At 38.7% G+C, this 72,089-nt stretch overlaps 1 protein-coding gene across 1 annotated transcript; it reads right to left on the reverse strand.

The window, feature by feature from the left end:
• Positions 1 to 848: 848 nt before the first annotated feature.
• On the reverse strand, positions 849 to 22,044 carry LOC149837899 (5'-3' exoribonuclease 3-like). Its single transcript, XM_090008148.1, has 20 exons — positions 21,844 to 22,044; positions 21,085 to 21,190; positions 20,021 to 20,097; positions 19,736 to 19,927; positions 18,685 to 18,804; positions 18,533 to 18,595; positions 18,002 to 18,118; positions 17,695 to 17,859; positions 17,291 to 17,368; positions 17,074 to 17,184; positions 15,986 to 16,042; positions 15,766 to 15,909; positions 15,491 to 15,586; positions 15,282 to 15,377; positions 2,737 to 2,807; positions 1,671 to 1,799; positions 1,257 to 1,333; positions 1,108 to 1,148; positions 927 to 991; positions 849 to 879 (listed from the first exon to the last, which is right to left on the reverse strand). The coding sequence occupies exons 1-20, from the start codon at positions 22,042 to 22,044 to the stop codon at positions 849 to 851; spliced, it is 2,037 nt and encodes a 678-aa protein (XP_089864274.1).
• Positions 22,045 to 72,089: the final 50,045 nt, after the last annotated feature.

Below are 72,089 nucleotides of genomic sequence, written 5' to 3' on the forward strand. Positions count from 1 at the left end.
GGATTCACCACTTTACCTCTGCATGCCCATTGGTGGACATCTACCCATGCATTCATGCCACAACGGTGTAGTCTTGATATCGTCATTGGTGATCGTCTGCAAGCAAAATGCAATGATGTCATGACACTTGTCACGATATCTTCTTTTGTGGTCACAAAAAGTTTTGCTCTTTTAGTCTGATGATTGTAACCTCAAGAAGCATGCCAATTCAAATGGGATTTATTTGTGGGCAGTGAGAGCTATATAGATCACAAACTAAATATATCAGCGGTTTTGTGAGAGCACAGCTTGTGAAATGTGACGCAATGCAGTCTCAGAATTAATAAATAACAAGCATGAATACCTTTTCAGGGTATTCTACACCTACTGGTGGCCATGGCAAGTGCACATGCTCAATCGGGTTCTTATAGATAGAAATCCTGTAAAAAAACTGAGCTCGATTAGAAAATAAACTGAAAAGCTTGTAGTGACCAACAAATTAAGATGAGACAACTTACAATGCATCTTTGAACAACTCCTGGAAAGTTGAGGATGAATTAAGTGTCCACAAGGACAAATCAACAGGGCCTAAGAAACCATTCATGCCATTGCTGTAAAGCCAAAGCAATGACGGCCTTATTAGCAGAATTACTGTATGTACGAATCTTCCTTAGATGATGAACAATTCACGCAGCTTTGTAACTGTTACCTGGTTTCAGGATTGATCATTGCATATTTATTTCTGCCTTTACCCGAGTTATCTTGGTACAATGATGTAATTACTGGGCCTAAAGTGTTACAATTTCTAACAAAAATTCTGTCATAATTTGATGTATTCCTCAGATTTCCTTCATCCTGAAACTTTCCAACTAAGTACTTAGTTCTTGTGGCCAAAGGTTCCTGCCAATAGTTAACAAAAAAGAAAAGTAGGTTGATATACCGATAACTTATGCCCAAACTTCTTGACTTCTTGTAGTAGATTTTCATCAATAAACGGCAATTTGGCAATTCCCTTCAAAATAGAACAAGACACAAGAGACGCCCTCTTAACAGCTTCTTTGCAATTCAATAACTAACCAAGCAGAACCAATAGGAAAGACTGGCAGAAAAATGTATACACCAATCTACCTGCCACAAGTACCGCTTTCCATCGAGATCCACTTCGAAATCTAATATGACATGCAAAAAAGAGTGATGTTAGAAGATGATCAAACCATTTTTCTATAGAGGTCATGTGAGTAACATATAGCACAGAACAGAAGAATTGTTCAACATACCGGAAGGGTAGAAACTAGAAAGAGGAGACTCTGGGGAGGTCATAATTAACCTGTATGCTGTAGGAAGTGCGTGACAACTGCCATGGAGAGAACACCAATTTTTCAGAAAAGAAAAGTCAAAAATATACACTCCAAATGTAGTTTTCCAGCTTATCTTGCCCAGATAAGTTGCGCATCAAAATCTGCCACAAGAATCTCAACCAAAAACTCCACCAAAATGGTTCTTTTGGATCTAAATTCCAAGGATCCAAGGTCCCTAGAGACCTTGAAACCTTCCATCAATGAGTAGTGAGTGACCACCCATATTGATGGAAAATGTTGGATCAAGACCACCCATTTTGATGGAAGATTGTCGATTATAGCATGTGATTTATCCCTCTATCTTAACAAAAACTCTGACAGTAGACATTCCACCTTTGGGCAGGAAGAACTGCCATTAGTTGCTCAAAAGGTCTGAAAGGCGCACCCACTCGAAAGTTGCTCTGGGTTCTACCCATACCCATGAAATCAGATGCAAATGGACTGTAATGGTAAGGATAATACCTACAGAAGTGCATCAAATTTAGAACATATAGTTCTCATCCGGTAAAAACATTGAGGAACATGATCTAATCATCCAAAAGAAAATGAACCATTTAGTTAGAATGATTGTGTTTGAGAAGGATCATATCCATTGGACCATTAACAACTCAAACTATGGCTTTCCTTTCCAGAGTCCATACAGGATCAGGAGAAAATAAAATGAAGAATTGTTTCATTAGAAGATAGTTAGAAGACTGGAGAAGATACGACGTGTCTAGCAGCCCAATAATCACTATGTTCTAAGTTTGACGAGCTTTGATGGTAACCGAAACCTAAGCTGCAGAAGCATAGGCCTACTCAATAAAATTCAATCCTGATTACATCAACTATCATACTGATCTTGTCCTATTTGCAGCAATATGTAAGTCCAGACTGATAACAATTGTACCATTATTTTTCATATAAAACAGATTTGCCTCACACTATTCCTCCTTAGAGAGAGAAACACTCCATTAAACTCATTCACATAGGTCCCTGATCAGTGCTGATGACTTTACTGAGATTTATGTATTTCATTCTGAAGTTGGAGCTGCTGAAAAAAGTGTTCCTTAATTTTTATACAGTGAAAAAGACCAGAAAAAGCATTTGGAAGCTTTTGTTTTTTTATTTATCATCAATTTGAAAAACAAAATGATAATAAAAAGAGCCTGTGCCCATTAAGATTTTAGGTACTGACATGGTTCATAACAATCCACAAAAACAGGGTTACTACATTAATTATAATGTATAGCATATCAGAAACACTAAAAAGCGTGATAGCAAAAACATTAAACAAAAGAAAGGTAAGAGTGGAGATGATATTAAATATTATAAGTTTCTGGCCATCATATGCAATTATCAGAAAAACACATTAATGAAGCAGTAAAAACTTAAAATGTTAACAGCTAAGAAGTCTCACCAGCTCCACGAGCAGACGCCTGCATAGTAGTAATGCATGACAAAAAATAATCCTTTTGTATAGCTTCTAACCTATATAATGAAATTAACATCCAAAGACAATGAATAATCATCAGACACACGAAGGAAATTCAATAACTAAATTGGAAATAAGAGAGCTCTGTCTCGAGTGTATCCAACAAGCAGTTTCTAATTGTTTCAATGAACCAATTCTTTTGGAAGTATACTTTCAAACAAGTATTATACGGATGAAATAAACTAACATCTCCCACCTATTATTGGACATCCAAACCATTTAGCAGATATAGAGGTATTGATCTAGGTGCACATATTTATGATTTATCATGGATTCTGTTCTCCAATCAATATGCAAGTAGGGTTCCCCATTTATTATTATTATTTTTTTCCTGTGGTGGATTCCTGCAAAATCAAAAGAATCAGAGATACTTACTCTGACTTCCCGAGAATCAATTCATGTACTAACCAAACTTGACTGTTGAATTATCATCTCAAAAAATGTCCAACATGCTAAAATGGCATTGCATTTGCATCTCAAATGCTGTCTTGTCAAATAGCAAATCAATCCACCAACCAAACTATGATGACATTGGATATTTCATTCAAACAAAAACAGGATACATCAAATTTTATTCATGATGAGGGACATCATCAACTTTATAAAAAGAAAAGACAATATTTATGTTTTTCCTGTTGATGACTAATCCATGCTCATTGTTCCTTTTTCTCAGAGAAGACTTCAAACATGATCATAATGCCAACTTCTTACTCCAAAGGTGTGGGTAACTTGGGCAGAGGAAAAAACCAAGTTCATCAAAGACTCAAACCAAGTCCGCGCAAAAGGACAGTCAAGGGTTTTGGATATAATGTGCCAAGGTTAAATATATGGCAACACTCAAGGCAGTACTTTAATAACTATACTCTTTAATTGTAAAACCCCCGCCGGCAAAGTCGCCGGAGGGGATAAGCTTAAAAAAAAAATATATATATATATATATATATATATATATATATATATATATATATATATATATATATATATATATATATATATATATATATATATATATATATATATATATATAAAAAAAAGAAACGGTTTCCCCAAAGGGGAAACCGCGTAACGGGAAGGGGGTGAGGATAAACCTCACCCCCTCAAATTCCGCGGGAGGGGGGCGAGGTTATCCTCACCCCCTCACCCTGCGTGAGGGTTATAAAAACCCCCACACAGGGTCTCCTTCCGCACCCTACACAGAGAGTCAGAGAGAGAGGGAGAGAGAGAGAGAAGACTTACCGGCGACGGCGGCGGCGGCAATCGGCGGCGAGGTAAGCCCCTCCCCCATCTTCTTCTTCGTGCTTCTTTTCCGTCAAAGCAAAGGGGGCCAGCAGCCATTGCTGCCGGCGAGTTGCAGAAAAAAAAAAATGGTTCGGCCTGGGTGCGACCCAGACCGAACTGGGTCGGTTCGGGTCGCACCCAGACCGAACCGGGATAAGTGATTTGGGTGAACCGGTTCGGGTCGAACCAGTTCAAGCCAAACCGATTCGGATCGAACCGGTTCCAGCTGAATCGGTTCGGGTCGAACCGATTCCAACTGAACCGGTTCAGGATGAACCGGTTCAAGCCAAACTGATTCGGGTTGAACCGGTTCAGGCCAAACCGGGTTCAGTTATTTTGGATTCAGATCGAACCGGTTCAGACCGAATCGGGTCTGAACCGACCTGGTTGAACCAAGGTCCAAACCGAACCATTTGGGTCTGGATCTGGATCTGGCTTTCAGTTCGGACCCAGTTCAATCTGAACCGGTCTCAGATCCAGAGTAACCAGGTTCAGATCTGACTGGATCAGGCTCGGATCTGGACCCAGTTAGACAGGTCTGGACTCAGCTAGATGATCCTGGATCCAATCAGGCAGATCTGGATCCAATCAGACTATCCAGGATCCAGTCTGGCAGGTCCAGATCCAGTCAATCTGTTCTGGATCCAGTCAGAATAGAATGGATCTGGTTCAGATCCAATCAGACTTTCCGGATCCAGTCAAGCAGTTTTGGACCCAGTTATGATATGGATCTGAACCCAAACAAACAAAGTTTGGATCCAGATCAGAGTTGGATCATAAAATCGTCTCGGATTGGCCCGAAATCCGAAATGTGCCAAGAGATCCATTTGGATCCGTGAGATCCATTTCAGTAAAACGGGCATATCTTCGCACTCCGAACTCGGAATCGAGTGAGGTTTGGTGCGTTGGATTCGTATTGAAGAGGGGAATTCAATAGTCTATGAGATTCAGTCAAACTTGAAATACAGAAACTGTGGGTTCTTTAATAAGATTCGGGAGGAGTATTTTGATAATTTTAGTAAGAAGTTTATGAACTGATTAAAGTATATTACCTTAATGACCAGATCCTAGTGTTAGAGCTTCGTGAGGCTCGATTTCGGAGAGAGCACAGAGTCAACACTTGATGTAAGGGATATTATAAGTAATCTCAGATGTAAATAAACATTTTTACGTTGGATGTGATTGAATTGTTGTTATTGATTAGCATGATAGTTTTGAGAGACCATGACATGCATAAAATCCATGCTTGACATTTAGAGTTGAGTTATATACATGTTAATGTGATATGCAAGTTAGTTTTGATGTGTCATACATGATGGAAAGAAATTCGAATTGTGATTGCATGTTTATATGATTGCTAAATATCATGCATTGTGATGAGACCATGTCTAGTTTAGAGTCCCTTTTGATCTATTCACGTGTGAATAGATACTTTGAGATCAGCATGCATGACCCCTTAAATCCCGGAAGTGGCGACCTGTGGCAAGGGCTACCTGGTTCGCGGCCAGAGTGCAGCCACCATGGAGAGTGGGCCGCCGGTGATTTAACGATGTAGAGACACTACATCATTGCATGCTAAGTGAGAGAGGTGTGAGTCCTAATGTCACCATGAGATTGAGAATGAGATTGTTGTGATTACTCATGACACCACTCGTGAGAGAACGAGTGAACTTTGAATGTGAGTATATTTTCAATGTGTGAACTTAGTTATGACTTAGGATTTCACTCACACTGGTTTGGGACTCTAGAGGATCATGGATGGTTGATAACCATCATGTGTAGGATGTAGCATGAACCATGCCGAGATTGAGAGCTTGACCTCCCGGCTAGCTACCGGTGGGGTCCTCGTGGTGGTTCACTGCAGTGCCTGGTGGTCTGGGGACCACTGGGAGTGTATGGTTCATTGTCTGACCAACATGTAGAATTGGGGTGTTCTACAGGGTTGCTACGCTCATAGATGGCTATTACCGGTATAGCCAGCCTAGTGATAGTTGTGTGAAAGAGAGTATTTGAGAATGATAATGGGAGAAATTAAAATATACAAACATGTGTGGTGTATCAAGAATTAAAATAAGACTAGGGGCTTAGAGCCCACTACAGTTGTAAATTGTTGTTTAATTACTTATGATTATCTCTTACTGGGTTGTAGACTCACCCCCATTTGTGTTTAATTACAACTGTAGGTTCAAGGTATTAAATCAGTCGCTTGTGAGCAGTTCTTTTTCAGTCTTCAGCAGAGCAGTGCTATATTTCTACTTTCCTTGTCATTGAATAAGATGTATTTGCTTTATTATGAATGATGAACAATTGTAAGGAAAAATTAATTTATGAGAATGAAATAAAAAGTTTTTTTTAGCCACATTTTCACTGTGTAAGCTTTGCACTCTTCCCTCTGGGAAGTAATACCAACCGAACTCGGACTCCTGAGGTTCCAGATCGGGGTGTTACAAAGTGGTATCAGAGCGAGGTTTACACAGAAAAATTCTTCATCATTCATAATAAGACTCAATGACAAGATGTAAGTCTCTGCTTGAATAATACATGTTAGTGATTAAACTATTGCATAATTAGGAATGGCTAACAATCAAGGAAACAACGAAGTCCCACGGGCTCAAGACCCAGTTGAGCCTCTCTTTGTGGGAAGAGATGAATTCTTTGCCGCAATGACAATGGTTACAGGAGTCATCACAAGCATGACTCAGGTGGTTAGAGAGTTGACGCCTCAACCACCTCCGATCTACATAATTGTCGGAGACCGGGATGGTTATCGTCAGAACTACCCCTACACTACCTAGGGGCCACATCCTCAACCTTACGGGAGGAGGAATCGCCAATGCAACTGTCAGAGGACGAGGGCTGCACGTGGGCGTTTGGGAGGAAACCGGATGGCGGCACGAGGAGGCATAAGGAGAAGAGCATCTCCGAACACCAACTTTGTGCCTCGGGGAGGTTTTCGTATGGCAAGAGGACGGGGACGACATATGTCCCGGGCTAGTTATATGGCAGCCATGAGTGGGGGAAACCAGAGGGTTCCACCTCCATTCAATGAGCTTCTGGCTGAAGAAGCTCGAAGAGCGGCTTTCCAGGCAGCTGAAGCAGCTCGGCAAGCAGCGGAAGCCAACCAAGGTGACCCAGGGTTGGGACAGGAGCGAGGAAATTCAGAAGAGAGAGGCGAGGATGAAGACCCGAGTGATTATCCTGCCTCCCCTACTTACTCTCCTGCCACACCTACCCACGCATCTTCGTCACCATCATACACTTCTTCTACGCCTCAGTACGACTTGAATGCTCCTCCCGAGACTCAGACTCAAGGGAGTAGAAGGAACATGCCCTGCTTCGGATGGATCGAAGAATGATTAGGACTAGTTAGTTTGCTTAGTAGAATAATATTATTTTAATTGCATTGTTCGTCCTTTTTCTTGATTAGAATGTTTTTCAAGTATGAAACTTTTTTAATGCAATAAAGTGAATTATTTTGCGTAAGATGTGATAAAAATCTTGTGAGATTCCAATGAAACATGTGATGTTAAGTAAGAATGTTACTGCAGTACAAATGGCTACTCACAGAGAAACTTTGTATCTTTCCAAGGACACGGTAGTAGCCAGGCGGGAAAGGGAAACCATTGGTGGACCGTCGCGTAAAGCACCCTCATCTTTCCCTACTACAGAAGGGGCACGAGTTCAAGGGAGCCACGCGGCAACACACACGCCGGAGAGATATACTCATCATGAAGGTAGAGAAGAAAGTATGAAAATTCTACATGGATCCCCAATGAGTCAGAGTACGAGAGTACCGCCTGAGTATACTACAAACCGCATATTGTATGAGCTGCTGCAAACGACTAGGGCACAACAAAGTCAGCCACAGACGGTGATTTCTGGTATCACCTCATGGGCGGAGAGGTTCAAGAATATGTAGCCTCTGCTCTTCGATGGCACTCCTGACGGTGTTGTGGCCGAGAATTGGCTGATGCAAGTTAAGAAGACATTGGATGCCATCCAATGTCCAGATGATCAGAGAGTTTGGATAGCTGTATCCAATCTGGCCAGCGATGCAGAGCACTGGTAGAGGTCCATCAGGGACACCTTGGAGCCGGACACTTACTTGCCTTGGTCCACTTTCGTGAGGAGGTTTTACAGGCAGTTCTTTCCAAAGTGTCAACGGGTGGAAAAAGAAGAAGAGTTCAGGAAATTGAAGCAGGGTGACATGACAGTCGCCCAATATACTGCACGTTTTAACTCTCTCTCCCGTTTTGCCAAGTCCTTGGTGGCAAACGAGAAAGAGAAGTGCAGAAGGTTCGAGAGGGGTTTGAGGCCCGATATTTTGAGGTTGGTCGGGCCACAACAAATAAAGAAATACAGCCGACTGGTGGACTATGCCTCCAGGTACGAGTTTTGGGAGATGCCGACAGCTGAGAAACCGCAAACGAAGGAAAAAATCAAGACAGAAGAAAAAGACTCAGCATAGTGGTGGCAATATGGCAGAATCTTCTTGAAGGAAGTTTTATGCTAAAGAAAGATTCCAGAGGGGCAATAAGAGGCATTTTGGGGGACAAAACTCTGGTCAGAACCAGGGTAAGCAAGTCAAGAATACTGGTAATCAGCAAGCCAAGCGGCAAAGGTTCCAGAAGCCGGTCCAGTCGGACAATGCTTGCAAGACTTGTGGTCTCCAGAGACACGAGGGTAAATGCGACTTGAGAAATGTCAAATGCTTCAACTGCCAGCAGATGGGGCATTATGCTAATGATTGCCCACAGCCTGATCGAAGAAACAACGCTCCACCAAAGCCGAAGCCAACAGTACTAGGTCGCACCTATGCGACTGCTCTTCAAGAAGCTCTTACCAACCCTGATGTGGTTGAAGGTACACTTCTTATTTCTTGTGTTCTTGCGCGTGTGTTATTTGACTCAGGAGCCACACATAGTTTTTCTTCTTCAGCTTTTGGGAAGAGGTTGCCAGTGGCACCATCTCGATTGAGTGTTTCTTACTTAATAGAGACCCCTATAGGAGAAACCACTATTGTGGATACTGTGTATCCTAATTGCGTTGCAATAATTAAAGATCGAGAGTTGCCTGTGAACTTGTTGCAACTCGACTTCAAAGATCTAGATGTGGTTCTGGGCATGGACTGGTTGTCGGACCATCATGCCACTATTGATTGTCGAAGAAAGTGTGTTAGCTTTCAAATACCCAATACTCCAACTTTCACATACCAGGGTGTTAGAAAGTTACATAAGCCGGCTATCATATCGTGTTTAAAGGCCAATACTTGTATTGAGAAGGGATGCATGGGATTCTTGGCGTACATGAAAACCGAAGAGAAAGAAGATCTCACAATATCAGATGTTGACATAGTCCGTGAATTTGATGATGTCTTTCCAGAAGATCTTCCAGGTCTCCCTCCTGATCGGGAGACTGAGTTCCAAATCGATCTAGTTCCGGGAACAACACCCATTTCGAAGGCTCCCTATCGGATGGGCTCTGCGGAACTCAAGGAACTCAAGGAGCAAATACAGGAGTTATTGGAGAAAGGATTTATTCGACCTTCAGTATCTCCTTGGGGTGCTCCAATTTTGTTCGTGAAGAAGAAGGACGGATCACTGCGCATGTGTATAGATTATCGACAATTGAATGCAGTAACCATAAAGAATAAATACCCTTTGCTGAGAATTGACGATTTGTTCGATCAACTGCAAGGAGCGGCATGCTTCTCAAAGTTGGATTTGAGATCAGGTTATCATCAATTGAGAATTAAGAAGGAAGATGTAGCTAAGACAGCATTCAGATCAAGATATGGCCATTATGAATTTATGGTCATGCCGTTTGGTCTGACCAACGCGCCAGCTGCCTTCATGGACATGATGAATAGAGTGTTCAGACCATATTTGGACAAGTTCGTCGCGGTATTTGTTGATGACATCCTCATATACTCTACCTCGAAGGAGCAACATGAAGAGCATCTGAAGATAGTTTTGCAGACACTTAGAGAACATAAGCTCTATGCCAAATTCTCTAAGTGTGCTTTTTGGTTAGAACAAGTGTCATTCCTTGGACACATTGTTTCTAAAGATGGGATTATGGTAGACCCTGCAAAGATTGAAGCAGTCACCAATTGGTCAAGACCCAAGAATCCTACTGAGATTCGCAGCTTTTTGGGATTAGCTGGGTACTATCGGAGATTCGTTGAAGGATTTTCGTTGTTGGCGGCTCCTATGACGAAGCTCACAAAGAAAGATGTAAAGTTTGAGTGGAATGAGAAATGCGAGCAAAGTTTTCAGAAGATAAAGAAGCGTTTGACCACTGCTCCAGTGTTGGTCTTACCTTCTGGATCTGGAGGTTTCACTATTTATAGCGATGCCTCTCACAAAGGATTGGGTTGTGTTCTGATGCAACACGGAAAAGTGATAGCTTATGCATCTCATCAGCTCAAAACTCATGAAGTCAACTATCCGACGCATGATCTGGAGTTAGCAGTGGTAGTTTTTGCCCTTAAGATATGGAGACACTACCTCTATGGCGAACAATTTGAGGTCTTTACCGACCATCAAAGCCTTAAGTATCTGTTTTCTCAGAAAGATTTGAATTTGAGGCAAAGGAAATGGTTAGAATTCCTGAAAGATTATGACTTCGAGCTAAAATATCATCCGGGTAAGGCAAATGTAGTCGCTGATGCTCTTAGCAGAAAGGCAGGAGCTCTAGCTAGACTTGCAGACTGAGAGTTATTTTTCTCGGTGGCTCATCAGAAGGCAGAAGCTTAATGCTTACCAAGTCAATTATTATTCGTTCAAACCACATTGAAGTCAGAATTGTGGGATCAAATTAAGGAAAAGCAACCCATAGACCCAGAATTAATGCAAGTAAGAAAGAAGATTTCAGAAAGTAAGGAATCAGAATTCAAAATTGATGATCAAGGACTTATTAGATTTCGTCAGAGAGTGTGCATTCCCAAGGATGATCAACTTAGGAAGCTGTTGATGGAAGAGGCACATTATTCTAGATATGCCATTCATCACGGTAGCACCAAAATGTACCAAAATATGAAAGATACGTTTTGGTGGAATGGTATGAAGAGAGACATTGCTGAGTTTGTTAGCAAATGTCAAGTATGTCAGCAGGTGAAGATTGAGCACCAAAGACCAGGTGGTCTTTTGCAACCACTCCCCATACCCGAGTGGAAGTGGGCGGATATATCAATGGACTTCGTCTCAGGGCTTCCTAAGACGAAGAATGGGATGGATTCGGTATGGGTGATTGTCGATAGGCTAACTAAGTCAGCGCACTTTTTAGTTTGTAAGACAACTCACTCGTGTGACCAACTGGCTCAATTATTTATTAGAGAGATTGTGAGACTTCATGGAGTACCAGATTCAATTGTTTCAGATAGAGACTCGAAGTTCACATCACGGTTTTGGCAAAGTGTTCAAGAAGCTATGGGGACACAATTGAAAATGAGCACAGCTTTTCACTCTCAGTCAGATGGTCAGTCAGAGCGAACCATTCAGACCCTTGAGGACATGCTCCGGGCATGTAGTTTGGAGTACAGCGACTCGTGGAATGATATCTTGTCATTAATGGAGTTTGCCTACAACAACAACTATCAAGCAAGTATAGGCATGGCTCCATTTGAGGCATGGCATGGTCGACGATGTCAAACTCCATTGTGTTGGAATGAAGTCGGAGAAAGGAGTTTATTAGGACCAGAGATGGTTCAGCGAATGGCAGATCAAGTGAGATTCATTCGAGAGCGTCTTCTCACAGCACAAAGTCGTCAGAAGAGTTATGCGGATAAAAGACGTCGTGAGTTGGAATTTGAGCAAGGTGATCACGTGTTTTTAAAGATATCTCCATTTAAGGGAGTAATGCGTTTTGGTCGAAGAGGAAAGTTGAATCCCAGATATATTGGACCATTTGAGATACTGACGAAGGTTGGTCAGGCAGCATATCGGTTAGCTTTACCACCTTCTTTATCTCGAATTCATAACGTGTTCCATGTTTCCAAGTTGCGGAAGTACGTGCCAGATCCCTCTCATACATTGGATACAGTTGAGACTGTATTAGATTTACAAGATGATTTGAGTATGAGGGAAAAGCCCATCGAGATCCTGGACACGAAAGTGCAAAAGCTCAAAAACAAGGAGTTATCTTTGTTTTTAGTCAGATGGAGCCATCACAGCAGTAAGGAGGCTACTTGGGAGCGTGAATCCGATATCCGCGATCATTTTCCACAATTGTTTCCAGGTAAGATTCGGGACGAATCTTCTTTTAAGGGGGGTAGAATTGTAAAAACCCCTCCGGCAAAGTCGCCGGAGGGGATAAGCTTAAAATATATATATATATATATATAAAAGAAACGGTTTCCTCAAAGGGGAAACCGCGTAACGGGAAGGGGGTGAGGATAAACCTCACCCCCCCAAATTCCGCGGGAGGGGGGCGAGGTTATCCTCACCCCCTCACCCTGCGTGAGGGTTATAAAAACCCCCACGCAGGGTCTCCTTCCGCACCGCACACAGAGAGTCAGAGAGAGAGAGAAGACTTACCGGCGACGGCGGCGACGGCAATCGACGGCGAGGTAAGCCCCTCCCCCATCTTCTTCTTTGTGCTTCTTTTCCGTTAAAGCAAAGGGGGCCGGCAGCCATTGCTGCCGGCGAGTTGCAGAAAAAAAAAATGGTTCGGCCTGGGTGCAACCCAGACCGAACCGGGTCGCACCCAGACCGAACCGGGATAAGTGATTTGGGTGAACCGGTTCGGGTCGAACCGGTTCAAGCCAAACCGGTTCGGGTCGAACCGGTTCAAGCCAAACCGGTTCGGATCGAACCGGTTCCAACTGAATCGGTTCGGGTCGAACCGGTTCCAACTGAACCGGTTCAAGCCAAACCGGTTCGGGTTGAACCGGTTCAGGCCAAACCGGGTTCAGTTATTTTGGATTCAGATCGAACCGGTTCAGACCGAATCGGGTCTGAACCGACCCGGTTGAACCAAGGTCCAAACCGAACCATTTGGGTCTGGATCTGGGTTTCAGTTCGGACCCAGTTCAATCTGAACCGGTCTCAGATCCAGAGTAACCAGGTTCAGATCTGACTGGATCAGGCTCGGATCTGGACCCAGTCAAACAGGTCTGGACTCAGCTAGATGATCCTGGATCCAATCAGGCAGATCTGGATCCAATCAGACTATCCAGGATCCAGTCTGGCAGGTCCAGATCCAGTCAATTTGTCCTGGATCCAGTCAAAATAGAATGGATCCGGTTCAGATCCAATCAGACTTTCCGGATCCAGTCAAGTAGTTTTGGACCCAGTTATGATATGGATCTGAATCCAAACAAACAGAGTTTGGATCCAGATCAGAGTTGGATCATAAAATAGTCTCGGATTGGCCCGAAATCCGAAATGTGCCAAGAGATCCATTTGGATCTGTGAGATCCATTTCAGTAAAACGGGCATATCTTCGCACTCCAAACTCGGAATCGAGTGAGGTTTGGTGCGTTGGATTCGTATTGAAGAGAGGAATTCAATAGTCTATGAGATTAAGTCAAACTTGAAATACAGAAACTGTGGGTTCTTTAATAAGATTCGGGAGGGGTATTTTGGTAATTTTAGTAAGAAGTTTGTGAACTGATTAAAGTATATTACCTTAATGACCAGATCCTAGTGTTGGAGCTTCGTGAGGCTCGATTTTGGATAGAGCACAGAGTCAGCACTTGATGTAAGGGATATTATAAGTAATCTTAGATGTAAATAAACATTTTTACGTTGGATGTGATTGAATTGTTTTTATTGATCAGCATGATAGTTTTGAGAGACCATGACATGCATAAAATCCATGCTTCACATTTAGAGTTGAGTTATATACATGTTAATGTGATATGCAAGTTAGTTTTGATGTGTCATACATGATGAAAAGAATTTTGAATTGTGATTGCATGTTTATATGATTGCTAAATATCATGCATTGTGATGAGACCATGTCTAGTTTAGAGTCCCTTTTGATCTATTCACGTGTGAATAGATACTTTGAGATCAGCATGCATGACCCCTTAAATCCTGGAAGTGGCGACCTATGTCAAGGGCTACCTGGTTCGCGGCCAGAGTGCAGCCACCATGGAGAGTGGGCCGCCGGTGATTTAACGATGTAGAGACACTACATCATTGCATGCTAAGTGAGAGAGGTGTGAGTCCTAATGTCACCATGAGATTGAGAATGAGATTGTTGTGATTACTCATGACACCACTCGTGAGAGAACAAGTGAACTTTGAATGTGAGTATATTTTCAATGTGTGAACTTAGTTATGACTTAGGATTTCACTCACACTGGTTTGGGACTCTAGAGGATCATGGATGGTTGATAACCATCATGTGTAGGATGTAGCATGAACCATGCCGAGATTGAGAGCTTGACCTCCCGGCTAGCTACCGGTGGGGTCCTCGTGGTGGTTCACTGCAGTGCCTGGTGGTCTGGGGACCACTGGGAATGTATGGTTCATTGTCTGACCAACATGTAGAATTGGGGTGTTCTACAGGGTTGCTACGCTCATAGATGGCTATTACCGGTATAGCCAGCCTAGTGATAGTTGTGTGAAAGAGAGTATTTGAGAATGATAATGGGGGAAATTAAAATATACAAACATGTGTGGTGTATCGAAAATTAAAATAAGACTAGGGGCTTAGAGCCCACTACAGTTGTAAATTGTTGTTTAATTACTTATGATTATCTCTTACTGGGTTGTAGACTCACCCCCATTTGTGTTTAATTACAACTGTAGGTTCCAGGTATTAAATCAGTCGCTTGTGAGCAGTTCTTTTTCAGTCTTCAGCAGAGCAGTGGTATATTTCTACTTTCCTTGTCATTGAATAAGATGTATTTGCTTTATTATGAATGATGAACAATTATAAGGAAAAAATTGATTTATGAGAATGAAATAAAAAGTTTTTTTTAGCCACGTTTTCACTGTGTAAGCTTTGCACTCTTCCCTTTGGGAAGTAATACCAACCAAACTCGGACTCCTGAGGTCCCAGATCGGGGTGTTACATTAATGCTTAATCCTAATATTAAACTATTATGTAAGCCAAAAATTTATATCAATAGTGTCATCAGGAAACCAGGACAAGAACAAATTACAGCAATAGAAAACAGTTTGACTGAAACAGAAATGTAAACTGATAAAAGATTCAGATACAGTTCTCTTAATACTCACAAGCTTTTTTCGTATCTTTGCCACTTTATCAGACCCCTTTGCATTGAATTTGTGCTCATAATATCTTTGCTTCCAACCATGCATGCCCAAGCGTATCTAAGGTGTAAAAGTGAGCCACAACCACAACACATGGATAAAAGAATAAGGGAAACAGGATTCAACATTATAAAGTACATGGAGAAACATAAAATGCAACACGATATACAAACCTTATCATTGTTTAAATAGTCATCACTGTATAGATCAGATCTTTTGCGAATTAACTCTTTGAGCATCGCAGCCAGCTCCTTCATGTTCTCATAGGCCTGGCGAACAGAGAACCACTATGCAAGTTATGACAAAGCACAATCTTGGGATTGCAAAATATTTACAGAAACTGTGAAGTGCAAGCACGAAGAAACAAAATACTGCTGAATCAGAGAAGCAAAAAAGTGAATAAATACTGGATTGCATTAAATGGTTAAGGTTTTATAGTGAAACGTACATCAGATTCATGCATGTCAAAAGTTTCATCAACAGGCATCTTTGTTGACTCTGCAATGACTTCCCACTTATGGGTTATATTACTCTTTCCGCTTATACATACTTTTGAAATACCATCAACAATTTCCGTCTTTGATTCTTCCAGCTGAAAGCAAAGCAATTCCACAAGTTAGCAAATGCAAACTACTAAGTTCGTGGAAACAGGATCCTTTGGTTATAACCTCATAATAAAGATCATCTTCTTTTGACTTTCGGCGCATGATTTTTGCAATCAGATTCTGCACATAACAAGCAAGTGGTTTAGTTCCATTTCCAGTTACTTGTAAAACAGACCATTGAGAATATATTGCTGAACTCATTTCTAGTCAGGTAAGTACAATTATCAAGAATATAATATCATGGCGAGATCCATATGTTATTCAACCATATAAACTATGAAATTGTTTTGCTTCTGAATTTCTTCTATTTTGGTATGAATGAACTCATGGCCTCTTTAAATATCTTGACAGCAACTAGGTCCACTTCAGGCGGTAAATCTAATGAGCCGACTGAACTAAACAGTTCTCTGGGGACTCCATCTAGGCCTAGAAGGATGGAGGAGCCAGATTTCTTCAAGCTTAGTAGACAGGATGGGTTTAGGCATAGCTTTTGTACTTGACATTCAAAATCATGCCTTGGTTAGGAGATATGCAATATTGCCAAAATCTGGTGATACTATATATGGACCAAACCCAAGCAACATATGGCTTATATTCTTAACCAAATTTTGGTGATATTGCATATCATATGGTTCAAACATTACTTTTAAGGCTAGTTTGTTAATAGGTTGAGTGATGGTAGACCTAAGTTTCTAAGTTTAAAACACACCTAGTTGGTTGGCATCACAAGGTGCTAGTAATAAGAAAAAAAAATGGGTCAATGAGTTCTTTGCAAGAAGAAATCGGACTATTATTTCCATACAGAACTGCCCAATCCCCCCAGAGGAATGATCCGCTTGAATGGAAGAACTAAGGCAGGGGCTTTGATGAATCACCATGCATGTTCAAATATCTCAAAAAAAATAAATCAACCGCCCACAGATAAAAAGCACAATTTCATTTTTACTCTTATATTTTTGTTTCACTCAATCCCATTCTTTATATCCTAACACAATGTATTGAGGGATAAATTGTCGGGGCATACAACACAAACTTAACCCAGAAAAGATTTTAGTTTCTGATGCATGATCTTGGACCAAAAATAGTTGCATCTCAAGAAATCCATACAATGTATATACCTAATTTAACAAGTGGAATTGTGGAGTTCAAACCTTTTTAACTTCTAATCTTTTTTCAAAGATTAGATTTTCATAAGAACCAATAGCCAGTATGAAGTGCTCGACTCGTTTTAACTTCAAAAATGGAGTTTTCTTCTCTTTGATCTGAAGAAGGAAATTTGTCAAAAGATCATTTGCTTTGTGGCATTCAAGATGCATAAACATACAAGAACGTGACCTAATTTCACATTGTAAGAAGCTGAGTGATTACCTTGGCTGCATCAGTGATATAGCCACCCATACTTTTCAGCTCTTTCTTATATACATGAATAAGCAGATCAATGGCTTTCTACAATGTAAATTAATCAACTGATAGTTATGAAATAAATATAAAAGATTTCAGACATGGAAACGAGATGGAAAATGAAATTTTATGAAATCCTAAACTTCTTACACATATCTAAGTGTTTTTAAGGATGTGCCATGTTCACATAAGGTTAATACATGCAGGTTAGAACTAATAGACATATCTTCTATGTATTTTGACAAATATTGGCACGTGGATGTCAATAAATGCATTCAAGTACTGAAGCAGGGATGTAAGCTCATATGCATGCACATAGGAAGAAGAAAAAGAAGAAGAAGAAGAAAAAGAAGACTTAATTCAAGACCAACCTCATCAATTGCGAGGCTTGGTAGATGCGGCAAAAAATCATTTCCAGTAAAGAAACAGATGAAGACAAAATCATCCACAATTCTTTCAAAACTATACTCGAAAGGAAGATCAGGAAATGAGAACTCCAATTCCAAAAACTCCCTCAGTGTCCAAATATTAAGCATCTGCCAAATAGGAATGCAGATAGGGAGAAAAAATGTTAGAACAAGTATAATTGAAAAACATAAAAAGCAAACTGCTAGAATCCACATGCTGGTATTGTGAATGCATTACAACAATTGACAAGTATCATAAATAGAATCAGACCTGGTATGGTTTTTGAAGCCGTACAGCACGTTCCCTAAGTTCAGCCATCCGGTCCTCCTTCCCATTGGGTGTTACTATTTTATTTTGCAGCTGTTCATCTCTCAGAGCATCGTAGAAATAGAGAAAATAGATGACGAAATGAGAAGAAACAAATCAATGATCCATGAAGAGTGCCAAATTCTAACATGGGGAAAAGTTAATCCAATTGCTAAATTGACACCAAATGCACTATCAATGAGCTTTCAGTGCCTGTGTTTTCCTATGAACAATTGCAATGGCAGTCATGGCACATGACTTCATGTGGTGTATACATTAAATAAATGAAAACACATGGATCTATGCTGACAATACTTGTAAAGCAGAACATGAAGACCTTATTTTGCTTTCCCAAGTTTCATTCAAATTCCAACAGAAAGGAAAACAATGAAACAATAACAATTCCAGCTTCAATATATGCAGTGTTATAGAAGTAACTGATCATAAAAATAAAGGAAGAATTTATTTGCCAAAGTTAAAAGAAAGTTGGGTAACCTCTCGTAATATTGAAAAGTGGATTTCGTGGGTCGCTAATGCTAACATTATTAGATCAGCATCCTGTTATAGAACACTCTTGGATTAACAACACAAGCCAAGTAATACCAATCAAAATACATGCTCCAAAAAATAGAAGCATAATAACCTACCAAACCATATATGCAATGATGAGTGTTAGGATTGTAGCCTGGAAGGTTCCTTTGTTGCCGAATATACAACATGATCTTATGCTCCCCTTCACCAGGAACATTTGCATCAGATAGTATAACCTTCAAAACCAATTCCATAAGATCAATCGATCAATAATTGAAAGACACCAACTCAATAATCAGTGTTAATGTCAATATGATTTGAGTTGCTTCCAAATAACCATGTTAGTATTAGGAGATACAGAATGAAGAAACAAGATGAAACATAATAAGAATTGAGTAGCTTACCTGTAACCATGAAAACATTGTCACTAACAATGAGTTACCAGGAAAACAACAAGAGCAAAAACATAGGGTGACAATTTTCGAGTTCATCCAAGTCTTAAGTCTGAGTAGGCTATAGACGTTACCACTTCAGCCAACACTATTTCGAGTTAGATAACATTTTCAGAGCTTTTTCTTCCTTTTTTTTTTAGGATATTTTTCATATAAGCACCTGACATATGGAACGTACATTAGGCACCCTCAGGTTTCAAATGTTTAGGATAGATGAATAACTTTATAAAAAATTACTCAAATGACAGACTGAGTTACTTTTTGTTCACCTAACTCGTCAACATTTAATGACAGTTCTACCCTCTTCTTTTAGGAAAGTAAAATGGTGGATGAGAGAATAAAGATGGTGGTTCTTGTTGTTTTCAGAGAAGTTGGTGGTGCATTCATGAAGACTATGAAGGCACTTGGTCCACCTCTCCACTCCACACTTACACACACACACACACACACAGAGACAGACAGAGAGAGAGAGAGAGAGAGAGAGAGAGAGAGAGAGAGAGAGAGAGAGAGAGAGAGAGAGAGGTCAGTTCAGTGGGAAAAGTAATACATGCGGATAACCGGGTAATTTCTGGAAAATTGAGGTGATTACTTCAAATATTTGGAACCTGGGGTCCCTAATTGTAAATTCACCCTACATTAGGCGCTTATATGTAAATTATCACTTTTTTCCCAAAGAAGGAAAAACATTTGAACCTAGTTGAAAACTGAATAAGACCTTGAGGTTTTTCCACCCAGGGTCGTTGCTTAGCCGATCACATATATACTTCTCTAGAGCTCTGGCTAGCTTAAACATGAACTCGGTGCCAGGGGTGATAACATTGGAATCAAACAGTTGGCTCTTCTGTTTGGGCAGCAGCTTCTTGCCCATCATCTCAAACTTGTTTCTCAATCCATCCTCCTCCCTCTCCTGGTAGTTTAACAGCAATGAAAGAGCATGCTGAGTTAGAAAAAAGAAAGATCAGAACCACTGGAGAGTAGGAGGGAATTAAAGAACACTCACTAGCTCAAGGGCATCCTTTGCAGCTCTAAATCTTCTGGCACGCTGCTGGTTCATTTTGGCCCTTGGTGCAACACCATCTGCATGCATGAAATGGGCATCAACACGTGAACTCGGAAAAAGTTAAATCGTGAATACCATGGTTGGGGCTTGAAGTTTTATGCCAATGAATTCCGCGGATTTAGTGAGAAAGGTGGTTTTTCACTGGTTATAAAAAACAATTGTCAATAAGAACTGGGAAACGAGATGAACAGCTCTTGGCATGGCTTGCGTTTGGCTTATTATGAGCTTGTTTGGAATCATGAAATAAGCTCAGTAAGCCGAACACGATCAATGGGTACGTACTCAGCTTGACTCGCCTCATATAGGCTCAACATGCTAGTAACACATATTTTACATCATAGAGTGTAGATGTGATTAGCTTGAGGCAGTAAGTTTAGAGTTAATCCTATAGATTACAGCTTTGAAACAATGTATTTATTTAGTAAAAGATAAAGTTTGAACTTGGATAGATTCTATTATTTTCAAATTGAAAAATGTATATTTTTGGTAAATAAGCCAGCTCGAGCATAGCTCGTTTAACTTGAGCTCGCCATGACCTCGAGCTCAACTCGGCCCGCCACAAGAATGAGCTGAGCTTGAAAACCCTTTGTTGGATTCCTTTGGCTAGTTTACCAGCCCATTTCTAGTTTTCTTGTCATCTATCAATTCGAACAGTAAAATAACGTACCCACTTGCCTGTTTTATGTAACTAGCGAATCCACCGACCTTATTACCTTTAAGCGTCTGTGCTCTTTATTTTATTGGAAAGATATGCTTTGCTTTGTCAATGGACCATTGCCTAGTGAAAGAAAGTACTAAAAATATGGCCTCAATATTTATTCTTCCAAGAAGTAATTCATTTATAAAAATGGAGAAAAAATTAATTTTATATTTTTAATCGAGCATTCTAAATGCATTTGGTACGGTTAAATATAATAACGGACAAGTTGGTAAGGCATTTTGTAATTTACTCAATGAGAAGATTGAGGTCCAACTTAGAAGGATTATGGGAAAGAACCACCCACCAATTGCCAAATAAAGAAGCTTTCTTGGACGAATAATGCTGCAGAGTTTGTCAATGTAAGCAAAAATCCTCTGATATACTTCTTCAAACGTTGTAGGAGGGCATGCCTGTAACTTGTATCAACATATGTATTAGATGAACTGATGAAAGACGATAACAATAATGCAATACACATGGATATAGATTGCGATGTTATAATTTTCCGAAATAAATGAATGTTTACCACTCGTTAGAGATGCAACTAATCATAAAGGTAAAACAGACCACGAAGTGTTAAAATGGCTAAAAAAAATGCACCACATGAGCGAAGGGAGGTGTGAATAGTCAGAGAGAGAGAGAGAGGGTATACTCATGTTGCCATGCATCAAACCGGAAAAGCCTATGGATATAATAGGTATATTACCAACAACGAATAAATTGAATTCACTTGGTAAAATAAGCAATAAAACTAGAGAAGCAACACAGAAATGAAAGTTCTTACAGAAAAAAAAAAAGGGTAGAAATGCATAAAACTTCATAAGTGCTTGGTTTGTAGTTCCACACTACTATTGCTAAAGCTAAAGAGAACAACAACCGAAATAGCAAAACCTGCCCTACCAATTAACATTTTGGTTGCTGTAAACATAGCTAAGATAACAAATTGCACTCACCAAAATAGCACTTGAACTGAATCCAAGGACTAAGATATTTAGGGATGCAAAACAATCAAAAGTTTAATATATAAAATGAAAAGAGCCGAGAAAGAAAGCGTGGACTAGACCTCGTCGGGGTGGAAGCAAGGGTGTATGATCCCATTCATGTCAAGATAAAGATTATCAAACTCAATCCCGTTGGGGTTTGGTTTGGCTGTGTCTATGAACTCAACTCCATTTTCATCCTTTGTTGGTCCCTCCTCTTTAGCAGCCACAACTATCTTTGGATACTTGTCAACAAGCCACCGGTAGAAGGATGACACACCCATTAATTTCTTCTCACAATTCTCACAAGAAAAAGAAGATAAATCTCCAAGAGAAGAAAAGAAGCGCTCAGAAATATATCCACAGAGGGATCTGAAAGATCTCACGTTAAGAACTCCAAAGTGATTGTGAGAAATTGTGGAGTTCTTTCTTTTTTCTTTTCTTGTTGGCGATGGAGTACCACTTCCACTGTTCAAGCGACCAATGCTCCCACTTTAACATATGGAGCGGTCTACTTCCTTCCTAAGAAATAAAGGGAGGAAGAGAAAAGACACAGTGGTTAGCATTTTATTTATACTATATAAAAAAAAGTTTTCAAAAGATAACAATAATGATATTGATTAACTACTCAAACCGGCAGGTATCATCAACATTAAGAATAGAAGATTTCACTAAACAAGTTAGGGTGTTTTTTCAATTGTGCATGATCATCATCAGGGTTATGAACTTTCACTTGGTGGATTTATTGGACTAGAATCATTAAGTTGGTGCAATTAGTGTTGGTTTTGCTTCATTTGCTTACACTAGCAAGAACAATCACCAAAAGAATATTGTCAATAAGAACTGGGAAACGAGATGAACAGCTCTTGGCTTGGCTTGCGTTTGGCTTATTATGAGCTTGTTTGGAATCATGAAATAGGCTCAGTAAGCCGAACACGATCAATGGGTACGTACTCAGCTTGACTCGCCTCATATAGGCTCAACATGCTAGTAACACATATTTTACATCATAGAGTGTAGATGTGATTAGCTTTGAGGCAGTAAGTTTAGAGTTAATCCTATAGATTACAGCTTTGAAACAATGCATTTATTTAGTAAAAGATAAAGTTTGAACTTGGATAGATTCTATTATTTTCAAATTGAAAAATGTATATTTTTGGTAAATAAGCCAGCTCAAGCATAGCTAGTTTAACTTGAGCTCGCCATGACCTTGAGCTCAACTCGGCCCGCCACAAGAATGAGCTGAGCTTGAAAACCCTTTGTTGGATTCCTTTGGCTAGTTTACCAGCCCATTTCTAGTTTTCTTGTCATCTATCAATTCGAACAGTAAAATAACGTACCCACTTGCCTGTTTTATGTAACTAGCGAATCCACCGACCTTATTACCTTTAAGCGTATGTGCTCTTTATTTTATTGGAAAGATATGCTTTGCTTTGTCAATGGACCATTGCCTAGTGAAAGAAAGTACTAAAAATATGGCCTCAATATTTATTCTTCCAAGAAGTAATTCATTTATAAAAATGGAGAAAAAATTAATTTTATATTTTTAATCGAGCATTCTAAATGCATTTGGTACGGTTAAATATAATAACGGACAAGTTGGTAAGGCATTTTGTAATTTACTCAATGAGAAGATTGAGGTCCAACTTAGAAGGATTATGGGAAAGAACCACCCACCAATTGCCAAATAAAGAAGCTTTCTTGGACGAATAATGCTGCAGAGTTTGTCAATGTAAGCAAAAATCCTCTGATATACTTCTTCAAAAGTTGTAGGAGGGCATGCCTGTAACTTGTATCAACATATGTATTAGATGAACTGATGAAAGACGATAACAATAATGCAATACACAGGGATATAGATTGCGATGTTATAATTTTCAGAAATAAATGAATGTTTACCACTCGTTAGAGATGCAACTAATCATAAAGGTAAAACAGACCACGAAGTGTTAAAATGGCTAAAAAAAAGTGCACCACATGAGGGAAGGGAGGTGTGAATAGTCAGAGAGAGAGAGAGGGTATACTCATGTTGCCATGCATCAAACCGGAAAAGCCTATCGATATAATAGGTATATTACCAACAACGAATAAATTGAATTCACTTGGTAAAATAAGCAATAAAACTAGAGAAGCAACACAGAAATGAAAGTTCTTACAGAAAAAAAAAACGTAGAAATGCAGAAAACTTCATATGTGCTTGGTTTGTAGTTCCACACTACTATTGCTAAAGCTAAAGAGAACAACAACCGAAATAGCAAAACCTGCCCTACCAATTAACATTTTGGTTGCTGTAAACATAGCTAAGATAACAAATTGCACTCACCAAAATAGCACTTGAACTGAATCCAAGGGCTAAGATATTTAGGGATGCAAAACAATCAAAGGTTTAATATATAAAATGAAAAGAGCCGAGAAAGAAAGCGTGGGTCGTCGGGGTGGAAGCAAGGGTGTATGATCCCATTCCTGTCAAGATAAAGATTATCAAACTCAATCCCGTTGGGGTTTGGTTTGGCTGTGTCTATGAACTCAACTCCATTTTCATCCTTTGTTGGTCTCTCCTCTTTAGCAGCCACAACTATCTTTGGATACTTGTCAACAAGCCACCGGTAGAAGGATAACACACCCATTAATTTCTTCTCACAATTTCTCACAAGAAAAAGAAGATAAATCTCCAAGAGAAGAAAAGAAGCGCTCGAAAATATATCCATAGAGGGATCTGAAAGATCTCACGTTAAGAACTCCAAAGTGATTGTGAGAAATTGTGGAGTTCTTTCTTTTTTCTTTTCTTGTTGGCGATGGAGTACCACTTCCACTGTTCAAGCGACCAATGCTCCCACTTTAACAGATGGAGCGATCTACCTCCTTCCTAAGAAATAAAGGGAGGAAGAGAAAAGACACAGTGGTTAGCCTTTTATTTATACTATATAACTAAAAGTTTTCAAAAGATAACAATAATGATATTGATTAACTACTCAAACCGGCAGGTATCATCAACATTAAGAATAGAAGATTTCACTAAACAAGTTAGGGTGTTTTTTCAATTGTGCATGATCATCATACGGGTTATGAACTTTCACTTGGTGGATTTATTGGACTAGAATCATTAAGTTGGTGCAATTAGTGTTGGTTTTGCTTCATTTGCTTACGCTAGCAAGAACAATCACCAAAAGAATATTGTTGACTAGTAAAATAGTAGACTAGAAAAGCAAGGGCTACTCATCTGTTAGGGTACTTTAAGTGTAGAGGGAAGTTTTGTTCATTGGATATAGTCAAAACTTAGTTGGCAGGGAATGGGGGAATGCAAATGATTACGGCCGCACCACCTCTCTCTCTTCCCCCATGCACATCCATATATAAAACCAGGTCGGACCCAGAAAGGCCTCATATGGCCTCAACATCCGTTGAACCAATGCATATATGGGATGAGGAGAAGGCTGGTAAACGAACATAGCAGCTCGTGACTAGGCTTGGTTTACCTCGTTCATGATCGGTTCGTATAGTTGAAGAGCCGAGTCATGAGCAGTTCATTTAGCTTAAACCAATGGAGCTCGAATACAAGGTGTTCAGCTTAGCGCGGCTCGATAGTGCTCCCATAGATAAAATATATATATATATATATATATATATATATATATATATATATATATATATATATATATTGTGTAATATATAAAAGAATGAATACATAAAATATATAAAAAATGATAAATGAAAAATCTATGCATAAAATTTGGGTTATTAAGTATAATTTATAAAAAATTGTATATATTTTAAAGTATAATATATATATACTATGTGTAAATAACATGAAATGTTTTGACTTGACCAGCTTGTGTTTGGCTCATCTCATTCAAGGACGAGCCGAGCTCGAGCTCAGCTCGGTTAAACATGAACACTATTTTGGATTCAGATTTAGATCTGATAGGATCCAATCCAAATTTGGGCCACTACTTGCATTGGGATTACCTCTGGTTTAGTCGGGATGAGCACAAGGTATCGTACGATAAAAAAGTGTTTGGTCCATCTGAGCCTAGATCAGGCAGATCAGCATATGGGTCTAGGTCTACATATTACAACACCACCAATGATTTTCATCTTTTTTTTCTTTTTTTCCTAAGGCCGCATGAAATACTATAGTCAAATAGTGAGATAATGGTAGTGGCCATTTTTAACCCACTTAGAAAAGTTTATGGGGGCCTACACGTGTTGGCTCTAATCATCTCTTGGGTTAGAATTGGACCTGAGAAGGGTATGTCATAGTTTCTGAAAGCACCTAAGGAAAGCACTTCTAAAGAGTGAAGTGCCAGAAAACCCACCACCGTTAGTAGGAAGATCACTTTTTTTTATGGTGTGGAACCCTTGGCAAAGTGAGGAAGACCCCGGTTGGGGCCCCACAATCACCCTGCCTTACGTGGCCCATCTCTGAAAGCTAAAGACACTTCTTGGATTGCTTCTTTCTCCCCTCCTGATCATTACTCTCTTGTTTGAGAAAATGCAATTCAGGTGGACTTCTTATTTGAATGAATGCAATAAATGTAAGTATGTGAACAAATGTTGATTTTTGAATGAATGTATTTAAGATCTAATTGGTGATTCTCGAATGAATATATTTGAGAACACATGTTGAGTTTTTATTGAATGGAATGAATATATTTATGAGCATGTTGATTGTTGTGTAGATGTTTTAAATAAGTTTTTGTATGTTTTGGTATTTGACTACCGTTCTAGATCTATATTTGATGAGTGGTGTTGTACGATCCAAACAAACATTATGAAACGAACAAAACCAGTGTTATATTCTGTCTTTTTTGTTCATTTCATCCAATCCTAGGCAAGCCATCAAACATACCCTAAGGGGCTTTTAATTGTGCGGACAGGACTGTGCAGAACAGGTCTGGGCATTGATGGCAACATGTAGAGGTGTCCTAGACAAGTTGAGTTTTTGTCCTAAGTGTTCTTCTCTTTCTTTATATATATATATATGTGTGTGTGTGTGTGTATGTGCCTCAAACATCAGTACATCATTGCTCAAGGGGAGGGGTGGAACATCGCGGGACAACTAAAACATGTCCCATTAGACATGCAAGACACCATATTCTAGCCATCCCATGTGTCTGGCCGTATGTGTCAACACGTGGAGTGTGGACATCAACGACCTGCTGATACTGCTTTCCTTGCAATCAAACACCTTCTAAGTGGAATCAGGAGTATGTTTTACGTGCCAAATATGACAGAGTTCACGAATCAATTTTTTTCCTGCTGATTGAAACATTGGAGTTCATGAACTTGGTCACATCTCATGGACTGCACAAATTCACACCCTCAAGTTTTGCATCTTTGTGAATTTGTGTTTCTTGAAAAAAAAACAGGTTATTTTATTTTTTATATGTTTTCATTTACGTATCCTTGTTCTAATTTTTATTTATTTATTTATTTTTACTGATATTTTCCTATAAAAATGCAAGAAAAAGGTGCCAAATTCTCATGAGAATTTGGCTGCCATTATTTTTTCTTTTAAAGTTTTCCACTATATATGTAACCACACGTGCTCACACATGCACAGGCATACACACATACAATGGAAAAAATGGAAGGGCAGTAAAAAATGTCCACGTAGGGCATGCATTCATGCAAACGTGCGCACCTTTGTCTTAACTATCAACCAAACTTTCTTTTTTTTTTCTATTTTTTGAATTAGAAAAGCTAGGTAGTGTTCCTCAAGGCAAGCCAGGGGAAATATGTGAAAAGAATAGGGTTTCCATATTAAAGTTAGGTCACCAAATTTAACAAACACCTAAAAGTGGATGCTTAAGTAAGTTTAACGTTAGTTGAATGATACGTACCTTTATAGCTGCAAATACCCAGAAAATCCATCTTTTTTAGCAAGATATTGAGTAGGGCATTAGAGTATTAGGGGTTGATACTAAAGTGGAAAGTGCTAGTCATAAATACTTGGAAAATTGCAAAGAGATGCACATATTCCAACAAAGTGAAGAGATGAAGAATAAAGTGAAAAGGGAAGGCCATCTCAATGAGATTCTTAAAGTAGGAAAAGAAAATGAGAGAGAGCGAGGAGTGAAGCAACTGGGTATTAGCCTATCCAGATCCAGTGGATCTATTTCCAGCATGCAGCTACAAATGGTTGATGATAAGCATGCATGTTATCTACACCAGCTGGATGATGATAAGCATGGACGTGATCTACAACAGTTGTTTGCCAAAAGAATAACCAACGTTGGTTATCTACAACAAAAAGATAAGATAGCCAACATCAGTTTCTTGGTTCAGAAATGAAACTTACCGAGTAAAGAAGAAAGATTTTTTTATCCAAATGCAAGCTCTGAGAAGAGCAATAAATCTTGTAACAACCCTGGGCTTAACTAACTAAGAAAGAGAATATCGAGCTATCCTTTGGATGTAGGCAATCCGTTGAACCACGTAAAAACTTTCTGTGTCGACTATTCTCTCTCTTCGCTATATCGTCTCTCTATGCGTCCTCATCATTCATTTATGGTATCAGAGCAGGAGTCATGCATGGCCTCCATCACAGCAGCTCAGAGTGCAAACTCTACTCCCTCCAAGTTTCCATACCCAATGACATTGAACATCACAAACTTTATGTCCTTGAAGTTGACACACACTAATTACCACCTTTGGCGAACCCAGCTCTTAGAGAGGGTGGTGTATGTTCCCCCCCGATGATTCACTGAATTCCACGTCTCTGTTCGGGGGTCTGAATGAGCACCACGTATACAAGCACATGGGGCTCGTATTCCCGTGTATGTTGACATAACTTAGCATTGGAGTCTAGTGTGGTTGCAAAGACTTAAGTACCCTTTCTTGCTATTTTTCTCATAAAGAGATGGTTTGAGAAAATAACAAAAATGCCCTTCATTCAAAAAAGAAAAAACAAACAGTTCAAAAAAAGGACAAACATGTCCTCCATTCAGAAAGTCGAGGATGATGTTGACCTGAGCCATCAAAAATGTCCGTTTGAACTTTTCATCGTCATCTTCTTCTTCTTCCTTCTTCGTAAAACACTGTAAAACTCTCTCTCTCTAGACAAGAAATCAAGGGCGGCAAAGAGTTCCCCGTGAAGAAGGCCATGAACATCAACTCTCTCACTCTCTCTCCCTTCTCTCTCTACTTCTGTGCACATCCAATAGACGATCCTATATTGCTCCATCAAACATCGACTGACCTGCACACTGACTGTAGCATCATTCAACTTGATTTGTTGTGGAGCCTCATTCATAGTTTTTGCCCTTACAGGAGGGGGTTTGGGGGCTCCTCCCAGCGTGGGTAACATCATTCAACTTGATGAGTTGTGGAGCCTGATTTAGAGTTTTTGCCCTTACAGGAGGGGGGTCCGGGGGCTCCCCCCGGCACGGATCCAACAATGATTTGTGGTATTATCGGGCTTTCCTACAGCGATTTGTAGTATTTTTGGGTCTCCAACGAGCCCCACAACAATTTATAGTGTTATCCAGCTTTTCAACAGCGATTTGTAGTGTCTTCCGCAAATCACTATAGCGATTTATAGTATTTTTGGGTCTCCAACGAGCCCCACAACGATTTATAGTGTTATCCAGCTTTTTAACAGCGATTTATAGTATCTTCTGCAAATTACTATAGCGATTTATAGTATTTTTGGGTCTCCAACGAGCCCCACAGTGATTTATAGTGTTGTTGGATCTCACTATAGCGATTTGTAGTGTCTTCCGCAAATCACTATAGCGATTTGTAGTGTTATTCAGTAAGCAAATCGCTGTAAATCACTACACGAATTAGGACCAACTTGTGAGGGCCATATCTCCCTAACCGAAGGTCATATTCCAAATCCGTAAAAAGTAGTGTCTTTGTTATTGAGTCTAGTTTATTCTTGTAAATTTTCAGCGATTTCTATTGTCATTTCATTCCCCATTTTAACTAAAAATCAGACCCCTATTATTCTATGTTATTTAAGTTGCACAACACCATTCTCGCTTGACATCCACATCTTGATTCTGGCATGCTCCTTGTTGGATTTTCCATTGATTTCTTCCAACCATGCTTGGAACAAACATATGTCTTTCTCACCACGACACCATGTGCAGTTTTTGACCACGACACCCGGGACCCGTGCCGGGGGGGAGCCCCTGGACCCCCCTCCTGTAAAGGCAAAAACTCTAAATCAGGCTCCACAACGAATCAAGTTGAACGATGCTACCCACGCTGGGAGGAGCCCCCAAACCCCCCTTCTGTAAGGGCAAAAACTCTAAATCAGGCTCCACAATGAATCAAGTTGAACGATGCTACCCACGTTGGGAGGAGCCCCCAAACCCCCCTCCTGTAATGGAAAAAACTCTAAATCAGGCTCCACAACGAATCAAGTTGAACGATGCTATTCACGCTGGGAGGAGCCCCCAAACCCTCCTCCTATAAGGGCAAAAACTCTAAATCAAGCTCCACAACTCATCAAGTTGAATGATGCTACCCACGCTGGGAGGAACCCTCAGACCCCCCTTCTGTAAGGGTAAAAACTCTGAATCAGACTCCACAACTCTTTAAGTTGAATGATGCTACCCACGCTGGGAGGAGCCCCCAGACCTTTCTCTTGTAAGGGTAAAAACTCTGAATCAGGATCTACAACTCATTTAGTTGAATGATGCTACCCACGCTGGGAGGAGCCCCCAAACCCTCCACCTGTAAGGGTAAAAACTCTAAATCACGCTCCACAACAGTCAATGTGCAGGTCAGTCGGTGCTTGATGGAGCAATGTAGGATCTTCTGTTGGATGTGCACAGAAGCAGAAAGAGAAGTAAGAGAGAGAGTGAGAGGGTTGATTTTCATGGCCTCCTCCAGGAGCGATTTCTTTCTCGGATAATCCTGCAGTATAGAGATTGGGTCTTAAATAATCATCTTCGGGGCACTGAAGTCTTTACAATCACTCCTTTTCTAGAATCGATATTTTTTTTGGCACCAATGGAGGAGAGGGTACTTAAGTCTTTGCAATCGCATCAAACTCCAATGCTAATTAATGCTGACAAACATGGGGATACGAGATGCACAAGCTTAAATACATGGCGCTCTTTGGGAACCCACGAACATGAGATGGAGCTACCGGCCCTGTTCGGGGGGTGAACATATAACCTGCTTCGCAGCTCTTAGGACTGATAGAGAGTCAAAACCTCCAAGGCTTCGTAAGCAATTACATCATCATTCTAGAGCCGTTTCTAGTCGACACCAATGGATCTCCCACTGAGAGTCCTAACTACGTTACTTGGAGAAAGTCGTATTGACTATTGAGAAGCTGGATCATAGGCACACTTTTAGAAGACGTGCTTGGGTTCATCATTGGGCTGACACTGCTGCCCAACTCCGGTCAACTATAGAAGAGGCATTCACTCTCGATTCTCAAGAGTGTGAATGCTATTTGCTTCAAAAGCTTCAGACCTTCCACAAGGGTAATCTCTCAATTTTAAAATATATAGCTACCTTCAAAAATACATGTGATGAATTTGTTGCCATTGGTAAGCCTGTCATGACAGGACCAAAGTATTTTCGCTTCTAAATGGCCTTCGGAAAGGCTAAGCATTTATTGTTTTTATAATGAAACCGCCAATCCCTACATATAAAAAACTTGTTTATCTTCTTTAAGCCCATTAGACATTTAAAACTCCACAATTCCTTGAACAAGAGCATCGACCTAATCAAAATATGGCCTTTGTAAGCCAACGATAGGACAAGAGTCAAAATAATAAGAGAAGAGGATATCAAAATTGATTATCTTCTCGAGATCGTGTTTTTTTTTCAAATCAAAAATCATTCATCTCACCAAATGAATCAAAGCCCAAATTAAGGTTCTCAAAGCAACCAAAATCGATAGAATAAACAAAACAACCAACAAAAGAATCAATGTGTAGTTTGTCAAATTTGTTCAGAGCCAAATCATACTGCCCTAAAATGCTACCACATGTTCAATCAAATGTATTAGGCAAGCGACATTCCACAAGCCTTGGCTGCCATGTCCATCTTAGACCGAAGCAGGTTATATGTTCCCCCCCGAATAGGGCAGTTAGCTACATCTCATGTTCGGGGGGTCCCAAAGAGCACCACGTATGTAAGCATGTGTGTCTCGTATCCCCATGTTTGTCAGCATTAATTAGCGTTGGAGTTTGATGTGATTGCAAAGACTTAAGTACCCTCTCCTCCATTGGTGCCAAAAAAATGATGATTCTAGAAAATGAGTGGTTGTAAAGACATAAGTGCCCCGAAGATGATTATTTAAGACCCAGTCTCTGCACTGCAGGATTATCCGAGAAAGAAATCTCCCCTGGAGAAGGCCATGAACATCAACCCTCTCACTCTCTCTCTCCCTTCTCTTTCTGCTTTTGTGCACATCCAACAGAAGATCCTATATTGCTCCATCAAGCACCGACTGACCTGCATATTGACTGTTGTGGAGCCTGATTTAGAGTTTTTACCCTTACAGGAGGAGTGTTTAGGGGCTCCTCCCAGCGTGGGTAGCATCATTCAACTAAACGAGTTGTGGATCCTAATTCAGAGTTTTTACCCTTACAGGAGAGGGGTCTGGGGGGTCCTCTCAGCGTGGGTAGCATAATTCAACTTGAAGAGTTGTGGAGCCTGATTCAGAGTTTTTACCCTTACAGAAGGGGGGTCTGAGGGCTCCTCCCAGCGTGGGTAGCATCATTCAACTTGAAGAGTTATGGAGCTTGATTCAGAGTTTTTGCCCTTACAGAAGGAGGGTTTGAGGGCTCCTCCCAGCGTGAAGTTTTTAGTCAACTTGGTGAGTTATGGAGCCTGATTTCATAGTTTTTGCCCTTACAGGAGGGGGTTTGGGGGCTCCTCCCAGCGTGGGTAGCATCATTTAACTTGATGAGTTGTGGAGCCTGATTTAGAGTTTTTGCCCTTACAGGAGGGGGGTCCGGGGGCTCTCCCCCGGTGCGGGTCCCGCTGTGCGGTCAACGGGCGGGGGTCCAGGGGGGGCGCCCCTGGCGGGGGGCTCGAGGGGCAGCGCCCCCCAGACCAAAATTTTTTGGGGCCTTATATAATTTTTTATTTTCTTTCCCTCTTTTAACTATAAAAAAAAGGGAAAGAAAACAACGATTTGTAGTATTGTCGGGCTTTCCTACAGTGATTTGTAGTATTTTTGGGTCTTCAACAAGCCCCACAGTGATTTATAGTGTTATCCGGTCTTCCAACAGCGATTTATAGTATTGTCGGGCTTTCCTACAGCGATTTGTAGTGTTTTGGGGTCTCCAACGAGGCCAACAACGATTTATAGTGTTGTCCGGTCTTTTAACAATGATTTATAGTATTATCGGGCCTTTCTACAATGATTTGTAGTGTTTTCGGGTCTTCAACGAGCCTCACAGCGATTTATAGTGTTATTCGGTCTTCCAACAATGATTTGTAGTGTCTTTCGCAAATCACTATAGCGATTTATAGTATTTTTTGGTCTCCATCGAGCCCCACAACGATTTATAGTGTTGTTGGATCTCACTATAGTGATTTGTAGTGTCTTTCGCAAATCACTATAGCGATTTGTAGTGTTATTCAGTAAGCAAATCGCTACCCAAAAACACTACACTATAGAAAATCCCAACAATACTATAAATTATTGTTGGAAGATCGGACAACACTATAAATCGCTGTGGAGCTCATTGGAGACCCGAAAACACTACAAATCGTTGTAGGAAGGCCCGACAATACTACAAATCGTTGTTGGAAGACCGGACAACACTATAAATCGTTGTGGGGCTCGTTGGAGACCTGACAACAATATAAATAGATGTAAAGGAGTCATTGAAAAAATCATGGGAAAGAAACAGAAAAAGAAAAAAAGAAAAGTCGTGGGAAGGGGTGTTACGAAAACCTCGAGCAAGAAACAACCGAAAGAAACATGAGCCCCATGATTGAACAAAACACTTTATTGCTCTTTTTTGATAGTTAAAAGAGGGAAAGAAAATAAAAAAATTATACAAGGCCCCAAAAAAATTTGGTTTGGGGGGCGCTGCCCCCCGAGCCCCTCGCTAGGGGTGCCCCCCCTGAACTCCCGTCCGCTGACCGCGCAGCGGGACCCGCGTCGGGGGAGAGCCCCCGGACCCCCCTCTTGTAAGGGCAAAAACTCTAAATCAGGCTCCACAACTCATCAAGTTGAATGATGCTACCCACGCTGAGATGATCCCCCAAACTCCCCTCCCGTAAGGGCAAAAACTATGATTCAGGCTCCACAACTCATCAAGTTGAACGATGCTATAGTCAGTGTGCAGGTCAGTCGGTGTTTGATGGAGCAATATAGGATCATATGCTGGATGTGCACAGAAGTAGAAAGAGAAGGGAGAGAGAGTGAGAGGGTTGATGTTCATGGCCTTCTCCAGGGGGAACTCTTTGTCTCCCTTGATTTCTTCTCTAGAGAGAGAGAGGGTTTTACAGTGTTTTATGGAGAAGGAAGAAGAAGAAGATGACGCTGAAAAGTTTAAACAGACATTTTTGATGGCTCAGGTTTGTTTCGCCGGATGACCATCGGATCGCCGACTCACCATCGAATTGTCGGCTCACCATCGTTTCGCCGGATCACCATCGGCGAAACGATTAAGGTTCGTTTCGCTGTGTAGACTTTGAAGAGTCAGCATCATCCTCGACTTTCTGGATGGAGGACATGTTTGTCCTTTTTTTGAACTGTTTGTTTTTTCTTTTTTGAATGAAGGGTATTTTTGTCATTTTCTTAAACCATCGTTTTATGAGAAGAATAGCAAGAAAGGGTACTTAAGTCTTTGCAACCACACCAGACTTCAATGCTAAGTGATGTCAACATACACAGGAATACGAGCCCCATGTGCTTGTATATGTGGTGCTCATTCAAACCCCCGAACACAGACGTGGGATTCAATGAATCATCGGGGGAGAACATACACCACCCTCTCCAAATCAAGCTCAAGATTGGTTCCCTGACACTGGCGTGGGCTCCCATATCATGGCCAACCTAGGTATGTTTCATAATTTTTTATCATATTTTGGCCTTGAAAAAGTCATGGTTGGTAATGGAGACAAGCTACCAATTACACATATTGGAACAACTAATCTTGACATTGGCAAGAAAAATCTTAAATTTGATAATGTATTGGTTGTAAGAACCTCTTATTTGTTAGTTAATTAACATCTTATCAACCGATATTTTTTGAGTTCTATAATAATATGTTTTTTATAAAAGACAAGGTGACCAAGAAAGTGATGGCTTCAGGGCACAGGAGCGGTGATCTCTACGTGTTGGAATCTACTACTCAACAAGATGCGTTATTCTCAAATAGACAGCGCAACACAAGCAGAGAGGATTGGCATCATTGGTTTGGGCATCCCAACATGGAGTTTGTTGATTTTTTGCATCGTAAAAGTTTGATTTCATTTTCCAATAGCAAGAATAATAGTCCTTGTGACAGTTGTCTTATGGCAAAATTGAGTTGTCTTCCTTTTAATAGTTCAGAAAATTCTTGTAGCAAACTATTTGCAAAAATACAATGTGATATTTGGGCTCCTGCTCCTAAATCTTCTCATCAAGATTTTTTCAGATATGTTTGGATATATTCGTTAAAGCTTAAATCGGATTTTTCTAGTTGATTCTATGAATTTCATAAGTTGATTGCAAATCGATTCAATAGAGTTATTAAAATTTTTCAATATGTTGTTGGAGGTGAATTTATGGGTCATGCCATTCAAAAATATTTGAGAGATCATGGCATACATCATAGTGTATCGTGTCCTCACACGCCTGAACAAAATGAGTATGCCAAGAGGAAACATTGCAATATTGTTGAGCTCAGCCTCACTATGATTTTTTATGCACACCTACCTTAAAATTTTGTGTTAAAGCTTTCCTTACACTCGTTTGGTTCTTAAATAGAATGCCTAGTTCTATATTAGGCATGATGTCTCCCTACGAGAGTTTTTTCACAAGAAGATTGCTTATGATTATCTCAGAATTTTTGGGTCACATTGTTTCCATCATTTAAGAGATTATGCTAAGCACAAGTTGTCATTGAGGTCATTACCTTGTGTTTTTTTGGGATACAATGACAGCTATAAAGGATATCGATGTCTTCGTGTTGAAATGGGTTGAGTCTACATTAGTAGGCACGTCATTTTTTATGAATCTTACTTCCCTTTCAGAGACAAGCATAACAACGACTCCAAGGTTGATCTTCTTCATTGGCTGATGCCAGATCTCAACCCAGTCATCTGCTCATGTGCCGACTTCATCCAGATCCAGCATCAACCACCACAATCACACCACTTGCAGTAGCATTAATGAGTCGTTGCTTATGGACATGGAACAACAAGTCATCGAACCCCACCATCATGAAGATAATAACCACACTGTTGCAGCTGAACATATGAACGCTGACTTGGACCAAAACCATGACTCGACCCATCATCTTACCCACATGGACACATCTATAGATCCAAACTATTTACCTCTCTCTGTCGACACCCAAGCCAATAACACCCATACTATGGTTACCCGAGGAAAAGCTGACATTGTTAAACCCAACCCAAAATACTTTTTGGCTGAGCTCAATATCCCTCTTGAACCCAAGTCTGTTAAAATTGTTCTCTTACATTCGGGCTGTCTTTAAGCCATGAAGAATAAAATGTAGACCCTTTCACAAATACAAACTTGGGAGTTAGTACCAACATGAATATAGTGGGTTTCAAATGGGTATTTAAAACCAAGTTACATGTCGATGATTCCCTCGACCGCCTTAAGGCCCCGCCTAGTTGCCAAAGGCTTTAATTAATTACCTGGGGTAGACTTCGTTGAAACCTTCTTTCGTCATTAAACCCACTACTATCCGCATTGTTTTATCAATTACCCTTGCCTCACATTGGTCAACCAGACAACTTGATATTAAAAATGTTTTCCTCCATGGATCGGATCTCTAGAAGAGTCTGTTTACATGGACCAGTCGCTTGGATTTCGTGACTCGTCCAAACTCACATATGTTTGCAAGCTAAAGTGCGCTCTTTATGGACTTTGGCAGTTGTCTCGCACTTGGTTTGCCAGATTCGATACCTTTTTTCTTACTATGGGTTTTTTCTACAACGTGGTTGATTCTTCTCCATTCGTTTGTCGTCACACTCGAGGGGACATTCGATATCATTAAAGTCTTTTCTGCAATATCTCACCTTCTTCACTAGGCCAGATATATCTTACAATGTGAAATTTGTTTGTCAAGCACATGCACGCTCCTACACTTTTCCATTTTCAGCTCGTCAAGTGAATTTTGCATTACAGTAAAGGAACTATACACTTTGGTATTTGTCTGCTTGCACACAATCCACTTGTTTTATACTGATTGGGCTGGGTGATCACACGACGTTCTACATCTAGCTATTGTGTTTACCTTGGTAGCAATTCTGTTTTTTTGGAGTGCAAAAAAGCAACCTACAATTGCCCTTTCAAGTACCGAAGTCGAATATCGATCCTTAGCTTCTGCAAATGCTGAAATTACTTGAATCACATTTATTCTCCGTAACCTTGGTGTCTACATTTCTCAAGCCCCAACCATCTTCTGCTACAACTTATCCGCTCTTCACATGACAGTTAATCCCGTCTTTCGTAATCGGTCCAAGCACATTGATATTGAGTTCGAGAAAAAATGGCTCAATGCCAACTCGTCACTGCTTTTATTTCATGTCAACAACAGGTCACAAATATTTTTACAAAACCGCTCACTAAGTCAGCATTTCAATCCTTACGACCCAAACTCGACTTATGGATTGCTCCACTGCTCAGTTTGAGGGGGGGTATTAGCCGATCCAGATCCAGATCCAGTGGATCTAGCTCCAGCATGTAGCTACAAATGGTTGATGATAAGCATGCGTAATCTACACCAGCTGGACGATGACAAGCATGGGCGTGATCTACTACACCAGCTGAACGATGCTAAGCATGGGCTTGATCTACAACAGCTGTTTGCGAAAAGAATAACGAATGTTGGTTATGTACAACAGAAAGATAATATAACCAACGTCTGTTTCCTGGTTGAGAAAGGAAAGTTACTGAGTAAAGAATATAGGATTTTCTATCCAAATGCTAGCTCATAGAAGCAATAAATCTTGTAACAGCCCTGGGCCTAACTAACTAAGAAAGAGGATATCGAGCTATCCCGGGGATGTAGGCAATCCGCAGAACCGCGTAAAAACTTTGTGTCGTTTGTTCTCTCTCTCTCTTGGTTGTATCGTCTCACTTTGCGTCTTCACCATTCGTTTACTAGGTGGGGGCAAAATCATGTGCTAAGCTCAAGTGAAGTTATCCTCCAGTGAGATATTTTGGCTCAATGGAAATTTTGGCTTTATATCGTACCATTACTTTTGGTAAAAGAATACAGAGTAACAATAATCATGATCCAACAGAAAAGAGAAAAAGGTGATGCTGGTGGGTCCAAAGCCAACTTATAAAGCATTTATTATTCCTTACTGATAAATGTCCCTATGAATCCTTGGCCTTTCATGTCTATCAAGCAAGAATGCACTCACGACTCACGACTATCTGCGCTAGCTTCTCGCATCTTATCATTTAACCCTTTGTTATTTTCTGCGTTGTTCTTCATGTTATTGCCGAAGAACATAACTTGTGGGGAGGTGCGGATACCAAATGGATCCAAAGTGATTCAACTTAGCTTTATGTCTGCAGAGTGTTTTTTTTTAAGAAGCATTATATATATTGTTAATATTTGATACCCTCGTAGGTAAGGAACCACCACCCAGTGAAAAACTGTAATATTTAAAAATATATATATATTTTTTTATACATCTGACACTCCATATGTGATGGGCATACTTGGATTAATAGAAATCTATGTTTGGATCATGTTATTCCAACGTATATGTAAGATTTTATGGGGCTTAAAAAATCATGGGCCCTACAATGTACCAAATTTTCAACCCTCATCAAATCACATTTTTATGTCAAAAACTACAATCCAAGAGTCGATTTCTACTAGTTTAACCATGTTGTGCACATCTATGAAATCAAATTTAATCAAAACAACCTCTCTCTATGAGTTCCACCAGAAGGGTACCAAATGCTATCCCAAATAATTTACTAGCCCAAGAGGAAGATGAAGAAGGTTCAAGCTGGCTGGATTGTTGGATGAATTAGGGCTAGATCCAACCTAAGAAGTGGCCATGCAATTTGGTGATTGGATAAAATTATCAGTAATATCATAATGATCAAGCAAGTGGCTGCATCACATCGGTCTTACAGCACCTGAACGCGGGGCCGCACTCAAAATCAACGCCATGTGTTTGGTTATGAGTTTGCTTGTGAAATTACTCATATTTGGATCTCAACTCCCCAATTTGTGTTAAGTTCAGTCGCAAGGCAAGGGACATCCAGACTTGACTATCGAAGGTAAATAAAAGGGAGTTAACTAGAACACAAAATTCTGGAAAAGTAGGCCGCGACTTATTTATTATTGTTTGAGACTCAAGCTAAAGAATTTGATCCTACTTCCTTTAATCTTCAAATAATTATAAATGAGTTGTGGCCTTCTTTTCCTTGGGCACTAATTAGGTCCACATATAATAAAAGATTAGATATCTAGTCTCTGTATATACTGACTGTGGCAAAGGCTACTTAGGAGGCTGAACCTTTGGGCGATATAAATTAAGTCGCATGTTCATAGCTCATACCAATGAAATTTGTTTCAGACCATTTTTATTTAGAAGTGCATGTTGTTGGATCCTTGTATGGATTCAGTTTGGCCAAATGGGTCTCACATGAAATTCAATGACCCACTTAGTGGGCCATTGAGATATGCACCACCAGAATCATGGTGGGGCCCATTACACATTGGATTTCCAACATATTTGAAAATCCAATGGGACGGTTAGGCTGGATAATGGCTACCCAAAGGGGGTTAAATTCTCCAACCCTCTGTCTCTGCAAAATAGACTGAAGAGGTTCAAGGATCCCCACTAATGCAGGCCGTTAATCAATCCTCAATCCTCTTCTCCTTGAGACTTCTCCTGCACACACTTCGATCCAAAATCCATCGGTGGTATCAGAGCTATGGTTCCAGTGTGTGCAGTGGGGCCCGACAATGGCAGCAACCACAAAGAGGTTACTGCAAAAGGAAGCCCAACGTCTGAAAGGCTCATCCACCGAACAGTGGTGCCCTATAGAAAGACATTGTTGTCGATGAAGCAGTGAAAGAGAAAAAAATGTTTCTTTGAAACCCATGATCACTATTGACATCATCAATACTGGAAGAGATTCCCTGTCGTAGAGTGAGTGCCAAAGTCAGAGATAGATCCAATCGAAATGGCATCACTACTGGACCTCGATCATACCTGCAACCCGCCGGATTGACATGCCAAAAGTGCTACAATTATAAAAAAACAAGGTATACCTGCGGCTTGCCAGAACACCGTGCTTCAGTGCAACCGGAGGGCGTCAATGCCGCTCCACTCTGTTCCTCTGTCAAAAGTACAACAAGAGAAGAATCAGAAAGGGGTTGTTTTTCTTTTTCTCAGCCCCCATTACGACCTTTAAGAAGTAAATTCATAGCAGATCAAAGCCCACACTGGTCGCTCCATTGCCGAAGGATTCATTGATCATCCAATAGAAATTGGGGCAGATCTAGGAGAGGTTGTTCCTCAAACGCGAGCGCTACCTCCAACTCCTGCAAGGAAGCAATGGCGTCCCTATCTGCCTCATCAGAGCCGGCCAGAATTGAGGAGAAGAGTTGGAGCTCGTTGAAGATGTCTTTGTTGTAGGTCAAGAGATGGAGGATTTTGTGGGCATCACAAAAAGAAGGTAGGGGAGCCCACGAGCCGGGCGAGGTCGATGTCACTAGAGTCGGCAAGCGACGAGGCGTCGGAGACGAAAAGGGGGTGTTAGAGACACTCTGTAGGTAGGCGGTGGAGTAGGGGAGGCAAAGGTCCTTTCTTTATCCACCAGATGCTCGCCAAAAATCTCAGCCGCGACGTCGGCTGCAGAGAAACCTGCGAAGAAAAAAAAATAGTGAAAACAAAAAGGATTAGGGTTTTATTCAGTGAATTCAATAATGGGGTTTTGGGAAAATCCATACCAAAGAGAGAGAGAGAGGGTGTATCTCATCTTATGCATCGCCAAAAAGTTTTTCGGCATTGGTGTCATCATTACCCTCTTCATCACCAGTGAAGCAGGCTCTGTTCTCCTCTGTTTCTTCTTTTCTTCAGTCGTTGCCCAAGAGAGAAAAAAGAGGGCACACTAGTTGTGCCTCTTCTCTAGATGACCAGAGGAAATCAAGCCCATAAGCCCTCATCAACTGCGACGGCTAGAGGAGGTGGACCATGACCCGATCGGGAGACCACAACCCGCAGTAGGATGAGTAGCTCGAGTTCATCATGAATGACACTGAGTCGATGGCCTCCGAGATGCTCAAGCTCACCCTCTTCAGTGACAATAAGAGCGTCAACCGCACCTTCCTTGATGGGTCTGCATCTCCAACGCCACTGCTGGAGAAACTCGTTCCTGATGCTAGAAAAAAAGCCACCAATGAAGGAGAAGAACCCAACAGAGGAGGCCAAGAAGGAGGATTACAGGGTCGGCTACCATACGAGGATGCTGAAACCCTGAACTTTCACACGATGGGGTTGCAGATGATAAGTAAGTGGCCAAAATCTGACTCGCATCACAAGTAGATGAGGCCAGAAGAGGCTTCGATGGAGATGACAGAGTAGATCTTCCCTTCATTGGGCTGTTATGGTAGAATCAGCAGTGGTGGCCACGGAGATCCCCACAGGATGTTCGCCGAAAACCTCTGACCGAAAGATGGTGGAGAACCCTCTTTTTTTTGTGGGGGTGGTTGCACCAGCTGAGTGGTTGTCCGATCTTCTGACAGAGGTGGCGGAGAGGGCGATGGCTGTCGCCTTCACCCCCCCTTTTCACTTTGGTTTTCCCCTTTTCTTAAAAAGGGGAAACCCTAAGCTAAGTCCCCTTTTTACGAAAAGGGTAACAAAAAAAAAAACTTTTTAAGGAACTGACCCAGTTTAAGGAATCGGTTCAGTCATTTTTTTTCAAAACAGAGGCTCTGTTTGTAGATTTTTTAGAAACAGGCCTGTCTTCTTGTTAATTCTTAAGACAAGATCGTATTTTCTGGTTTGTTCAGAACAATCTTAAAGTTTTTCAAAAATTACATAAGACCACTAGAAGTTTTTTGTTTAACTTAGAGATCTTATGTTTTTAATGTTCTATTTTTTTATTTTACTTAGAACTATTTCTAACTTTTCTGATTTTATAGAAAAGTGCTTCTGGTTAGCGGAATACCTCCCAGAGCATCATCCTTAGAGGTTTGGATCCAGTTGGTACAGGTATTTTTATAAAAGACCTCGTTGGATCCGGTAAAACTTTTGAATCACGAAATTCTTTGAGTTATTGCATTGTTCTTATGCTCCACATTATGATTCATGTTTTGGATCTGGCATCGATCCAATTTTGTGGGCCCTAATTTATATGGATCTGGATATGATATGATTTAGTATAGTTTCAGTTCAATTAGTTTTGGATCCAGACATTATTATTGGATCTTATTAAATTTGAACAGATCTAGTGTTGGTTTCAGATACTCGAATACGAGATATGGATCTAGATTTGATTCAAGATTTATGATTCGATCGGATTGAGTGTTATGCCAGGATATGGGATATAGATCTAGTTTGATCCAGTTTTCTGATGCTTCCGAATAAGTATATATGGGATATGGATCCAAAATTGATACAGAGACAAATCTAAATAGATATACATATACTATATGGATCTAGATTTAATCCAAGTTTTTGTTGAATCAGGATAGTGTTAGGCTAGATATTTGGATCTAATTATGATGTATAATTTTGTATGGATGCGGGATTGACACGCTTAGATTCAGATAAGTAGAATACTAGATATTTAATATGGATCCATTTGTATATGCAGTATGCAGTTTTCGATATGGATCTTATTGGACTTGATAGATAACATCTCAAGTCAGATTTGAATATGGACTCCTACAAATCCAATAAATTTGGATATATATGGATCCGGTAATAGATTTGAATTTAAATGTTCAAACTTGTGGTTTGATTAAAGCCTTGTAATTGCCTTATCATATCTAGGATATCCAAATGATAATGAGATAACTCTCATTGGATATGAATTTTGTGCATATCCAAATTGAATTTGGGTATGGGATTATGACTTAATTCATGATAAAAAACAACCCAGTTTGCAAATAACTTCATGATAGGGATATATCATGAAGGAGAAATCCAACTAGTGTATGTAAAACTACATGATATCATAGTTTAATGCAAATATTGCTTAAATGCAATGCATTGGGAAAGAGCAGAATTATAATTTTGCACATGCATGTGAGAATATTTATCTGTAATAATGATAAATAATCACAATGCTCCCTATAGTATGCTGATATGAATACATAAAAGGATATTTTTATATTTTAAAGTTTTGCATGAAATATTAAATAATGTTGACTAGTTATATTTATAACTATTTGGATCCAGATATACTGATCTAAAATGATCAGGTAGTTATCAATATGTGATAATGCACATGGAAAGTAGGAGTATTTGCTATGATTGGCAAATCATGAATTTATGAATTTCATGGTACTTCACTAGTGTGCATGCCTATGGTATAGTCATGGAAGATCCAAATAACCTCATAACTATGTGAGACCCACATTATGATGTATTCGTGAACTACATGACTTAATATGCAGTGAATGATGAATACTTAAAATTTATGACATGAAAAAATAATCTAGTTTGTGAATAACCTCATGATAGGAATATATCATGAAGGAAAAATTCAACTAGCGTATGTAAACCTCATAATGTCATGAGTGCAATACATAATACACTGATTATGATAAATATGGGTGTTCACCCCATATGGCCAAGTGGGAGATGTGGGATCCTGGTATGGATCTAGTTTGGCCAAATGGGTCTCACATAGAATATAGTGGGTCATTGAGATATGCACCACCAGGATCATGGTGGGGCCCATTACACATTAGATTCTCAGCATGTTTGGAAATCCAATGAGACAGTTAGGCTGGATAACGGCTACCCCGGGGAGGTTAAATTCTCTAGCCCCCTGCCTCTGCAAAACAAACTCAAGAGGTTCAAGGATCCTCTATAATGCAGGTTGTTAATCAATTCTCAATCCTCTTCTCCTCGAGTCTTCCCCTGCACACACTCTCATCCAAAATCCATCACATATTGGCACTCCTTTCCCATTGTGGCATGAAACAAACACCTAGGGGTCTGTTTCTTTCATGCATTTTTCATAGGAAAATGTTGAGCTGGTATTCATTTCCTTTCTTGTCATGAGTGAAACAAGCATCAAATCATCATGGTTAGAAAGTGACATGCTGACAGAAATGGGACCCGATTTTTCCTTTTCATGTGCAAATCCTTTCATGCCTTCCCTTCCATGAAAGCATTCTCACAGGAAGGCTGATCTAACTGGATTTTTTTACAAATTTATGCCCATTTCCTTGAAAGGCATTTCCCTTCCATCAGAATGAAATAAAACAACCCAAAGTATACATGAAAAGTCTAGGTGTTTCTCTGCAGTATAAACTTAAGGGTTTCCACGAAAATACATAAAAATCATTGCATTTCCACAGGCCCCACATGGCAGTGCAAACACTGCCCTCTCTCTTCCCGCAAAAAGAGAACGTAAATCCCCCTACTCCCTACCCCTACACAGAAAGCTTTCCCGTTGATGGGAGAGGGGAGGAGGGGTCTGACTCTGTTTCAGAGTAAGAAGACTACATAGAGTCTTCTTCCACTGTACACATGTCAAAGGATGAGATCCTTTTTGTCTAAAAAAACCAGTGGTTTATCCAGTCATCTTTTAGTAAAAATTAAGGTCGGTTTGAGTTGATGCCTTTTGAAAAGATTCCCCATATGCATACACCCATAGAGCTCACATTGACTTGGTTTGAATATGATAGAGAATATTCAAGCAGCATACAATACACTATTTATAGCTTCCATTCACATGACAGTTTAGTATCACAATAACTTTGTACCTCTTGTTCAATGAACACCAAATTAAGAAAGAGTTATAATTCAGTGAATTTTCATGTTTAAAGTTAAGAACGTTTGAACTTCTTGGCTTTGATTTAGGAATGAAATTAGGAGTGTAGTGCCTTGACTATACTTGTTATATTCAACTACACTAGTAGACTCCTTGTAAAATTAGTAAACTTATATTTAAGGAGGCATCCTTCTCGGTATTATATATCTCAATCAAGAATAAAGAAAAAAGTTCATTACAGTCGTGGACGTAAGCAACTCTTGCCGAACCACGTAAAATCCTTGTTTTCGTGTGTGGTTGTTTTTAATCTTTTTGGCTTTTTCTCGTGTTTGTTTCTTCAATCCATCAACGGTAGAAGGATCGTGTTAATAATATATGGATTGTTTTTATGGACGTCCTGCTTGAATTTTGGATCATGTTTCATCTGTTTTAGTTTTAGATTCAGGTTTTCTGGTACGTACTGAGGGTGTGATATCTCATCACCCCTCTGTTTTGCAGTTTCCTCTGTACTGTGGTCATGATATTTTGTCGTATTACATATATATGGATTGTTTTTGCTTTCTTTTTTGCATGCTCCTGTATTATGCAAGAGAGGTTGCTCATACTCATTCTCACTTTATGCCCATATAAATTCTTTAAGTTTCATAACACGTTGCATGGATACATCCTTCAACGTTGCTTTCCCCGCGCGTCTAAAAGCTAGCCTTATTACGAAGAACTAAGAGCGCACATTACTACCCAAAATCTTCAATATCCTTTGCAGTGTCAAATGCCAATGCAACTAGGACTGGGAAACGAGACCAGCAACAGGTGGCTGGCTAGTCTTAGGCTCATAAAGAGAGTAAGATGTATCTTACATCACATAACATAGTGTGGAACAAATGGTTGAAGTGTTAGCCTTGCACACAATAAGTCTAGAGTTAAAATCCAGCTTTGGAACAATGTATCTTTTTTTAAATGAGCTAGAGCAAGCTCCATTTATGTTCAAATATTATTATTTTCAGCTTTGAAGAAATGCCTTTTTTGTGTAAAATGAGCACAATCGAGCTTGGCTTATTGCTCGAGCTCATCATGGGGTCGAGCTCATCTTACCTCGGCTTATTCGGGTTGTTTACTAAACCTACATTCAACTAGTTTAATATCAAAAGCAACTTTTGAGATCCTTTTGGCATTTAAGATTCAATGCAATTTTCATATGAAGCTCAAGGACAAGGCCAAACCAATTGCAATAGTTTGTTTCTTTACCTCAACTTACCATTAAAGAGCAAACTGCATTGATTGCATGTTGCTTTAGAGAAAACGGATTCACCACATTCAAAAACACAAAAATTATACCAAGTTTTCTACCACTCAAAGCATAATCTAAAATCTAACTAGTGTTACTGCTCTTTACATAATTAATCTTCCATCAAAACAAGTGAATATGTAATAAAGTCTTTAGGTTGAGTAATGCAGCTCAACAAAAGTTGCCTTAAGGTTCATGTTCATTTCCAGCACCCAACTCCTTCTATTGGATCTTCTTACCAACTCCTAAATAAACAAGAAAGCATTAGTATCTTAAGTAGTTTACATTTCGCTAGGAAAGTAAATGCATTGGATACCCTTTACTTAATCCAACCTAATGGAGTATTGGCTAATCAGTAATCACATTGAAAGTCAAATTTAGATTTGGATCCAAAAGGGTTTTTACATATATTTAGATTCAGTTATCTATTGGACTTGGATATAAAATCCCAAACCAAATCCCAATTCGATTAAATCAGACCAGACTTTCTTTACTGAATTCGACTAATCAGACTCGATTCCATCCAAAATCAGATGAAAATCCAGTCCATTGACATCCCTAGACTTGGCATATATTGGCCAGTTGGGCTTTTTTGGTGCAACTATAAAGGAGGCATGTTTAGGTGATCGGAACCCTCCTTTTTAAAAGGCAGGGCATCCATTGATTCAGAAGCCAGTGGTTGGGGCTGAAACATAAGTGTTCGGCCTTGATCACTAGATCTGCTCACACTGTAAAGTGCTCGAACTACCAACTTGAATATTTAGGTTCGAGCCATGAGGGCATCCATTTCATTTCATGTATATGACACCACACTAAATACAATATCAAATCATACTAAATATAACCCGTTCAACTTTATATTCAATCCCAACTGCATATCTCATTTGATTGAAATGTGTTTGGGTCCCACTATCAATTCTCAAGTGATATGTATGGTTCCCAAGTGAGATATATGGTGGGGATTGAATATAACTAATGTGACTTGATAGGACCTGCACTAGGTATTGCCTTCTTTTCTAGAGGATAATTGCCTTATCTCATATGTCCACATATGATCAGACAAAGACCCAAGAATATGTTGTTTCAATACAAGAGATGGAGCTGCTTTCTTCTTCCCTACACAAAGGACTTTTACCTGATCCAGTTCTTAATCTTATTCGAATGGATTCAAAGTTATCAGCCAAAATCTAACACGCGCACACACACACACCGTCTTGTTCGTCGGAGCCACCGGCCGCTTCGTCGAATGCTTTGGAAACAAGAGAGAGAGAGAGAGATTTTGAAGCGGCTAGGGTTTTCGAAAAACATCATAGCGATGTTTAAATACTCGAGAAACTGGATCGGATCTGAACCCAATCCGGAATACTCAATTCAACTTGGATCCGAAAACATAAAATGGTGCTACAGTAATCGAGTCTCAGTCTGGACCCGGGTGAGCTTATTTCGGGATCCATAGACCCGAAGTCCAGAAACACCGAGTACGTCTGTCCCAAACAAAGTGTTATGGAATAGACAATATGTTTCGAACATTGGGAACATCTATCCCAAACATCTAGTACGACTGTTCCAGAATAGACAGAACGACTCGGAATGAACCGTATCGGTTCATATGGCTTCTGAGACCAATACGAAGCATTTCAGGACCAGTTCTGAGTGAATTTAAACTGGTTCCTGAGGTTTTTGAGTCGATTCTCTCACTTGGCATAACTGTTTTTTGTTTTGAGGGTGTTTCTTTTATGGTTCATCAAGCTTTGAACCGATACATTTATTTTTGGGACTATTCATTATGTTTTGGACTGGTTCATGGGTTCTAGGTCCAACATACATGTTTTACAGTATGTATAAAATGTTTATGAGGCATTTTTAGGCATATTTAGTTATATTACTGATTCATTATATTTTGGAGTCATTTTTTTTAATGCTTATGTACATGCTTCCATTGATGTTATGTTTGTTCATGCATATGTATACACATTTATGAATGCATAAAGATATGTGTAGTGTTGCCATTCAGTATGCATGATTGCTTAAGCATTCACATCAATGCTGATATAGGGATTAACATGAAATTTGCATTTGTATGTATCTGTTTAAACCCAAATGAACTGATGTATATTTTTGTAAATGTCAGTTAGAAATTTTTAACATTGAAATTGTATTGGCCTCATAGAAATAATGTGTCATCCAAAGATGGTATTATTATGATAAGAGGCTAGTAGGATAAAATAAAGGAAGTGTCTCCCAGCACATGAGATGTGTAGTACCCAAAGATACAATGTCGATTGTCTATGGGTACATGTTCTCTCAGTTTTATCAAGTAGTGGGAGGCGAAGTGCATTTGCGTATTATGGGTACCCATCAAAGTAGGACCATAATGACCTCTAGCACTTGCCTAAGAAAGAGTAAATAATTAAGAGCCTTATTCATGTATTTATCTTTTAATTTGCTTGTCTCATTATGTGCAATAATATTATCTTTTGTCAATGCAATGCCTAATACAATTTTTATCTCATCTAGTATCCCTTTCCTAGATGGTTTTAACTTCTCAGAATGGAAAAAAACAATTTTAATTACTTTAGAGTACATGGATTTAGATCTAGCCCTTAGGAAGGAAGAACCTACTGAACTAACACCTACTAGCACTCCGAAACAGAAATCCAATTTTGAGAAGTGGGAGCATTCTAACCATCTCAGTCTGCTTTTGTTGCAGTCTAGGGTGGCTAAGAACATAAGGAATGACATTTTCTAGCTGCTATAGAGACACAGTTTGTGAGTTCCAACAAGGCTAGGGTCAGTACCCTTATGTCTAAGTTAACATCTATGAGATATATGAATGGGGGTAAAATCTGGCAACACATACTAGAGATGAGTAACATACCCACATAGCTTAATGACATAAAACTGACTATCGCGGATTCCTTTCTTGTCCACCTCATTATGGCATCATTGTCAGTCGAGTACGATCCCTTTAAAATCTCCTACAACACACATAATGATGAAATGAATTTCTATCCAAGTGTGTTGAGGAAGAGGAAAGGTTGAAGGATGAGAAAGTGCATAGTGCATATATGGCTTCTCATAAGATTCAGCAGAAGAGTGTACCGAAAAAAAATCTTTTAAGAAGAAGTCCAAGAAAAAGTCAGCCTTCCAGCCCAACCAAGCACCTGCTAAGTCTAATGTTTCTGCAGTAAAGTATTTCTTCTGAAAAAAGAAGGGACATAAGAAGGCAGAGTGCATAAAGTACCAGTTTTGGTTGACCAAGAAAGGTAACTTGTCATTTGTTTCTCATGAATGTAACTTGATTGATGTTTCAATTAATAGTTGGTGGATTGACTCAGGTACCACTGTGCATATTGCCAATTCTCTGCAGGCATTTCTGAATAAGAGGAAACCAACAAGTCATGAAAGCATCATCTTCTCCGAAAATAAGATGTGGTCTCATGTGAAGGTTGTTGGGACCTGCAAAATAGTATTAGATAGTGGTTTTATTTTGGATTTGGTAGATACTTTTTATGTTCCATTCTATAGCAGAAACCTTATTTTTGTATCAAGACTTTATAAATTTGGATATTGTATGAAGTTTAAACAGTTCAAATTATATATCAATAAAGATAATGTCTTGATTGGTTTTACATTATTGTGTGATGTATTGTATCGTCTGAAAACCCAAATCCATATCTAGGAAACTCTTAATACTAATCAAGTAATTGGCAATAAGCGTAACCTGATAAATGATCAATCCTATCTTCTTTGGCATCGTCGTTTAGGACACATCTCGAAAGAGAGAGTCCAACGGCTTGTGAAATAAGGGATCTTGGGATCCTTAGATTTCGCAGATAATGAACCATGTTTGGACTGCATCAAAGCTAAGCGGGCAAACACATATAAGAAAAATGCCAAAAGAAGTAATAAATTATTGAAAATCATTCATACTGATGTATGTAGAACGTTTGCCCCATGTTTTATGAGCCAAAAGTATTTTATCACCTTTATTAATGATTATTCACGGTTTATGTATTTGTACCTCCCATTTGAAAAATCTGAGGTCTATCAAGTTTTCAAATACTTCAAGAAAGAGGTAGAAAAACAAACAAGAAGAATAATCAAAATTGTTAGATCCGATAGAGGTGAAGAATACTATGGGTGATTTACTGATATGGGACAACAAAAAGGGGGAGAATGTTGAGAAACTATGTTTTGATGACACATGATATACTGACATATAGGATTTAATATGATATGAAAACATGCCTTCATGAATAATGTTATATTATGACTGGATATGATTTGTCATGTATTTAACGAGTATTTGATGCAGGGTTATTTCACCCAAAAAGGATGGAGACCGCCTGCTTAAGTACAACCTTTGGTACAATCATACTCTCTGAACAAAAAGCTTGATGGGTCATTCATTCTTAAAGATCATCCAAGGAAATCGGCTACTTCAAGATAAAGACTTTTTTCTTCTTTAGAAGTCATATGTAACAGAACCTTCAAAAGGATGCGTAGTGCATATTTCATATTGCATGTTTTATCATACAAAGTCATCTATTTACAAAAGCTATGTTTCATAAAAGCATACGATATTTCAAAAAGCACCTTTTTGAAAACTAATCATTGTACTTTCTTACAAACTTTTATGAAAAAGGTATTTTGACAAGATATAATAGCTCATGATTTCAAAAGCATTAATTGTACCTTCTAACATGCATTTATGAATAAGACAACTTGAAAAGAAATAAAAACTAATGATTTCAAGTATGAAAGAAAAAGACAAAATGAATTTAAGTCATAATACAAAATCGTCTACCTTGAATTGACAATGTAAGAAAACTAATATTATTATATTATGTTTGGAAAAGACTTTAGTTACTTTATACAACTCAAGAATGTTGACTTACTTAAAGTCATCATTCTTTCTGTAAACATTAAATACCACCTCAAAAGTATTTAAGAAATGACTGTATTTAATCCCCACTCAAGAATGTTGACTTACTTAAAGTCATCATTCTTTCTGTAGACATTAAATAACACCTCATAAAGCATTTTGAGAAATGACCATTTACAAATAAAGTACTCAACAAAGCATTTATTGTACTTACATACATTTAAGTAAAGAAGTGACAATTTATAATAAAAATACTAATATACTACAAATCATTAAATTGAATAAAGATAAAACTGCATGATGATTTACAATCCAACGTTCAATGTACTACAAATCATTTATTATAAGAATAGACCTTTTACAAAATATATCACACCTAAAATACTACAACGAATAGTGTACCCCAAATACTACACTTATAGAAAGAAGACTTTTTCAAAAATACAATACAGTACATATATCTTTTTACATAAAGTTGTTTTTGAAATGACTTAACATCTCACATCTCAAAAGGACAATCATTTCAAAAAGGCAACGACTATTTTTTTTAGGCTATATATACACCAACAAAATAATATTTCAAACAAGACATGTGAGCTTACAACGAGAAAAATTCTTATTCGATATTTGAGAAAGAGAGCCTAGAAAAAGAAAGAGAAAAAGTCAAGAATAGCTCTTTGACAAAGAGTATTATCTGAGTGAAAAGAACAGAACATTCTGAGAATTCTTCAGTCGTACATTCATATCATTTTGAAGGTTCTATAGGAAGTATTATAACTTTCTGTTATTCACTGTATCTCTTCTCTGTTGAGAGAAGTAGACCTCTGTGAAAGAGGGTGTTTTCCTTCTCTGTTGAGAGAAGTAGACCTCTGTGAAAGAGGGTGTTTCCCTTCTCTATTGAGAAAAGTAGACCTCTGAGAAAGAGGGTGTTCCCTTCTCTGTTGAGAGAAGTAGACCTCTGAGAAAGAGGGTGTTTCCTTTCTCTATTGAGAGAAGTAGACCTCTAAGGAAGAGGGTGTTGTACTATTTATCCGGTAACTCCGATTTTATAGTGAAAGGCTCAAGTGTTTTGCTTGGGGACTGGATGTTGGTCAGTGACTTGACCGAACCAGTATAAATCTTGTGTTTTATGTGTTGTATCTTATTGCATTTAAATTTTATATTATCGATCTATTTCATAATTCACTATTCACCCCCCCCCCCTCTAGTGGAATTTCATTTGGTATCAGAGCAGGTTTGCTGGTTTGGACATAACAAGTCTTCTAGCACAAATGATATCAACCTCTTATGCTCGTGATATTGAAGGTCAACACGCATCTCACCCTCCTTTCTTCAACGGCTCCAACTATGAATACTGGAAATGCAGAATGACTATATTTCTAAAGTCCATAGATTTTGCAGTATGAAAAATCGTTGAACATCCATACACATCTCCATCCGCAGACTATAGCTTATGGTCTGATGAAGAAAAGAAGATGATCAATCTAAATGCAAAGGCTATGAATGCTTTGTATTATGCCATTGATCAGAACGAATTCAACAGAATATCTATTTGTGAACCTGCTTATGATATTTGACATTCTCTGGAGGTCATTCATGAAGGAACCAACAAAGTGAAAGAAGCCAAGATCTTATCTCTAGTTCAAAAATATAAGCTGTTCAAGATAAACAAAGATGAACCCATCACAGAGATGTTTACAAGATTCACAAACATCATCAACGACCTTAAATCTTTGGGAGAAACCTATTCCCAGACTGATAAGGTGAAGAAAATCTTGAGATCTCTCATAACTGATTGGGAGAAAAAGACAACTGCTATTGAAGAAGCTCAAGATTTATCCAAACTTACACTAGATGACTTAATAGGCAATCTTATGGCCTATGAAGTCTATATGAAAGAAAGAAGGGAAGAAGAACAACCTACAAAGAAAACTCTAGCCTTCCCAGCCCTTTCTGAAAATGAGGACTCTGAAAAAGAATCTGAAATCGCGCTGCTTACTCGAAAATTTCAGCGCTTCATGAGAAAGAACATGTTGTCAAATAAGCACAAGGAAAAGAAAGACTCTAAAGAAGATTCCATGTGCTATCAATGTAATAAGTCAGGTCACATAAGACGTGACTGTCCTCTTCTTAAAAGAAAACCCAAAATCGAGGAACCAAAGAAAAAGTTCTTCAAGAAAAAGGCTCTGCATGCTCAATGGGATGATTCAGAACCATCCACAAGTGAAGAGTCAAGTGATGATGAAGCTGAAACCGCCAACATGTGCTTCATGGCAGAAAGCTCTGTAAGTGAATCCCTTGATTTTTCTTTTGAAGAACTTCAAAATGCTTTTCAAGAACTCTTTGAAGAATCAAGAAAAACGATTCTAAAAAACAAAAGCTTGAAATCTGAAAATCTAGAGCTTCTCCAGAAAAATGAAGAACTCAGTATTGAAATTTCTGAGTTGAAAAAGAAAAATTTTATTATTACTTCTGAAATCAGTTCTACAAATTCCAAGACAAAAATTCTTCAAGTAGAAATTTCAGAATTAAAAAGCAAAACTGAAAACCTTATGAAAACGGTTTTCAAGTTTACCAAAGGGAAAGAGAACCTGGATAAACTCTTATCTTCTCAAAAACTCTCTTTTTACAATAATGGTATTGGTTACTCTCACATGAATAAACCTTCTTGTTTAAATAAAAAGATTGTTTTTGTCAAAGGTTCTGCTGAATCTAAGCAGAAGTATTATAACTTTCATACCATGTACTCCTCTAAAGTTATAGACAAACCCAAATCAAAATGAATATGGGTTCCAAAGTCTAACAAAAAGGGACCCGATTGAGTACCACAAAGAATTTTTACTTGATGTTTTGCAGGCTCCAAAGAAGAAGAACAGTGGATACTAGACAGTGGATGTTCAAAACACATGACAGGACATTCAGATCTTTTTGTTGTTCTTCATCATAAAAAAGGAGGAACTGTCACCTTTGGAGATAACAACAAAGGTCTGATAATTGGTATTGGCAATATTGGTAATATTGATAAACCTCTTATCAAAGATATTCTCCTTGTTAAAGGCTTAAAACATAACCTCTTAAGTATAAGTCAAATGTGTGACACAGGTTATAATGTTAGCTTTAAGCATAATCTATGCCTTATAGCAGACACCAACAAAAATATCATTTTAAAATGTATAAGAAGAAATAATATTTACGAACTATACCTAGAGAATATTACTGAACACTGCCTTATAGCTAATAATGACACTCAAAATTTATGGCACATGAGAATGGGTCATGTCAACTCAAAATACATGTCTAAATTAGCTAAAAACAATTTAGTATGTGGGTTACCTAAAATATCATTTAAAAAAGACTATTTTTGTGATGCATGTCAACTAGGAAAATTGTCAAAATCATCTTTCAAATCAAAAAATATTGTTTCAAGTAAAAGACCTTTAGAGCTTCTCCACCAGGATCTTTTTTGTCCTTCTAGAGTAGCTAGTCTTAATCATAATAAATATGTTTTTGTCATTGTAGATGATTACTCAAGATTTACTTGGGTAATATTTTTGAAAAACAAAAGTGATACGTTTTATGAATTTGAAATTTTATGTAAAAAGTTACAAAATGAAAAATCTTCTACTATTATCAAAATTCGTAGTGACCATGGAGGAGAGTTTGACAATGATCTTTTTGTAAATTTTTGTAACTTGCATGGTATTTCACACAACTTTGCCTTTCCTAGAGCTGCACCTCAAAATGGTGTGGTAGAAAGAAAGAATAGAACCCTTCAGGAATCTGCTAGAACTATGCTCCAACATAATAACCTTGCTAAATATTTTTGGGCAGAAGTTGTTAATACTGCATGCTATATATCAAATAGAGTTCTTATCAGACCCTTATTAAATAAAACTCTTTATGAATTATTCTATAACAGAACTCCAAGGATAGACTACTTTAAAGTCTTTGGGTGTAAATGCTTTATCCTTAACACAAAAGATAGCCTTGATAAATTTGATGCTAAATCTGTTGAAGGCATATTCTTAGGATATTCAAGTCATAGTAAAGCATACAGAGTTTTTAATAAGAGTTTAAATACTATTGAAGAATCTATGCATGTCAGTTTTTATGAATCTATTGATCAATCTGTTCATAAGCAGACTAACGATGATGATGTTGAAAGTACAGATTTATTCTTAGATAACACAGCTAAACCCAATGAAGATGATCTTCAAAGAACATTTGCCAAAATCAGAGATCATCCTCAAAAGCAGATTTTGGGAGACCTGACCAAGGGGGTTCAAACTAGAGCTCAGCTGGAACGGATTAGAAACATGGCATTCATTTCTCAACTTGAACCAAAGAAGATTGATGAAGCCATCATCGATGAGTTCTGGATGCTAGCCATGACTGAAGAACTGAATCAATTCCAAAGAAATAATGTTTGGGATCTTGTACCAAGACCAAAAGATCATCAGATCATTGGGACAAGATGGATCTTCAGAAACAAGCTAGATGAAACAGATAATGTTATAAGAAACAAGGCAAGGCTGGTAGCTCAAGGATACAACCAGGAGGAAGGTATTGATTTTAATGAAACATTCACTCCTGTTGCTAGACTTGAATCTATTAGAATGTTTTTAGCATATGCAAGTTATATGGATTTCAAACTATATCAAATGGATGTTAAAAGTGCTTTTCTAAATGGTTTTATAAATGAATAAGTTTATGTAAAACAACCTTCAGGTTTTGAAAATGAACAATTTTCTGATCATGTTTTCAAACTAAAATGTGCTTTATATGGATTAAAACAAGCACATCATGCTTGGTATGACAGACTTAAAACCTTTTTATTAAAAAACGGATTTTCTGTAGGCAAAGCAGATTCTACTCTATTTGTAAAAATAGTGAATGATCATACCCTAATCGTTCAAATTTATGTGGACGATATCATCTTTGGATCTACTGACATCAGTTTTTGTGAAGAATTCGAAATGAGTATGATGGGAGAACTCACCTACTTTCTTGGACTGCATATTAAGCAAACCAATGATGGAGTCTTCATCAATCAGTCTAAGTATGCTCATAAACTTCTGAAAATGTTCAACATGAACTCAACTGCTTCAAAGAATACTCCTATGAGCACAACTACTGTATTGGACAGAGATGAAGATGGTAAGACTGTGGATACAAAGTTATACTGAGGTATGATAGGATCACTACTTTATTTAACTGCTAGCCGTCCAGATATAATGTTCAATGTTTGCTTGTGTGCTAGATTTCAGTCAAATCCAAAAGAATCACTTCTTAAAGCTGTAAAAAGAATAATGAGATATCTAAAAGATACAGTTGATTTTGGGTTATTTTATTCAAAATCATCTACATTTGATTTAATCTCATACAGTGATGCTGACTTCGCTGGAAGTAAATCTGACAGAAAAAGCACAAGTGGAACATGTCATATGCTAGGGCACTCACTAGTTTCATGGTTCAGTAAGAAACAAAATTGTGTATCATTATCAACTATTGAAGATGAATACATAGTTGCAAGGCTAGCATGTACACAAGTCATCTCGATGAAACAAACCTTAAAAGATTTTGGTTTAAAATTTGAAAATACAATCATTTTCTGTGACAATACTAGTGCTATAAACTTATCTAAAAATCCTATTTTACATTCTCGAACTAAGCACATTCAAATTAGACACCACTTTTTAAGAGAATAAGTCCTAAACAACATAATCAAACTAGAATTTATTCCCACTAATAAACAATTAGCAGACATTTTCACTAAACCATTGAAAAATGAAGACTTTATAAGAATTAGAAGAGAGTTAGGAATCTGTAAATTAAGTGATTTATAAGTTTAATCCTTATGACTAATTAGGATATAACAAGATTAGTCTACTCGAGTTCACCTCTACCAAATATTAATACAAATTGTACTTGACAAAATTCATCTTAACCAAAGATTAACAAGTAAGAATGATAAAAACACTTTATGTCAAATCTTGTTTTCATTTACAAATTATTTTTTTTCTAATCGAGTGTTTGTATTTCTTACTATTTTTTATATTTTGTCATCATTCCATTCACCACTTTTTTTAAAGTTGAAAAAGAGTCTTTCATACATCATAAAGTTTTTTTTAATGCTTTATGTCATCTTTTATAGTACAATCTACTTTTTGTCCTATCATTTTTCACACTTTTCTATAAAAAAATCCATAAAAAGACTCCTTCTCGACAAACTTGTCTTTCATCTTATCTTTTAATTATTAAATGTTCCTTTCATTAGTACCATTAGTACCATCTTTCTCTTTCTCTCTCTCTCATACGAAATGTGCCTCCATCCGTGACTTTGACTCCTTTACAAGTTTAGAAAAACTTAATTTTATTCTCCAAAAACTATGAACTCCCTCCAATCGAGTTTCTTTAAAAAAATGTCTATCAAATAAACATTAATTCATGTCAATCATAACTTTACTTTATGTCATTCACCTCATATCAATCATGAATTGTTTTTTGTCTTCTTCTAAATTCATCTCTCACGAATATAGAATTTATTCTCATAAAGTAAAAATATTGTTTAAAGTTGTTTGTTTTATTAGGCCATTATTCATCTCACATGATAACACTCTTACACTCCTTCCTTTCACGAATTTTTCATCTCATCACATCTTCACATAAAAACCTTTAAAATCCATGGATCATAATTCACATCGTGAAACACACCTCTTTGACTCTATTCTTCTATCATATTTTTATCACACTTCACAATTCGATGGACTCTCCTCTATAAAAAATCTCCTTATATAGAAAATTTTTTATTCTTGTCATCTTTCCTAATATAATATACTATCATCAACACTATCTTCCAAAGAATGATTTGATCTATCATTCACAAGAACCTTAAGTTACAACTCACGAATTCTCCTTTCAACTAAAATCTAAATTTCATTCACTTCAAGTGTCACTCACTTCTTATCATAATAATTTTCTTCTCTCTATTTAATGAAATGATTCTTTTCTCACCAATTCGTTCGAATACTTCTATCATCCTTCAAGTTATTACTCTCTCCAAGTTCTTATTTCCTTCAAAACTTCCTATTCTACTTGACATGGCATCCTCTTCAACATCCTCCGATGTCAACATGATTGAAGCAGCTAAATTGAGATATCCAGATCCCATTCACCACTTTCACTCCATCAACTCTTTGCCAATTCAAACCGATAAACTAGTTCACCTTGAAGCATTCCCCTCATTTGACCTACAAACCTCCCTTTCGGATTTTGTTCATATTTTAGCATCTTCCCAATCTATGACCATTTATCCCCATCTTATCAAAATTTTTTACACTAATCTTTCAGTCGGCCATGATCATTCATCTATCAATTCCATGGTTCATGGAAAAATCATTTCTTTCGACATTTCTCAATTAGGCCGCATTCTCAATATTTCTTCTTATGACATTGAACTCCCCAACATAGTTCCTATAGATCGGACTGTGTTTAAGAAGATCCTCCTCTCCACTCGTTCAACCCACTTCCCGTGGCATACAAGCAATTTAAAGCCTCATGCTCTGTTATTGTCACAGATCCTCTCATCCAATGTCATTCCTAAACCGTCATCCAAGGGATTCATTACTAATGAAATCTCTCTTCTTCTCTATGCAATTTTCTTTGCTTTTCTCATAAACTGGTTCAGTATCATCTTCAACAACATGATTAATTTTCGCTCCTACCGCTCTCTTCCTTTCAGGTATTTCATCTCCTTTATTCTTCAATACTTCCAAGTGCCCCTTCGAACCGATGTCGTCTACTACTCCATTCATACTTTTGATGACTCCTACCTCCCTGAGGAAGAGTCACCTCAACCCAAATCTGACAACGAAGGCCATAAAGAAGCAGATCCAACAGCAACTTCTGAACTAGACATCTTCTCAGCAATTGTCGATGTCCAGAATACCCAGAATCTCCTTCTGAGGAATCAAGTCTCTCTGCATCAAGCCTTCGAATCTTTGAAGATTGGCCAAGATGCTTTGCTTCGAAAGTTTCATCCCACATCCAACTCTGAATGAACATTTTCTATTCATTGGTTTGTAATAACTTTTTTTTATACTCTTATCCCCTCCTTTTTGTCCATGACAAAGGGGGAGAAAAACCTGTCTCCTATGATGGAGAAAAATACTCTGATTTTTTTTAAAACTTAAAACTTTTATGTTTTATGTTTATGTTTATTATTATGCATATGGCTTTTTGACAGGGGGAACATATTTTGTCATCATCAAAAAGGGAGAGAATGTTGAGAAACTATGTTTTGATGACACATAATATGATATACTGTCATATAGGCTTTAATATGATATGAAAGTATGCCTTCATGAATAATGTTATATTATGACTAAATATGATTTGTCATGTATTTAACGAGTATTTGATGCAAGGTTATTTCACCCAAAAAGGATGGAGACCTTCTGCTCAAGTACAACCTTTGGTACAATCATACTCTCTGAAGAAAAAGCTTGATGGGCCATTCATTCTTAAAGATCATCCAAGGAAATCGGCTACTTCAAGATAAAGACTTTTTTCTTCTTTAGAAGTCATATGTAACAGAACCTTCAGAAGGATGCATAGTGCATATTTCATATTGCATGCTTTATCATACAAAGTCATCTATTTACAAAAGCTATGTTACATAAAAGCATACGATATTTCAAAAAGCACTTTTTTGAAAACTAATCATTGTACTTTCTTACAAACTTTTATGAAAAAGGTATTTTGACAAGATATAATAGCTCATGATTTCAAAAGCATTAATTGTACCTTCTAACATGCATTTATGAATAAGACAACTTGAAAAGAAATAAAAACTAATGATTTCAAGTATGAAAGAAAAAGACAAAATGAATTTAAGTCATAATACAAAATCGTCTACCTTGAATTGACAATGTAAGAAAACTAATATTATTATATTATGTTTGGAAAAGACTTTAGTTACTTTATACAACTGAAGAATGTCGACTTACTTAAAGTCATCATTCTTTCTGTAAACATTAAATATCTCCTCAAAAGCATTTAAGAAATGACTATTTATTTAATCCCCACTCAAGAATGTCGACTTACTTAAAGTCATCATTCTTTCTGTAGACATTAAATAACACCTCATAAAGAATTTTGAGAAATGACCATTTACAAAAAAAGTACTCAACAAAGCATTTATTGTACTTACACACATTTAAGTAAAGAAGTGACGATTTATAATAAAAATACTAATATACTACAAATCATTAAATTGAATAAAGATAAAATTGCATGATGATTTACAATCCAATCTTTAATGTACTACAAATCATTTATTATAAAAATAGATCTTTTACAAAATATATCAACCTAAAATACTACAACGAATAGTGTACCCCAAATACTACACTTGTAGAAAGAAGACTTTTTTGAAAATACAATACAGTACACATATCTTTTTACACAAAGTTGTTTTTGAAATGACTTGACATCTCACATCTCAAAAGGATAATCATTTTAAAAAGGCAACGACTATTTTTTTGAGACTATATATACACCAACAAAATAATATTTCAAACAAAACATGTGAGCTTACAACAAGAAAAATTCCTATTCGATATTTGAGAAAGAGAGCCTAGAAAAAGAAAGAGAAAAGAAAGAGAAAAAGTCAAGAATAGCTCTTTGACAAAGAGTATTATCTGAGTGAAAAGAACAGAACATTCTGAGAATCCTTCATTCGTACATTCATATCATTCTGAAAGTTCTATAGGAAGTATTGTAACTTTCTGTTATTCACTGTATCCCTTCTCTGTTGAGAGAAGTAGACCTCTGTGAAAGAGGGTGTTTCCCTTCTCTGTTGAGAGAAGTAGATCTCTGTGAAAGAGGGTGTTTCCCTTCTCTGTTGAGAGAACTAGACCTCTGTGAAAGAGGGTGTTCCCTTCTCTGTCGAGAGAAGTAGACCTCTGAGAAAGAGGGTGTTTCCCTTCTCTATTGAGAGAAGTAGACCTCTGAGGAAGAGGGTGTTGTACTATTTATCCGGTAACTCGGATTTTATAGTGAAAGGCTCAAGTGTTTTGCTTGGGGACTGGATGTAGGTCAGTGACTTGATTGAACCAGTATAAATCTTGTGTTTTATGTGTTGTGCCTTATTGCATTTAAATTTTATATTATCAATCTATTTCATAATTCACTATTCACCCCCCCCCCCCTCTAGTGGAATTTCAAAAGGACCATTAGCTCGATTTCTGACAAAAGAGGACATTGTCCCTCAATACACCATGTCTGGTAGTGCATATCAGAATGGTGTAGCCGAAAGGCGAAATCGAACACTTACGAAAATGGTCCAAGCAATGTTGAATTATTCAACATCCTTATGGGGTGAAGCCCTAAGGACAACCGTGCATATTTTGAACAAGGTTCTTACAAAAAGCGTTCCAAAAACTCTTTTTAAGTTATGGACAAGTAGGAAGCCTTCGGTTACTTACATGCATATATGGGGTTGTCCTGCAGAGGCTAAACTTTATAACCCCCACATAAAGGCGTTTGACCCTAGAACAACCAATGGTTTCTTTATTGGTTATTCAGAAAGGTCAAAGGGTTACAGGTTTTATTGTTCGTCTCATACACCACATATATTAGAAACGAATAAAGCAAGATTTCTAGAAAATGGTTCTGTTGGGAAAGATGTATTACAAAACCTCAATTTTAAGGAATCTCAGGATAAGGATAATACCCTTGAGATAGATGATAGATTACCTATCATTTTTTAACCAAGTATTGAACACACATGTGATGCACTCACTACAGAAGAACTATCAGTGGATAATACGGGAGAACACATACATGAGGATCAGGAACCTCCACCTGTATGAAGATTCACTAGAGTTAGAAGATCTGCTATTCACCTAGATTATGTGGTGTATTTACAAGAGCCCATAAATCTCATAGATGTGAGCCCACGACATTTATGGAAATTGTTGAAAGTAAGCAATCCTCACTTTGGATTGAAGCCATGAAAGAAGAGCTAGACTCTATGGCCAAAAACAAAGTGTGGGGCCTTGTTACATTTTCTAGGGGAGTCAAACTCGTTGGGTCTAAATGGGTCGTTAAAACCAAAAGGGACTCCAAAGGTAATGTTGATAAGTATAAAGCAAGGCTTGTTGCAAAAAGATTTACCCAAATGGAGGGCATTGACTATAGTGAGACTTTTTTGCCTGTTTCAACTAAAGAGTCAATACAGATTGTACTTGCTCTAGTAGCTTATTTAGATTTAGAGCTACACCAAATGGATGTAAAAACAACTTTCCTAAATGGTGAACTTGATGAGGAAGTTTATATGGATCAACCTCAAGGTTTCTCTAAAGATGAGTCTGAACGTTTGGATTGTAAGTTAAAAAAGTCATTATATGGACTTAAACAGGCCTCTCGCCAATGCTACATTAAATTTACTGAAGTCGTTCTGACTTTTGGATTTACAAAAAACATCATTGATCGATGTGTGTACCTTAAGACAAGTGAGAGTAAATTCATAATCATGGTTTTATATGTAGATGACATATTACTTGCAATAACGATAAGTTCATACTCATAGAAACCAAAGATTTTCTTTTTCTTCATTTTGAGATGAAAGACATGAGAGAGGCTGCTTTTGTTCTCACCATAGAGATCCGTCGAGACATAGCAAAAGGTATTTTAGGCCTCTCTCAAAGAATCTCTATAAATAAAGTTCTCAAAAGGTATGGGACGAAGAATTGTTCTCCTACTATAGCACCCATACTTAAAGGGGATAAAATGAGCCTCAAGGATTATCCTCAAACTGAAGAAGACAAGACACTCATGAACCAAATACCATATGCTTTAGTTGTTGGTAGCTTGCAATATGCACAGACCTGTACCCGACCTGACATATCCTATGCAGTTGGGGTTCTTTGCAGATTTCAGTTGAATTCAGGGTATGCCCACTAGACAGCTGCAAAGAAGGTCATGATGTATTTGCAAGGGACAAAAGATTATATGTTGACCTACAGAAGATCGAAGCACCTTGAAGTGATTGGCTATTCAGATGCTAATGTAGGAGGATGTCCTGATAGTAGAAAGTCTACAACATGATATATCTTCCTTTCTGCTGGTGGTGTTATTTCTTAGAGGAGTGGGAAGCAGTCCACTACTGCTACCCACACCATAGAGGCTAAATTCATTGCACTATTTGAGACAACGTCACAGGCTATCTGGTTGCAGAACTTCATATCTGGACTTAAAGTGATTGAATCCATTGAAAGATCACTTAGGGTATTTTATGACAATGCAGTCAATGTGTTCTTTTCTAGTAACAACAAGAGTACTACATCATGCAAGCATATGGAATTGAAGTATTTTGTTGTCAAGGAAAGGACTGAGAATCAACATGTGTGTATTGATAACATTGGTACCAAAGAAATGGTTGCAGATCCTCTTACTAAGGATTTATCCCCGAGATTATATGCTAAATATGTAACAAAGATGGGTTTGTCCATTTTGTTGTAATCAAATACACATTTTGTATATGTGATCACACATTGTAAAGGTTGATTATTTTATTTATATTGCATAAAGTTTCTCTCTGTGTATAGAATTTTGTTGAGCAATATAAATTGGACCCGAATAGAATTAAGGCCAATCTATTCAAGTTGTAATTCAAATCATTTGGTAATAGCATATTTTTGTCCAGGTGGGAGATTGTTAGTAGTTTGGATCCAGATCTATTTTTCATAACTAATAGTTATGGACTTTCAAATATGCGATGCTTTGAATTAGAGATAAGCTTTCATTTTGAACGTGGGCTTATCTGTAACTGTTAATCAGTTACGGGAGGAAAATCTCATTAATGAACATGCATGGTTAAGGGCAGTTCATCCAATTTTTCTAAAGGCTTTCGAGAATCGGTAATTAGAGAAGTTTTCATATATGGTTATAATCCCTTCTCTATTCTTCTCATTTTGTGTTGTGACTCACCTAAGGCAAAGAAGAATTTAAAGGAGAAAGCTCTCCCGTTCCACACATTCAAACGCTTGGGCTTCCTCATCGAGCAATGGCAGGAACATCGAGTACATGTTATTTTTCCTAATTCTGCATTTCTGGTTTTGTTACAGAATGCATGTATCGTTGTTTAAGTTTTCTGGGTTTCATCTATGATACATTATCCAAGAATTTTATTTTTCAGAACCCTAAGGTCCAACATGAACTCCATGGCTTCGAGGACTAGCAGAATGCAACTGGCGAAGAGCGGTGGAAAGGTAACAATTGTTGTCGTCATCTTCTCCTTCTCCTTGTTGTCTCACTCTGGATCCACGTCTTCATCTTTTGCTTCTCTCTCTCTCTAAACCCTAGTTCGAAAGGGTTAAAAACTTAAAGTGGGGCAGAGTGGGATGGAGCGAGACGGGTCCAAAATACCTGTTACCAAACGAGCCAAGCCTTATCAGCTTGACAGGTCAATCAAGCTCAACTCGTTTACTCGTCCGAGCTTTAGACCAAGGTTTGGGCTTGGCTCGTTTGCTTGTCTCAACTTTAGACCAAGGTTCGGGCTCGACTTATTTATAGCATGGACGAGCCTGAGCTGAGCTTTAACCGAGCCGACTCGAGCTGGCTCGGTTCGTTGTGCATCCCTATTCACCACATAAAAAGTTAAAACCAATAGAAAAGGAAAAAAAAGGAGACTAAATTTTCTACCATTCAAAGCCTAACGTAAAACCTAACTCGAGTTATTGTTCTTGCTTTACACAATTGTTTGATCAAAACAAGTGAACATATAATAAAGTCTCTATGTTGAGTATTTTTCTGAAAGGAAGTCTCTAGGCTGAGCAACGCAGTTAGAGTGTTCTTGGTCATTTATGCTTTTTGCTCGGGCTGCCAAGTTGAAAATGCAGCTCATGAGGGCAGCCATTTTCATGTACAAGAAACCACATTAATTAGTTACCTAGGAGGGTAGATCATCCCATATTAATGAAAACGAACAGATTTGGATCATATCTTTCACAACCAAGAAACACGAAGCATGCAAGAACATAAGTGCACACACACCATTTTATGTGGTTCGGCCAGGGTGTGCTTACATCCACAAAATATCTCTCTATATATTTGATTACAAGTGGGATTAGGTTTCGTGAACCTTTCCTAATTTTACACTCAAGATTATATAACTTTAGGATTCTCTTTTGCATAGGATTCATGTTCATTTGTGAGTCCTTGAGGTCTTCTTAATTGTTAGAGCCCTTCTTCATATTTGGATCCTTCTTCTTGAATTCTTGAATATTAGAGTCCTTGGATTTCTTGAATTCCATCTTGGAGTCGGGGGGTTATCTTCTTGTAGGCTCATCTCGTTTGGTGAGATTGAGCTTGGATCTAATGTCTTCAAACCGCCTAGTGGATTGCGACTTGGTTAAGATATTGCAAGTTGATTATCTAACACAAATAATTTAACTTCAAATTCCTTCTTTTTAACTCTCTTCCTAACAAAGTAAAAATTGATTTCAATGTATTTCATGCGGGCATGGAAAACTGGATTTGCCATCAGGTATATTGCACCAAGGTTATCACACCATATCACTGGAGTTTTTTTTTTTGCTTAACATGTAATTCACATTACAAGTATCCTAACCAAGTAAGTTCAGACATCACACCTGCGAGAGCTTTATATTTTGCCTCAGTACTTGATTTAGCAACAAATTGTTGCTTGGATGAGTTTTAGAAAATTAAATTTGTATCAAAAAAGGTAAAAAATAACCATCATAGAACGTCTATCATCTGGGGCATCCTACCCAATCAGCATATGTATATCCTGACAACAACTGTAGTGATTTACTTATGTGAATACGAAGAGCATGCATGAGTGTTCTTTTGAGATAATAAAAGATTCTCTTAACATGATTCCAATGATATTGAATTGGAGCATACATAAATAGAAAAACTTTATTGACTGCAAACGAAATATCTGGGTAAGTTAACGTGATATATTGAAGTGCCCCAAGAAGTGAGTAACATCCTCAAATGGTTCTTAAAATTTTGACAAACTAACATTGACAGTAGTTGAAGTAGTTAGAGGTTTAGCTTCTAACATATGACTTTGTTTAAAGACGTCTAAAGTATAAAAAGAATTAATCCACTAGTTGAAGGAACAACTCCAACTCCCAAAAAATAGTACTGAGGACCAAGATCTTTAATAGAAAACTCTTTCCCAAATTTATTTACCAAGTTCTACCACAATGATATCGTCAACAAGAACAAATAAAGTGAGATATGCACATCTTTTGATAAATAGAGACATGCCAGCCTTTTAACTCAACAAAACCCAAGCAAATAAGATAGTCATGCAATTAATTCAGCTTTATATTCAATGACAATGGCTACGACTTGAGGTAGTCATAGTAATCACCACCAATGAAATTTATCCAATTGGGAGGGCCTTTCTCGGTAGAACCATTTTAGTGCCCCAAGGCAGACTCTCTCTCTCTCTCTCTCTCTCTCTCTCTCTCTTCTGTTTTTTTAGTGTTTGACCCTTAAAAGGGAATACCAAACTTTGCCAGCATCTCCCATTTACTTGGGAAAAAAAGTTAACTATATTAAAATAAGAGATAATTAATTTGTTTCTAGCATCTTTTGGCTGACCTCGGGTTGGTAAAACCCTTGAAGTTCCTCCTGCCCAGTGGAGAATACACCCAGCTTCAACTTTGGGGCAACGGACGCCACCCGTGGGTTTCAAACTTGTGACATCCCGTAACTTGATGACATCTACCAGACGAGCCCTTGTAGACCTATGTGTGGTAAACTTGCAACAATAGTTAGTGTGGAACTGATAGTCAAAGACGAGAGAGAGATCACCTTGGGACTCTAAGGGCACGTTTGAAAGCAAGAAAAACGAAAAGACAATTTTGCATATGAAAAGTTTTGATATGATAATTTTTCTAAATGAAAACTTTTCACGCATAAGAAAAATAAAAGAAAAAATGTTAGAAAAATGAAGGAAATGGTGACTGCCTGAGCGTGGTTCTCTTAGACCTGCTGTCGGGATGAGCAGCATGGTTCTCTGTTGCCCGACACCCTACTGCCCGAGGTCCTCTGCAGCAGCAGACGTTCTCTGCAATTGACGTTGGCTGCTGAATTCCGGCCAATTCAGTAGACCATAATTCCTTGTTGGATCACCCTCTGTTAAGAACGCCCAACTCGGTTGGAGGGAAGCCCTGGGTCACCGATCAAAATCACCGGAATTGTGGGATTCCAGCCACCTGTAATCGGCACAGAATCTGATTCTCACTCAATTGAATTCTGCAATTTCGGATTTTTGTCTTTGTTACTGTATTTTTTTGGGCTTCCATAATTCACCCAGGCCAACAGGTCGAGCTCCACCCGAAGTTCCCTGCTAGTCCTGTCGTTCGAGCCTCCAAGGCCGTTGGAATTCTTCCAGAATTTCGGCGACTGGCTGTGATTCTCCCTTTTAGTTCTATATCGCTTTGTGCCCTGGGTAATCATGTCTGCCTGCGTGGTTGACACTGGTTCTCAGGTCGAGTTGAGCAATCTGGGCAGTCGCCGGCAGATCTTCTTGCCGGCGCACTCCAGCGAAGCTCCAACATTACCATCCTTGCGCAGATTTAGATGTCTTGTAGCCATTGTCGGCTGTTGCTGGCAGGTGGTCAGAGCACGATCCGATGGGTGATGGTAACAGTGGTGATGAGATGATGGATAGTGGTGGAGAGTGTAAATCACCATTTTCTCCTGGTAGAAAACATTCTTGCACCCCCTGGATGAATGTTTCCTGTCAAAAAAGTGTACTTTTTAGAAAAACTCTGTCCCGTTTAGAAAAAATCATACTTTTTTTCCTTTTCTATCTTCACTTATCCTGCATCTTTCTCACTTCCAAATGCTACCGGTAGAAGCCCTCCCAAATGGATAAACTCCATTGGTGGCGGCCACTCCTAGCTATAGCATTTCTCATATTCAATCTCCACCACACATCTCCTTTGATGAAAATGTGTGTGGCCCCACAGGCACAGTTCGTTCACGATTCCCAGGTGAGATGTGCCGTGGGGAATTCAGCATAACTGTTACGACCTTATTGGTGCGGACATTTCTTGTAAAAGGATCATATGCCTTATCCCAGATCTCAAGATTCTCCACATATCAAATAAAAACCCAAGTATCGGCCTAGGATCCATTTCTACATCTGTGGTAAAACGAACAGACACCTGTGGTCACGGACACCGACACCTATGAACACCATTTTAATATTATTTTAGTTTTTTTAATTATTTAAAGTATTATTTCAATAAAAATGCATTTTTAACATTTAAATACACAAAAAATAGTGTTCTATTAATTAATTTTTTTTTAAATCATGTAATTTTTGGAAAACTTGCAAGTCCAACCCGATGTCCAAAATTCATGTTATATCATAGATAAGTAATGGAGCTGCATTCACTTTCCCTTCACCAAGGACTTTTATTTAATCCAGTTCTTACCCAGATCTGACTCGTTCTACTAGATTCAAATTCAATATTCATTGCCCAGCCAGGATCCAACCTGTATCCATTAGGTATTCAAGATTCAAAGTTTAAAACTTGAATTATGATGTAGGGTTCAGGCATATCGTACGTTCTTGAAACCATGATAAAGTCCAAACTACCAACTATGATATCTGGAAATGCTAAAAATAACCTCAAATAAAATTATCTAGGAAAGCAAGAGATAACAAAAGATAAACCTGGTTACAATAAAGATTTCTAAATCCTAAATTAAATAAATTTTCTAATTCTAATAAGCCTCCAACTTGAATAAGGATTAAATATACATGAATCTCCTCTCTACTTTACATCGTTATTGTGATTGTTCCCTTGCGACTTACATGTTGCGCTTAGAGTTTGTTTTGCTTTTGTTGAGTCTGATGTAAGTTGTCTGGTTTAGGTGAATCAATACCCTGAAGGGGTAGCACGTATGCTTGAACTGTAATAGCCCTCGGACAAAATTGTGAATGAATTAAATGCATTGAGCTTTTTTTTGTTCACCCTCGTGATTGCAATTCTTCTCCATCTATTATCTCTTGCTCTCTTGCATTCCGATTACAAGCTTTCGCGACTGGCAAACAAGCTGACAAGTAGGCTTGCGGCAGTAAGCAATGACCGTCGCGCCATGTTGGCCTATTGAAGAAAATATGTTTGTGACAAGTGGTACTAGAGCTCGTTCTCGTGTTAGAGAAAGGGACTTCGGAGTCGGTATCGACAAACACGTCGACAGGCTGCGATTTGTGAGCAAGACATCGTTGTGCCTTATCAAAACCTACGCAACATCAAAGGCAAGGCAGTTGCCGAAGCTGAGGAGATGGGTTCACCTCGAGGCCTTGAAAAGATGGTTGTAACTGTCAACAAGCTGGTGGAAGATGTGACTTCGCACTAAAAAGCGATTTCACGCGCAGTTGAATCATTCGGTGGACTGAATGATATGGTGGTGAGTCTGCAAGACCAAGTGAACTTACAGATGGGGCATATCACTTCATTGACGACAACAGTGGCTGACTTGCAAACTGAAGTAGAAAAACTTTAGTTGAAAAATCGTACATTGCAGTGGTCAGTGACCCTAAATGGGGGAAATGGTGAGAGGTCATCAAGGATTGATGTGCCAAGACCAGCAAAGTTTAATGGTTCTCGAGACAGGAAAGCCACTGAGAACTTTTTATTCTGAGTAAAGGACTACTTGGATATTTAAAATGTGACACTTGATCTCAGGACAAAGGTTGCAGCAACGTTATTGAATGGTGATGCAATCGCTTGGTGGAGACAGGAGCACAGTGACATGGAGATGGGTTAATGCGTGATAGACACCTTTGACGACTTCAAAATGGAGTTGCGCAACTACTTCATACTAAGAAATACGCAGAGGTAGGCATACCAGATGGTTCGTGAGCTTAAACATATTGGTTCGTTGCAAGACTATGTCAGAACGTTCCAGATGCTTATGCTAGAGGTGCCTAACATGCCAGAAGACGACAAGCTTAACTGGTTCATTGTGGGACTTCAGTCATGGGCACAGTCTGAAGTGGAAAGGAACAACTCCCGTATTTTGGAAGATGCATATGTGACAACCGAGCGCTTAGTTGACACTCAGCGCAAGCCTTTCACCCCCATCAACCAAAGTCGAGAAGAAGCCTGACCACAAAAGCAAGAAGGACGAGCGACGCGACAACAAAGGTGAGGCGTCGACATGCCATCAATCCGACAAAAAACAAAACTACCCAAAGTATAACAACAAGGGTGCGGTTGTGACATGTTGGTTCTGTGGCGATAGGCATATCGTCAGGCAGTGCCCCAAGCGCCTCGTGAAGGATGACAAGCAAGTTAATTCAATACAGAAAGAATATAGTGATATTGAATGCAGTGATACTGAGGTTATGCAACCACGGATGAGAGTCATGTGGTCGATCAACACAGCTAGAAGTTGTGCAGTTGATAACAGGCAGGTTAGCAAATAACTAATGTATCTCGAAGTCATTATGAATGAAAAGTCTAGTTCAGCTATGGTAGACTCTAGGGCTACATACAACTTTGTCTTGTGGGAAGGGACAGAACGGTTGGGCTTGAAGCCCAGGCCAAAGCAAAGAACCATCAAAACAGTAAACCTGAGGTCAAGCTCATCCTTGGTGAAGCAAGAGATGTGGCTATCCAAGTGGAGAGTTGGGCCGACAAAGTCAACTTCTCTGTGGTGTCCCTGGACGATTTCAAGATGATTCTGGGTATGAAGTTTCTACGGAGCCAGAATGTTATGATGCTGCCAAAATTTAACACGACGAATATGGGGTCAAACCTGTCCCACACAGTGCAGTGCCTTACACAGAAAGGTAAGTCTTCAGTGTTATCGGCGATGCAGCTGAAAAAGGGTGTCAAGCATGAAGAGCAGACATTCTTAGTTGTTGTGCGTGCAGAAGAAGGGAAGGTAGAAGCAACAATGTCACCCACCCTAGCCCTACTGTTAGAGGACTTTCGGGGGGTGATGCCTCCAGAATTTCCAAGGCATCTTCCACCAAGACATGAGGTCGACCCCAAGATTGAGTTGACCCCAGGAGCAAAGCCTCCCGCAATAGTTTCATACTGCATGGGACTAGCTGAGTTGAAAGAGCTGCACAGGTAGCTAGACGAGATGTTGAATGCAGGCATTGTTCGTCCATCAAAAGCCTCATTTGGCACCCCGATCCTTTTTCAGATGAAACATGACAGCTCCAAACGATTATGTATGAATTACCGTACTTTAAACAAAGTCACGGTGAAGAACAAATACTTATTGCCATTGATAGCGGACTTGTTCGATAAGCTAGACAGTGCCTGTATCTTTTTCAAGTTAGATCTGTGATCGGGTTACTGGCAGGTGAGGATTGCTAAAGGTGATAAGCCGAAGACAATTTGTGTCACCCGCTATGGTGCTTACAAATTCTTAGTAATGTTATTCGGGTTGACAAATGCTCCAGCCACGTTCATGACTTTAATGAACCACATTTTTTACCCTTACTTAGACAAGTTCATGGTAGTCTACCTAGATGATATTGTGATCTACAACAGCAACATGGAGGAACATGTCGGGCACTTGCGAACAATGTTTCAGGTGCTGAAGGAGAATGACCTTTGTATCAAACGATAGAAGTGTCTCTTCGGGCAGGAGAAGATCAACTTCCTTGGCCACGTTGTGGGGCGTTGTGTGCTGCTGCGTATGGATGGGTAAAAGATAAGGGCCATCCAAGAATGGGTTCCGCCAAGAAAAGTGTCAGAATTGCGGTTATTCCTTAATTTGACAAACTATTATGGGTGTTTCATCGAAAGTTATTTCCTCATTGTTGCATCCCTCACCGATTTGTTAAAAAAAATCAGGTATGGCTCTAGACAGCAGTGTGCCAAGATGTCGTCGATGGCTTGAAGAAAGCCTTAGTGAGGAAGTCAGTGTTGTGAATGCTCGATCATTCGAGACCCTTTGAAGGCCACACGGATGTCTCAGACTTTGCCATTGGCAGAGTTATTATGCAAGATGGTCATTCGATCGCATATGAGAG

Source organism: Nuphar pumila, chromosome 5 (genome assembly GCF_984573655.1).
Source record: "Nuphar pumila chromosome 5, dmNupPumi1.hap1.1, whole genome shotgun sequence".
NCBI classification, from domain to species: domain Eukaryota; kingdom Viridiplantae; phylum Streptophyta; class Magnoliopsida; order Nymphaeales; family Nymphaeaceae; genus Nuphar; species Nuphar pumila.

Coding starts and splice junctions, on each gene's coding strand:
- LOC149837899 (XM_090008148.1), bottom strand. CDS start 22,044: ATGGGTGTGTCATCCTTCTACCGGTGGCTTGTTGACAAGTATCCAAAG. Junction 19,928..20,020: donor CAAAGGATGCCCTTGAGCTA/GTGAGTGTTCTT, acceptor TTAAACTACCAG/GAGAGGGAGGAGGATGGATT. Junction 15,910..15,985: donor AAGATGATCTTTATTATGAG/GTTATAACCAAA, acceptor CTTTGCTTTCAG/CTGGAAGAATCAAAGACGGA.